The sequence below is a fragment of the Heterodontus francisci genome, chromosome 34 (assembly GCF_036365525.1).
Source record: "Heterodontus francisci isolate sHetFra1 chromosome 34, sHetFra1.hap1, whole genome shotgun sequence".
Taxonomy (NCBI): domain Eukaryota; kingdom Metazoa; phylum Chordata; class Chondrichthyes; order Heterodontiformes; family Heterodontidae; genus Heterodontus; species Heterodontus francisci.
The window spans coordinates 42,761,603-42,833,691 of NC_090404.1; the positions used below are offsets into that span (position 1 = coordinate 42,761,603).

At 45.1% G+C, this 72,089-nt stretch overlaps 1 long non-coding RNA gene and 1 pseudogene across 1 annotated transcript; both read right to left on the minus strand.

Annotated features, from left to right (window-relative positions):
* Positions 1 to 18,682: 18,682 nt before the first annotated feature.
* On the minus strand, positions 18,683 to 27,478 carry LOC137349416 (zinc finger protein 235-like; annotated as a pseudogene).
* A 2,666-nt stretch (positions 27,479 to 30,144) lies between these two features.
* Positions 30,145 to 52,285, minus strand: LOC137348528 (uncharacterized). Its single transcript, XR_010969131.1, has 3 exons — positions 52,044 to 52,285; positions 39,601 to 39,724; positions 30,145 to 31,650 (listed from the first exon to the last, which is right to left on the minus strand). It is a non-coding gene; the product is annotated as an uncharacterized lncRNA (long non-coding RNA).
* Positions 52,286 to 72,089: the final 19,804 nt, after the last annotated feature.

Consider the following 72,089-nt stretch of genomic DNA (forward strand, 5'->3'; position numbering starts at 1 on the left):
AGCTCACACTGATGGGTCTGTAGTTCCCTGGCTCTGATTTGGAAAATGGGAACTACGTGAGCAACCTTCCAATCTCAGGGAACAATCCCTGACTCTACTGAGCTGTTGAAGATACAGACAAGGGGCTCACAGATCACCCGTCCCATCTCTTTAAACACCCTTGGGTAGATATCATCTGGACCTGGAACACCATCAGGTTTGAGATTTCCTATTTTATCCAGGATGACAATCCCTTTCTAATTTAATATTTATGATGTTATTGTCGGCAGCACATCCCACAGCTGGAATCTGAGCATCATCCACAGGAGTGCAGACTGATGTGAAATAGTCATTTAACAGTTCTGTCATAGCCTGGTAATCTGTTTCAATCTGTCCTGAACTGTCTCTCAGTGGCTCAAAACCATCTGTATCCATCTTCTCACTCCTGATGTAGCTGGAAAAGCTTTTGCCACTGTTACCATCATTGTGCACCATATTCTTTTCCAAAGATCTCTCAGTTTCTCTAATGGCTGATTCCATCTCGCTCAATTTCATTTTATTATGATTTAGACATAGAGCACTGAAACAGGCCCGTCGGCCCACCGAGTCTGTGCCGAGCAACAACCACCCATTTATACAACCCTACAGTAATCCCATTTTCCCTACCACCTACCTGCACTAGGGGAAATTTACAACAGACAACCTACCGATCACCTGCACGTTTCTGGCAGTGGGAAGAAACCGGAGCACCCAGAGAAAACCCACACGGTCACAGGCTGTACCCAGAATCGAACCCAGGTCCCTGGAGCTGTGAGGCTGCGGTGCTAACTACTGTACCACTGTGCCGTGATCTCACTGTAGCTGATATTTGTCCGTATTCTTCTGGAAATAGAATTCAACTTGTTCCAAACTGCGTTAAATTTAAGACAATTGAGGGAGTCAGGCATCATTTACCCATAGACCAACATTGGCAGGTAAAACCCCAGACGGTTCCTTAGTAAGGATTCCTCTGGTTTCTCACCATGTATCTGTCAGGATACTGAAACCCAGCTTTCTCACGCCACAGTCCACTCCTGGAGGCTCCACTCCCTCAGCCTACAACCTTCAGCAGGGTCAGTGGTGGAGTTTCACAGTGGGAGTGATCCCAGAGTAACTGACGTGATAGCACTCCTGTGGATGTTCTGTGTATTTTTAGTTATCCTGGTGTCTAACACTCACACACCAATAAAACATGTAATTCCTGCAAACACGCTGCAGGTCCTTCTTGATCTGGAGATTAAATATCTGTTGTATAATTGTACCAGAAGTGACTTCCTGCATCTGCTATTTTAATGCAGACTTAAATTTATTTCATTTCAAAAGGTTTATTTTAAATGAGTTAACACCTGTGTAAAAATTGGAGACTCAGGACTTGTCACACAAACACATTAAATCTCCACAGAGTAATGCAATATTAATTTTCAGACTGGAAACTTATACCTGCCGTTTCACTTTCAGTCAGGAACAGGTCACAGTTTTACACCAATCTCTGATTTGACAGCACGTTTCCAGCATTCACTGTTGTTCTTCCTGACTCTAAACACAGTTGTAAAGGAACCTTCTGTTCCGTGCCCAGGAGCTCTGCACCTGGAAGAGAGCGGCTGGGACACATTTCTTACAGGCCTCAGGATTAACCCACATGGGGACTTTGCTGTCAGTGAAGAGACATGAGAAAGACCAAAGTGCCATGATCCTGAAGGACTGTGTTCAGGCTGAAGTTCTGTTCCTGCTGTACGATCCTCCCCCAGATTGTCCTTTCTGAACTCCAGCCAGGTGATGTTAAACACTCAGGCGGGAAAGACAACAAATCTACAGCAGTGTGTTTAAACAAAAGCTGATTTATTTGACCTTTATTTTCTGCAGGACTATCCTGTGAATCGAGGTCTTTGTTTTGGAAGATGGAAATGAGATGAATTTCCAAACACAATTCATTCAAATTGCACGTTGAGTGGTTGCATTGTTGAATTGGTAATCCAGGGTTTCTGGATAGATCGACTTTGCCAAAAACATTTGAAAATAGAAATAAGAGTAAAATTCTGTGCATGTTGGAAATCTGAAATCAAAACAGTAACTGTTGGAAATACTCAGCATCTGCTGAGAGAGGAACAGAGTTCTGATGAAAGGTGACAGACCAGAAACATTAATATTAACATCCAGGCCTTGCATGGGGGGCTGTTAGTTCACTTGGCGAGCGTGTGCTGCTAATACTGTGAAGGTCATGGATTCAATCCCTATACAGACCAATCCTTCGACCAGCAGTGATTTATGTGCTTCCTTTGGGTACATGGTGTTGTTATGGCACTGATAATCCACAGCCCATAGCTCACACCCATGGCCTATGAGCTCAAATCCAACCGCAGCAGCAGTGGATACGTTCCAGTTATCATGAACTCATGCAAATCTGGCCCTTTTCAACTCTGCTCAGTGAAGGCGGCTCAAAACTGTCATCCATTGCTGAAACAACCTCTCTGGTTCACTGATACTATTTCAAGAAGGAAATCTGCCGCTCTGGCCTCCATGTGACTCCAGACCCACAGCAAGGTGGTTCACTTTTAACTGTCCTCTGAAATGACCGAGCAAACCACTGACTTTTCAAGGGCAATTAGGGATGGACAATAAATGCTGGCTTCATTTGGAAATTGCTTTGGATGTTTTTGCTGCCTTACCTTTGCTCAAAGGACCAAATAACTGATTGTCACCCAGGAGAATTGACGTTCTTAGATGTTCCCTTTTCTGTTGGTTCCTGGATGTTAGCATCACTGGCCCATCAATAATTGCTCTTGAGAAGTTGGTGGTGAGACACCTTCTTGAACTCTGCAGTCCATGTGGTGTAGGTACACCCACAGTGTTGTTAGGGAGGGAGTTCTAGGATTGTGATGAAGTGACAGTGAAAGAACGGTGATATTGTTCCATGTCAGGATGGGGTGTGGTTTGGAGGGGAACTTGTAGGTGGTGGTGTTCCCATGCATCTGTTGCCCTTGTCCTTCAAGATGGTAGAGGTCACGGGTTTGAAAGGTGCTGTCGAAGGAGGCTTGGCTTTATGGGTGATAATGTAGAGAAAGCTGTAGACTGCAAAAAGATATCAATGGGCGAGTGACATGTGCAGAATAGTGGCAATTGGAATTCAAACCGGATAGCTGTGAGGTGATGTATTTGGCAAAGGCTAACAAGGCAAGAGAATACAAATAAATGGAAGACATGTAGAGAAACAGAGGGACCTTGGAGTGCATGTCTCCAGATCACTGATGGTGGCTGTTGTTGTCGTGTGTCTTTGAGTGGGTTTGTCCATAATTTGTATCCATCATCAGGGAGGGTAGGATGTTGTCTGACACGTGACACAATAGTTGGAATGTGTTTTATTGACCAAGCAAGACACACTAGTAAGAGCTCTCCAGCAATATTTGTATACTGCTGCAATCTTTTTTTTAATTTCCAAAATATACTTTATTCATAAAAATCTGCAAAAATTACATTGCCAAACAATTTCAAACAGCACCAAAAAATACAAACATTGCAAGGGAGATCAGTTTCCTTCGATACTATCATGAATTTCTTCACAACCCTTCCCTTTCACTATTGTCATGCCAATTACAGTTTTACATTGACAGCAAATGAAAATATCAACGATACAGTTCGAGGGGTTTCCCATGGATCCAGCCCCTCAGTTCAGCTTGGTGGGGGTCCTTACACTGTGGTCTTTCCCCATTGAGCCTTTGCTGCGGCTGCCCCAAGCTTTAATGCATGCTTCAGCACGTCGTCCTGGACCTTGGAATGTGCCAGTCTGCAACATTCGGTGGTGGACAACTCTTTGCGCTGGAAGACCGGCAAGTTTCGGGTAGACCAAAGGGCGTCTTTCACCGAATTGATAGTCCTCCAGCAGCAGTTGATGTTTGTCTCGGTGTGCATCCCTGGGAACAGCCCGTAGAGCACAGACTCCTGTGTTACAGAGCTGCTTGGGATGAACCTCGACAAAAACCACTGCATCTCTTTCCACACCTACTGCTGCAATCTTAAATAAAGAACTCACAATATAGTTTAACAGTCCGATCTGTCTGATTGGTGTGGTTGCGATTGAAGGATAGAGGAAACACAATATGGTCACAGTGAATGATTTGTCGAAGATTTTGAGTTTTGAAGGCACATTGGGAGAGTATCAGATTGAGTTTGGGACTACAGCAGCATTCTGCAAGGGGAGCAGAAGCTGTCAACAGAGCTCTAAGAGGTGAAACACTATCAGCAGGCAGTACTCCATTGGGAACAGTGAGTAACTGTACTGAGGGGACACTGGTTCAGTGTCAAAGGGGGTGTGATCAGTTGACTTCGTTCAGGCCAGTGTAAGTTAATTCAAAAGCAGGCTTGAAAAAGACTGGAAAAGGCCAGTGCTGAGCGATTCAAAGGCAGGCTTAAAATAAAATGCTGAAAAAAACCATCAGAGCCATTACAGCTATTTGAGACATCATGGTGCTGTTCACGCCAAAACACCACTTTGTGGACAGTGCCTGAAAAACTGTGTGAAGGGGAGCAACAGAGCCACAGACCCTCAGTGCCATAGAGTTCAGAAACAGGTGATGGTAAGTAAAAGTACTGCAGGCAGCTAGATCTGTAACACATTGAAACCTTCCAGTGAATGAAAATTGGAAAGTTTCTTCCTACCTAGGAAATCATGGAAAATCCCAGAAATGTCAGCAAGATGTCAGTTAAATTTCCACGTATGAATTTGAAATCCACAATCCTCTTCCCAAATTTAAACTTTTCAAACATATGATAAAGCTATGGTTCCTTGATTTGGCTGCACCAGAACCAGATAAACTCGCAGTTCAAATTCAGATAGCTATTGGAATCGAAGGTCTTCATAAACTACATACCTCAGGCTTATCAGAAGATGATCAGAAAGAGCCTAAGAAAATATATAGCACGCTAGAAGAACAAATCCATGTGAAAATCAATTTCAAGAGACATCAGTTGGAATTTATGTCACATTGACAGCAGTGTAGAGAGACAATCAACTAATTTGTCAGTCGCTGTTGGGACAATGGCGGGGATTGAGACTTTTCTAAAGTTGAGTTATCTGAAAGAATTGCAGAGCTGCTAATAGCATTGACAGCTATTGAGGCTTTTTAAAATGTTCTCGTAGAAGGTCTTAACATTGAAGCTTTATTAAAAGACAAGTGTAAATATAAAACTGCACTTGCAGGCCCACAGAGTTTGTGAGCACTAGTCATGCTTTGAAATATCAGCACAGGAAACAAGATAATATGGATGATTTGGACTCATTCACGAAGAACCATCAGAACACTGTCCAAACAAAGCCTGAACACAGACTGTGGCAGCAGTGAAATCCAAACCCACACAAAGACTGGAACCTTAAATACAGCACCTTCGACTGCTCGGCCACACGATCACTTGACAGTGGCTTTGGCTGTTAAATAATTGATGGCTGATTAAAAGGTGCTTTTCTTCAGGATTATCCTATGAATCGAGGTCTTCGTTTTGGAAGATGGAAGTGAGATGAATTTCCAAGCACAATTCATTCAAACTGCAGGCCGAGTGGTTGCGTTGTTGAATTGGTAATCCAGGGTTTGTGGATGAATAGACTTTGTCAAAGCCATTTGAACATAGAAATAACAGCAACGTTCTGTACATGTTGGAAATCTCAAATCAAAACATCAGCATCTGTTGAGAGAGCAAGAGTTCGAATGAAAGGTCACAGACCTGAAATATTAACATTAACACGGACTATCCACATTGGAGCCTGTTAGTTCAGCTGCTTGGCGTGTGGTGCTCATCACACCAAGGTTGTGGGTTTAATCCCCATGCAGGCCAATGCTTTGACCAGCGATACTTTTTGTGGTTCCTTTGGGTTCATGATGCTGTTGTGTTGTCATTGCATTTATAATCCACAGGCCATGGCTTGTACTCAGGGGCTGAGATTTCAATCCCACCAAGGCAGCCACTGCTGCATTTTGGATTTCATTAACTAATGCAAATCCAGCTTATTTTAACTCTGCTCAGTGAAGGTGGCTTGAAATTATCATCGTTTGCTGGAAAAACCCTTATGGTTCGCTAATGTGATTTAAAACCGTAGAAGAATTATGGCACAGAGGAGGCCATTCAGCCTGTCATGTCCATGGTGGCTGAAAAATCTAGCTGCGCAATCTAATCCCCCTTCCAGCACCTTGCCTGTAGCCTTGCAGGTTACAGCATTTCAGGTGCATGTCCAGGTGCATTTCAAAAGAATTGAGTGTTTCTGCCTCCAGCACCCATCCTGGCAGTGAATTCCAGACTCCCACCACCCTCTGGGTGAAAAAACCTTTCCTCATGTCCCCTCTAATCCTTCTACCAATCACTTTAACTCTGTGACCCCTGGTAATTGACCTCTCCACTAAGGGAGACAGGTCCTTCCTGTTTACTCTATCTGGGCCCCTCATAATTTTGTACACCTCAATTAAGTCACCCCTCAGCCTCCTCTGTTTTAAGGAAAACAATGCTAGCCTATTCAATATTTCCTCATTGCTGCAACTTTCGAGCCCTGGCAGCATTCTTGTAAATCTCCTCTGTATTCTCTCCAGAACAAAAATGTCCTTTCTGTAATGTGGTGACCAGAAATGTACACAACACGCCAACAGTGGCCTAAACAGCATTTTATACAGTTCCAGCATTACATCCCTGCTTTTCTCTTAGAGTCATAGAGTTATAGAGTTATACAGCACAGACACAGGCCCTTTGGCCCATCTTGTCCATGCTGGCCATCAAGGACCTAACTATTCTATTCCCATTTTCCAGCACTTGGCCCGTAGCCTTGTATGCTATGGTGTTTCAAGTGCTCATCTAAATACTTCTGAAATGTTGTGAGGGTTCCTGCCTCTACCATCCCTTCAGGCTGTGTGTTCCAGATTCCAACCACACTTTGATTGAGAATTATTTTCCTCAAATCCCCTCTAAACCTCCTGCCCCTTACCTTAAATCTATGCCACCTAGTTATTGAGACCTCAACGAAGGGAAAAAAAAGTTTCTTCCTGCCTACCCGATCGATGCTCCTCATAATTTTATATACCTCAATCATGTCCCCCCTCAGACTTCGCTGCTCTAAGGAAAACAACCCTAGCCTATCCAGTCTCTCTTCAGAGCTGAAATGCTCCAGCCCAGGCAACATCCTGGCGAATCTCCTCTGCACCCTCTCCAGTGCAGTCACATCTTTCCTGTAGTGTGGTGCCCAGAACTGTACACAGTACTCCAGCTGTGTCCTAACTAGCATTTTATACAGTTCCAACATAACCTCCCTGAATTTATATTCTATGCCTCGGCTAATTGATACAAGTATCCCATACGCCTTCCTAACCACCTTATCTACCTGTGCTGCTGCCTTCAGTGATCTATGGACAAGTACACCAATGTCGCTGTGACTCTCTGTACTTCCTAGGGTCCTACCATCCATTGTATAATAACCTGCTTTGCTAGACTTCCCAAAATGCATCACCTCACATTTCTCAGGATTAAATTCCATTTGCCACTGCTCTGTCCATCTTACCAGCCCAGCTATATCATCCTGTAATCTAAAGCTTTCTTCCTCACTATTTACGACATCACCAATTTTCGTGTCATCTGTGAATGTACTGATCGTACCTCCTATATTCACATCTAAATCATGAACATACACCGGAAACAGCAAGGGTCCCAACAGATCCTTGCAGTACAGCACTGGTCACAGGCTTCCAATCACAAAAACAACTGTCAAGCCTCATACTCTGCCTCCTGCCACTAAGCCAATTGTGGATCCAATTTACCAAATTGCCCTTATTCAAGAAGGGTAGCAGAGATAAACCAGGTAATTACAGGCCAGTGAGTCTAACATCAGTGGTAGGGAAACGATTGGAAAAAATTCTGAGTGATAGGATTAATCTCCACTTGGAGAGACATGGATTAATCAAGAAGTGTCAGCATGGCTTTGTCAGGTGGAGATCATGTCTAACAAAGTTGATTGAATGTTTCGAGGAGGTGACTTGGTGTGTCGATGAGGGTAAAGCAACTGATGTAGTCTACACGCTCTTCAGTAAGGTTTTTGACAAGGTCCTGCACGGGAGATTGGTCAAAAAGGTAAGAGCCCATGGGATCCCAAGCAATTTGGCAAATTGGATCCAAAATTGGCTTCATGGATGAAGGCAGAGGGTGATGGTCGACAGTTGCTTTTGCAATTGGATCCTGTGTGCAGTGGTGTACCACAGGGATCGGTGCTGGGACCCTTGCTGTTTTTAGTGTACATTAATGATTTAGATGTGAATAAAGGAGGTATGATCAGTACATTTGCAGATGACACAAAAATTAGTGATGTCGTAAATAGTGAGGAGGAAAGCTTTAGATTGCTGGATGATACAGATGGGCTGGTAAGATAAGCACAGCTGTGGCAAATAGAATTTAATCCTGAGAAGTGTGAGGTGATGCATTTTGGGAGGACTAACATTGCAAGGGAATATACAATGGATGGTAGGACCCTAGGAAGTACAGAGGGTCAGAGAGACCTTGGTGTACTTGTCCATAGATCACTAAAGGCAGCAGCACAGGTAGATAAGATGGTTAGGAAGGCAGATGGGGTCATTGCCTTTATTAGCTGACGTATAGAATATTAGAGCACGGAGGTTATGATGGAGCTGTACAAAACGCTAGTTAGGACACAGCTGGAGTACTGTGTACAGTTCTGGTCGCCACAGTATCGGAAGGATATGATTGCACTGGAGGGGGCATAGAGGAGATTCATCAGGATGTTGCCTGGGCTGGAGCATTTCAGCTATGATGAGAGACTGTATAGGCTAGGGTTGTTTTCCTTAGAGCAAAGAAGACTGAGGGCGGACATGATTGAGGTATATAAAATTATGAGGAGCATTGATTGGGTAGATAGGAAGAGACATTTTCCCTTAGCGGAGGTGTCAATAACCAGGGGACATAGATTTAATGTAAGGGGCAGGAGGTTTAGAGGGGTATTGAGGGAAAAGAAAATCACCCAGAGAGTGGTTGGAATCTGGAACACACTGTCTGAAGGATTGGTAGAGGTCAGAACCCTCACAACATTTCAGATGTATTTAGATGAGCACTTGAAATGCCATAGTATACAAGGCCACGGGCCAAGTACTGGAAAATGGGATTAGAATAGCTAGGTCCTTGATGACTGGCACAAACACGATGGACCAATGGGCCTGTTTCTGTGCTGTATAACTCTGACTCGATGACTCTAAACGCTAAGACAGAAATATTTTGTAGCAAATTTCAATTATGATTTCATTCAGGATAGAGAGAAGGAGGCAGAGCTATGGAAAGAGAGAGTGTGATAGAGCATGAAAAGGAGAGACAAGGATGTAACCTGGATAGTAATTTAGGAGAACAGAGTTAGGGAGAGACAGGAACAGAAAAAGGTAAGAGACACAGAGATAAAGAGACAGAGAGAGAGATGGACACAAAAGGTCAGAAGGAGTGACGATATCAATCTTTCAAGCATCTGATTTATCATCGTGATTTGGATGTTGCTGAGAGATTGTCTGTGAAACTGAGAGAGGGAACCCTGGACTCCGATCTAACAATGTTCCTGCCTTGTATATTAATAAACTCCCACCTAAAACAGATTTATCTGGCTATGATCGCATTGCTGTTTGTGGGATCTTGCTGTGCACAAGTTTTGAAGTGTTTTCTGCATTGCACTGGTGTACAGACCTATTTCTGTCTCTCACCAGCCTACTCTCTCTATTTCTCCCCAGCCTTCTCTCCTTTTTTCTGTTTAAACTTTTGATAAATAATAAAAATGCGACAGACAGCGATGTGATTTGTTGTTATTATAAGTGGAAGAGAATGGGGAAGGAGTGGTTCCCAATTATCTAACTATCATCACATTTCTGCTTGTGGGATCTTGCTGTGCACACAATGCCTTGAGCGTTTTGGACTTTTCAACAATGGCCACACTTTACACATTAATTAATGGATTAATTTCACAGCATTGGGACTGCTTTCACAATGTTTGTTATAATTCTTGAATAATGCTTGTGTTTTAGGCAGTGAGATGTATTTTGATGTTTAAATGCAATGTGAAACAGCCATTTTAACTCATTTTAGAGTCAAGGAGTCATTTACAGCATAGAAGGAGGTCATTCGTTGAGTTTCTGGTTGTGGATTTCTCTCTGTGTGTCTCTCTCTTTCTCCCTACCTTTCTCTCTAAATGAGAGAAGTGGGAGAGAGAGAAAGGAGACAGCGAGGGGAACAGTGGATTGTCATCCTTTCATCTACGAAAGATGATCGACCTGCAGCAAACAAGCCATTTGGGGGGGAGAGGGGATCTTCTCTTGGTTCACCTTTGCTGATGGCTGTAAAAGCCAATCGTTGAGACGCGGGCTCTGCCACAAGTGCTGCACATGAAGCTGTCAAGTGATGCTGTGAGTTGTTGCTATTTCCCTCCTTCGTCAGCTAGTGACTCCCAAGTGCGATAGTCGACATTTCGGGCCTTCAGGTCAAGCTTGCAAGCAACCTTGAAGCGGAGCCTTGGGTGCCCACTGGTTGTCTGGCCCCAGCTACCTTGGTCCTTGGGTTTGCAACCATCCTCTATCTTGTGGACTTGTCTGATCCACCAAAGCCACCTCTGTTTGATTAGTGCCAACACACTTGGGAGCTCTGCCTTTGAGAGGACTGCCACATTTGTGATTTTGTGCTGCCAGGATATACCCATAATGGGCCACAGACAGCAAAGATGGAAATTATTGAGCTACTTTTCCTGATAGCTGTCAATCACACATGTTTCATAGCCATACAGCAAGGTGTTGAGATCACAGACCTTATAAACTATTAGCTTGGTCCTAATGGTCAGCATGATGTTATACCATGCACCTTTCATAAGTTGGCCAAAAGTGGTAGTTTCTTTCCCTCTGTGTGTGTCGAGCTCTGCAATCACGAGACAATTTATTTCTCACTGTGGAACCAAGGTAGCAGAATTTGCTCATCACTTCCAGTTAGGTGTTATTTGTGTGATCAAGGCTGGAGTTTCAACAGCTTGTATCATGACCATGGTTTTCTTCATGCTTCTAGTCAAGGAGAACAAATTACAGGCATGGGAAAGACAGTCCATGAGGCTTTGTAGCTCAGGTTCTGTGTGAGCGACTAGTATAGCATCATCAGCATAGAGGAGTTCTCTGAGCGGGACGTGAGGTGTTTTTGTCTTTGTTTCCAGCCTTGAAAGATGTGGAGAGGCTGAGAGCCAGGGAGGTGCAGTGATAAAGTTGCAGGAAGAGATAGAGAGGGTGTCAATATACAGGTTACATCGGGTGCTCTGGAATAGCGGTTCTCAACCTTTGTGTTTCTGAGGCCCTCTCCGCCGCCACCTTGTTGTAAAAATATCTCAAACCCCCTAAAAACACAAGACTTTTTTCTTTAGGTAAGAATGAGCAACACAGAGAATCTTATTTATTTATTATTATTATTCCGCTCTGGAGGAAGCTCTTGTCCAAGGATTCCTTGTGTCAAAACACACACACTCTCTGCATTGACATGTTACAGCTGCTAACGTCTCCTGGAGAGAGAAATGAAATATTGTTGAGAACAAAGCAAAGACTTTTTAAAATAAAAGACACATCAATAGCCCAGGGCTCCTTTATTCTGTCACTCACTAACATTGACAATCTCTGCATCATTTACACATCCCCCACAATAAACCCAGAGACTGTAAAGTGGGAACAGATGTAAAATGTGAGAGGGACTATTAGGTGCTGAGATCTTGCCCATTGTCATATTAATTTAGGTACCAGGGCTGTTTTTAACAGAGACATTCCAGGGAGCTGCTTTTTGATGATCTGTGAACTTATTCCTACAAGGTTATTGTTGAGAACATTCACTGCATCTTTCAGCTAATCAACAGAGGGACAGTGACATGACCAGGCCCCAGTCTGTCCAGAAGCAGCTAAACTCTCTTTAAAACTGCCATTAAGGTGCTAATTCCTTATCATTGTCCCAGGATTTATCTTTACACATCAGGTCTTTGGGAAGTGTGTGAGAAGGGGGTGGGAGGATGGTTTTCTATACAGCTGGGCAGTCACTAAACACTGGAGAGCCCCAGAGCCTGTCTCTCTCCCTCTGCGTTTAACCTGTCATTTCAATCTCTTTCTCACTCTCCATTTCTCTCTCTGTCTCACCATCTGTTTATGCCTCATTGTAAAAACACAAACATTGGTGATTCCCCATCCCTCTTCTGTTCACTGTCCCCGTACCCACTCAGCCCAGGATTCGTGTTCTGCACATTCAATGTCACAGTGCGAAGAAGCTGATGATTCCTTCAGGAGACCTTTTAAACTCACTGTCCCAGGATTTACTTTTTTGCAAATCAGATCTTCTGGAAGGTGAAATAAAAACAGAAAGTGATGGAAATACACAGATATAAATACATATAAATTGTGCGGTACTGTATCAAATGCCTTTTGAAAGTCCATGTACCCCACATCAACAGCATTGTCCTCATCAATATAATAAAAGCAAAATACTGCAAATGCTGGAAATCTGAAATAAAAACAAGAAATGCTGGAAATACTCAGCAGGTCTGGCAGCATCTGTGGAAAGAGAAGCAGGGTTAACATTTCGGGTCAGTGACCCTTCTTTGAAATTATTATTATTATTGTCCTCATCAACCCTCTCTGTGATGTCTTCAAAAACTCCAGCAAGTTAGCTGAACATGATTTTCCCTTAACAAATCCGTGCTGGCTTTCCTTAATCAACCCACATACTGAGTTAGGTGACATATTGAGTATTCTGGAAGGGAACAAAACATTACAAAGAGACATTGATAGATTTAGTGAGTGGAGAAAACAGTGACAGCAGGAGGTCAATGTGGGGAAGTGTGAGGTCATTAACATTAGAGTCATGTATGGAATGGAGGAGACCATTCAGCCCATCAAGTCCCAGACAGTTCTCCACACAGTAATCCAGTCAGTCCTACTCCCCTGCTTGACCCCTGTAGCCCTGCAAGTTTATTTCCTTCAAGTGACCATCCAATTGACTCTTGAAATCAGTGATTGTCCCTGCTTCCACCACCCTCATGGGCAGCGAGTTCCAGATCATTTACTACCCACTGTGTAAAAAAGTGCTTCCTTATATTCCCTCTGCATCTCTGGCCCAAAACTTTCAATCTGTGTCCACTAATCCTTGTACCATTAGTTAATGGGAACAGTTTTCCTTGTCTAACTTATCCATGCCTGTCATAATCTTTTACACTTCGATTAAATCTCCCCTCAATCTCCTTTGTGTGAAAAAGAACAACCCCAGCTTTTACAACCTCACCTTGCAACTAAAATCTCCCTCCCTGGAACCATTCTGGTAACTTAGATCTAAGGAAGATGAATCAGAATATTTTCTAAATGATGAAAAGTTAGGAACTGTGAAGGGACAGAGAGATTTTGGGTTTCATGCACAGAAATCACTAAAAACTACTGGACTGGGAGAAAAGTGAATTAAAATGTCTCATGGTTTGTCTGCCTTTATCTGAAGGGTGAAAGTAATGCTGCAGTTATATGCAACTCTGGTTACACATCATCTGAAGTGAGGTAAATAAAAGCAAAATACTGCAGATGCTGGAAATCTGAAATAAAAACAAGAAATGCTGGAAATACTCAGCAGGTCTGGCAGCTTCTGTGGAGAGAGAAGCAGAGTTAATGTTTCAGGTCACTGACCTTTCATCAGAACTGACAAATGTTAGAAATGTAAAAGGTTTTAAGCTAGTAAAACGGGGGATGAGGCAAGAGATAACAAAAGATGTGTTTTTCTGGACAAGGTCACAGAGAATAACTGACCAGAAGGTCATGGAACAAAGGCAAACGGTATGTTAATGGTGTGATGAAAGACAAAACGTGTGAGGTGTTCAGTTCTGGGCAGCAGATCTCAGGAAGGATATATCAGCTGTGCAGGAGGTACACTGCACATTCACCAGAATGATATCAGGACTAAAAGGGTTAAATTGTGAGGACAGGTCATATAGACTGGGCTTGTATTTCATTGTGTATGAAGATTAAGGGGTGATGTAATTCATGTAATAAAGAAGATTATAGGTTTTAAGAGGGTCGATAAAGAAAAATGATTTCCTCTGTTGGTGGAATGCAGAATAAGATGGCACAACATTAAAATAAGAGCTGGGCCATTCAGGGGTGCTGACAGGGAGCACTTCTTCACACAAAGGATAGTGAAATCTGGAACACTGTTCCCCCAAAAAGCTGCTATGGATGGGGAGAAAAGGAAAATGTCAAAACTTGAGAGTGACATATTTTTATTGGGTAAGGTTACAGGGAAATGTAATCAACACGGGTAAAGGTAGTTGTGATATGGATCAGTCATGATATAACTGAATAGAGGAACAGGCTCGAGGGGCTGAATGGCCTCCTCCCACTCATGTGTTCCTCTGTTTTACAAGATCACTGGGACTGATTCCCTGAGGCTCCTCTCATAATACCGAGACCGTCTACTCCTGACCATTATGGAGCAAGGGTTTTCAGGGTGGCCTGGACAGGACAACACCTCCCCTTCATAGACACATGATCCTGACTGTGAGGTGACGGTGCGTCTGGGAGAACGATGGGTGGACACAGTGTGTGTTGTTATTTTAATCATAATCTGAACCTCAAGAAACAAACTACCCTGAGGAGTGAAATAAGGCTCGTTATCTCCTGTTATCTGGGCTGTTTGAGCTGGACAAGGCCTGACCCAGCACTAACAGGACAGTATAAGTCCACTGGGAGATGACATAAGGCTGAATTCAGACTCAAGTACATCACTTTCATGAAATAATGAGTTGAGAAAGGGTTCATTAATAACCTTGTAGTAAAGAGGCCTCGAGGGAAGTGTAACCATTATATGGTCAAATTTTATATTGAGTTTTAAAGTAATTTAGTTTGGGACAATACTGGGGTCTTACGTCTAAACAAAGCAAACTTCGCAGGATGAGGGGCGAGTTGGCTAAAGTAGATTGGGACACTACATCAAAAGATATGATGGTTGATAAGCAATGGCTTGCATTTTAAGAATTAATACATAATTTGTAACAAATGTACAATCCGTTAAGTCACAGAAATCCCATAGAAAAAGTGGTCCAACCATGAAGAACAAGAGGAGTTAGAGGTAATATTAGATTGAAGGAAGAGACTTATAATGATCCCCAAAAAAGTGGTATGCCTGAGGATTGGATGGATTTTAGAATTCAGCAAAGCAGGATCAAGAAATTAATAAGGAAAAAAAAATCTGAGTGCAGATTAACAAGAGACATAAAAACAGATTATAAATGTTTCTATACCTATAGAAATAGGAAGAGATTAGAGAAAGGAAATGTGGGCCCTTTGGAGAGAGACAGTTGAAATTAAAATGGGGAATAGGGAAACGGCAGAGACATTAAACAAATGATTTGTATCTGTCTTCATGGTGGAAAACACAAAAACATTCCAGAAATAGGAAACCAAGTGTCTCGTGAGAATGAGGAACTGAAAGAAATCAATATAAGTAAAGAAATAGGAATGGAAAAATTAAAGGGACTAAGTGGCAACAAATCCCCCGGATCTGACAACCTTCATCATCAGGTTTTAAAAGAGGTAGCTGCAGAAATAGTGGATGCATTGGTTTTGATCTTCCAGAATTCCATAGATTCTATTGCAGTTCCCAAGGATTGAAAGGTAGCAAACATAACCTTGCTATTCAAGAAAGCAGAAAGAGAGAAAATGGGGAACTATCAACCAATTAGCCTCACATCAGTTGTCGGCAAAATGTTAGAATGTATTATTCGGGGAAATGGTAACAGGACACTGAGAAAATCATAATATGATTAAGCAGAGACAACATGGACTTGTGAAAGAGAAATCACGTTTAACAAATCTTGTAGTTTCTTGAGGATGTAACTAGTAAGGTGAATAAGGTGGAAGCAGTAGTTTATTTGGATTTTGAAGAAGCAAGAAGCATTTGATAAGGTGCCACACCAGAGGTTATTACACAGTTAGGACTCATGGGATTGAGTTAATATATTAGCATGGATTGAGATTGGTTAATGGACAGAAAGCAGACAGCAGGAATAAATGGGTCATTTTCAAGTTGGCAAGCTGTAACTCGTAGGGGAAAGTAACTTGGGCTTCAGCTATTTACAATCTATAGAAATGGCTCAGATGAAGGGATTGAGTGTAATGTATGCAGGTTTGCTGATGATACAAAGTTAGGTGGGAAAGCAAGAAATGAGGAAGACAGAAAGAGGCTTCAGAGAGATACAGACAGGTTGGGTGGGTGAGTGGGTAAGAACATGGTAAATGGATTACAATACAGTGAAATGTGAAGTTATCCACTTTGATAAGAAAAATGTTAAAAAAAACAATTTTTAAAATGTATGTTGAGAAACTGAGAAATGTTTGCATTCAGAGGGACCTGGGTGTTGTTACGACCAAGGTGGGAGTAATGCACTGTTAATTCAGTCCCACTGCTTCACAGGTCACAGCGTATTAGTAAAGTTTCCCATCTACTAGAAATTAGCCAAATTAAACACTTTATTTATCCCCCAGAATAAAGCACACAAAACCAGATTTCTTCAAACAACAAAATTAACTATTTATTAATAAACTAAATCTTAGACAATAATGGGATGAATCAATGCATATATATATATAAAAAACTTCTTATTCTTCCCAAGCCTCATGCACACACACATATATTCAAAAATCAGTTAACTGGGGAGAAATAGTTTTTGGTGTTCAACTGTTTCTTCGGAATAATAAAATTGTTGGTGGTCTGGTAGGATATTTCGAAATTGGTGAGGTGGCCCAGAGTTGAAAAGTCAGAAGCCACTCATAGACTCTCCAGGCAAGTTTGTTGAGCAGTCTGTGATGAGGAGACGGTCAAGGCAATTCGTCTCCAGTAGGCGTCACACAGATCTTTCAGCAAAAGGTGCAGCAACAGGTCTACTTAAATTTTAAAGTAGCAGTCCAGCAATAGTAGCTTTCTTGAGATTTCAGGATCTCCCAAAAAGCACGAGTAACAGGAATCACTCTTGAGGCAGAGATTTTTCAGAAGCAATAGGAATTTGCTACCTTTAACAATGCAGGGCTTCCTCTCAGCAAAGGAGCCTTTCTCCACAGACAGCAGCAACTCCGCTTTCTCTGGGTCTTTTCCTCTCCAGGCAGAACACAGACACAACTCAAATGTGGAATTTTGTTCTCCAAGAGATGCCTTCTTTTCAGGGAGAGGTCTTTTTCGAGTCTGCCAAAAAACACAAGTCCCAGCCAGTTTGTTCTGCCTCCTGCCTGCCCAGCACTGATCTTTCACAAAGCAAAGTGAAATTGAACTCTTAACAATGTCACGTGACCTATCATTTTCCTTGCTGTTGTTGCTTGGAAACAAGTTGCCTTGGAGACTGTGCCCCACTCAGTTCAGCATTCAATTTTCTCAGTCTTGCAAAACACAGAACTCCAAGTTTTTCCCTTTGTTAAAAGCAAAGCACATGTAACAGTGTCCTTGTATATGAATCACAGGAAGCTAACATCGAGGGAAAGCGAGTAATTAGGAAAGCAAATAGTATGTTAGCTTTCGTTACAAAGGGATTGGGGTAGAAGAGTAAAGAAGTCTTACTACAATTATACAGGACATTGGTGAGGCCCCACCTGGAGCAGTGTGTGCAATTTTGGTCTCCTTGCTAAGGAATGACATACCACCATTGAGGGAATGCAATGAAGGTTCACTAGTCTGGTTCCTGGGATTGTTATATTTATTCATGGTCTGTGGGTGTCACTGAAATGGCCAGCATTTATTGCCTATCCCTAATTGCCCCTGAGAAGGTGGTGGTGAGCTACTTCCTTGAATATAACTGAGTGTCTCGCTCAGCCATTTCATCGTGTAGTTCAGAGTCAACCACATTTCTGTGGGTCTGGAGTCAGACCAGATCGGGTAAGGACAGCAGATTTCCTTCCCTGAATTTTGGATTTTTAGGTGGATTTTTAGGACAATCCGTAGTTTCATGGTCACCAATATTGATCCTCGCTTTTTAATTGCAGTGGTGGGATTTGAATTCATGTCTCAGCATCATTAGTCCAGGCCTCTGGATTACTAGTTCAGTAACAGAACCACTAGTGTACAGCACCCCCACTCTGCTCCATCTCCTCCTATGAGGAGAGATTGCGTAGATTAGGCCCATATTCCCTGGGGTTTAGAAGGAGATGTGATCTGACTGAAACATCAATCCTTAAGGGACTTGGCAGGGTCGATGCTGAGAAAATATTTCCCCTGTCTGGGCAATCGAGAACACCAGGTCACTGTCTCAGGATAAGGGATAAGACATTTAGGACTGAAATGAAGAGAAATTTCTTCACTGAAAGGGTTGTGAATCTTTGGAATTCTCTTCCCCAGGGAGCAGTGGATGCTCAGTCATTGAGTATATTTAAGACAGAGATTGATAGATTTTTGGGTACTGAGGGAATTAAGGGATATGGGGATAGTGCGGGAAGGTGGAGTTGAGAAGATCAGCCATGATCTGGGTGAATGGCAGAGCAGGTTCGAAGGGCCGAATGGCCTCCTCCAGCTCCTATTTCTTATGTTCATTAAACCTCAGTCTGGTTCCTCTCGAGCTGCTGAGTGAGTGAATTAAATCTTTCTTGACAAATCACCAAGATACCAGATGACAAGTCATGACCGAAACATCATTTATTGGTTACAAACCACAACTTAGTTAAATCTGGACACACAGACACTTTATAAACATGTATAAACACATTTAAAATGTAATCAGAGTTATCCAGCAGTTCAGCACTAATAGGGAGAGTATTTCACAAAACAAGTAACAAAGATTAACCAGACGATTCAGTGATTGACTGTAAATCAACACTAATGGATGCTGAGTATTAATTACAGCAGGGACCGGAGTCTGAGCTTATAAATTGGTGAGCTTACTTGAAGAGTAATTCCTTCACTATCTGGCATGTTAACAGTTGTGAACAGCCTGTCTATCCAACAGCTCCAGTCTACGAGTGCTTAGAAACACACAGAGCTTAAACAGCCTCATTCTTGAGCTAAAGAACAGACTTTCTCCTGTCAATATAGAGTTACAGGATTGGCCTGTGATCTGTTTATTGTTCATCTTTTGTTCAGTACATTTACTGAGTGGATTTAAATTGAAAATGAGGTTTGAAGACATAATGGTCTATTCACACATGAATGAGAGACGCTGTGGGCCAGACGCTCAGTCCAAGAGGAGCAACTGACATCAGAAATAAACCCCAACAGTCAGAATGAACATGGTTCAGTCTGGATATGATTAACAGCAGCAACAGCAGAATCCAACCCCTGTAATTATCTGTGAACTCGCTGGTGTCTCAGCAGATAGGATGGCCGAGTGAATCCCTTCCTGCACACGGAGCAGATGTATGACCTCTCCCCAATGTGAATGAACTGGTGCGACACCAGGTGGGATGACTGAGTAAATCTCTTCCCACATACGGAGCAGGTGAATGGCCACTCCCCAGTGTGAACTCGCTGGTGTATCAGCCGAGTAGTTGAATCAGCAAATCCCTTCCCACACTCAGAGCAGGTGAATGGCCTCTCACCAGTGTGAACTCGCTTGTGTTTCACCAGCTTGGATGTAGGAGTGAATCACTTCCCACAATGAGAGCAGGTGAATGGCCTCTCCCCAGTGTGAATTCGCTGGTGTGTCAACAGGTTCCATGACTGAGAGAATCTCTTCCCACACTCAGAGCAGGTGAACGGCCTCTCCCCAGTGTGAACTCGTTGGTGTGCGTGTAGGGAGGATAACTGAGTGAATCCCTTCCCACACTAAGTGCAGGTGAATGGCCTCTCCCCAGTGTGAACTCGTTGGTGTGCGAGTAGGGCGCATAAATTAATGTATCCCTTCCCACACTCAGTGCAGGTGAATGGCCTCTCCCCAGTGTGAATTCGCTGGTGTGCAAGTAGGGAGGATGACTGAGTGAATCCCTTCCCACACTCAGTGCAGGTGAATGGCCTCTCCCCAGTGTGAACTCGTTGGTGTACGAGTAGGGAGGATGACTGAATGAATCCCTTCCCACACTCAGTGCAGGTGAACGGCCTCTCCCCAGTGTGAACTCGTTGGTGTGCGAGTAGGGAGGATGACTGAGTAAATCCCTTCCCACACTCAGTGCAGATGAACGGCCTCTCCTCAGTTTGACTGTGTCGATGAGTTTCCAGCTCAGACGTGTAATTTAATTCTTTCTCACGGTCCCCACATTTCCACAGCTTTTCCCCAGCGTTACTACACTTGTGTACCGACAGGCCAGCTGATCGGCTGAAGCCTCGTCCACACACAGAACACGTGTACGGTTTCTCCACACTTTTTGCTTCCATGATCAAAGGCCGATGATATTCAGATCCTGATGAATCGAGTGACTGTCACATCTTGAGGTGGTTTGATTTTCCTGTCCGCAAATCCTCCCTTTCTAATACCCTGTAACATGAAGTTACAACAGGAAAAAGGGAGTGAGAGAGAACCCACAAAAACACAAAGACAAGTTGTGAAATTGAGCTGAATGAATCTGGTAATTTGTGGGACCAGAACAGAGAGTGGGCGGGGCTTCAGGGTCCCGGTGACCAGGAGAGAAAATCATTGACTCATTAATTTTATGCTCACTCTGCACACAGGGGCTGGAGAACTGAACCCAGCCACAGTAGAGGGAGGGAGAAAACTGGCAGAGGAGGAAAGAAATGGTGCAGATGGTGTCATGGGTTTGTATTTCAGCACAGGGAGGAGGGAGAGTGTGTGGGACTGCGATTTACAGCTTTGGGGAAACGAGAGGAATAAAATGTTCCATAGCATCTCGAATTGTCTGTTCTGAATTTCTATCCTGTACTGACAGTGATGACTTTTATTACCTCCTTTTACAGGGTATTAGGAGAGGATTTACACACATTGATTTGATGCTCACTCTGCACACAGGGGCTTTCACACCATCCCTCCTGAAGGTGCTGGGGTCACTGTTTACATCCCACTGAACTGTAAGAAAGAATATCTTATTAGATGATATTAAAGATAGTATTATGTTATAATATTATAACGAGAGGCCATTCACCTGCTCCATCTGTTGGAAGGAATTTAATCGATATCCAAAATGCTGAGACACCAGTGAGTTCACAAGTGACTGTAGCTGTTGCATTCTGTAATTATTGCTGCTGTTAATCACATCCAGGACTGAACCATATTCATTCTGACAGTGGGGTTTATATCTGCTGTGTTAATATTCTTTATAGCTGGGGTGGAGTTTAATATTCCAGCAATTGGTTTGAACAAAGAACAAAGAAAATTACAGCATAGGGACAGGCCCTTCGGCCCTCCAAGCCTACGCCGATCCAAATCCTCTATCTCAACCTGTCGCCTATTTTCTAAGGGTCTGTATCTCTTGACTTCCAGCCCATTCATGTATCTGTCTAGATACATCTTAAAAGACGCTATCGTGCCCGCATCTACCACCTCCGCTGGTAATGCGTTCCAGGCACCCACCACCCTCTGCGTAAAGAACTTTCCACGCATATCCCCCCTTTCACTTTGAACTCGTGTCCCCTTGTAATAGAATCCCCCAGTCTGGGAAAAAGCTTCTTGCTATCCACCCTGTCTATACCTCTCATGATTTTGTACACCTCAATCAGGTCCCCCCTCAACCTCCGTCTTTCTAATGAAAATAATCCTCATCTACTCAACCTCTCTTCATAGCTAGCACCCTCCATGCCAGGCAACATCCTGGTGAACCTCCTCTGCACCCTCTCCAAAGCATCCACATCCTTTTGGTAATGTGGCGACCAGAACTGCACGCAGTATTCCAAATGTGGCCGAACCAAAGTCCTATACAACTGTAACATGACCTGCCAACTCTTGTACCCAATACCCCGTCCGATGAAGGAAAGCATGCCGTCTGCCTTCTTGACCACTCTATTGACCTGCGTTGCCACCTTCAGGGAACAATGGACCTGAACACCCAAATCTCTCTGTACATCAATTTTCCCCAGGACTTTTCCATTCACTGTGTAGTTCACTCTTGAATTGGATCTTCCAAAATGCAACACCTCGCATTTGCCCTGATTGAACTCCATCTGCCATTTCTCTGCCCAACTCTCCAGTCTATCTATATTCTGCTGTATTCTCTGACAGTCCCCTTCAGTATCTGCTGCTCCACCAATCTTAGTGTCGTCTGCAAACTTGCTAATCAGACCACCTATACTTTCCTCCAAATCATTTATGTATATCACAAACAACAGTGGTCCCAGCACGGATCCCTGTGGAACACCACTGGTCACACGTCTCCATTTTTAGGAACTCCCTTCCACTGCTACTCTCTGTCTCCTGTTGCCCAGCCAGTTCTTTATCCATCTAGCTAGTACACCTTGGACCCCATGCGCCTTCACTTTCTCCATCAGCCTACCATGGGGAACCTTATCAAACGCCTTACTGAAGTCCATGTATATGACATCTACAGACCTTCCCTCATCAATCAACTTTGTCACTTCCTCAAAGAATTCTATTAAGTTGGTAAGACATGACCTTCCCTGCACAAAACCACAAATCCCTCAGTATCTTCTCCAGCAGCTTCCCTACCACTGACGTCAAGCTCACCAGTCGATAATTACCTGGATTTTCCCTGCTACCCTTCTTAAACAAGGGGACAACATTAGCAATTCTCCAGTCCTCCGGGACCTCACCCGTGTTTAAGGATGTTGCAAATATATCTGTTAAGGCCCCAACTATTTCCTCTCTCGCTTCCCACAGTAACCTGGGATAGATCCCATCCGGACCTGGGGACTTGGACACCTTAATGCCTTTTAGAATACCCAACACTTCCTCCCTCCTTATGCCGACTTGACCTAGAGTAATCAAACATCTGTCCCTAACCTCAACATCCGTCATGTCCCTCTCCTCGGTGAATACCGATGCAAAGTACTCGTTTAGAATCTCACCCATTTTCTCTGACTCCACGCATAACTTTCCTCCTTTGTCCTTGAGTGGGCCAATCCTTTCTCTAGTTACCCTCTTGCTCCTTATACATGAATAAAAGGCTTTGGGATTTTCCTTTACCCTGTTTGCTAAAGATATTTCATGACCCCTTTTAGCCCTCTCAATTCCTCATTTCAGATTGCGCCTACAATCCCGATATTCTTTCAAAGCTTCATCTTTCTTCAGCCGTCTAGACCTTATGTGTGCTTCCTTTTTCCTCTTAGCTAGTCTCACAATTTCACCTATCATCCATGGTTCCCTAATCTTGCCATTTCGACCCCTCATTTTCACAGGAACATGTCTCTCCTGCACGCTAATCAACCTCTCTTTAAAAGCCTCCCACATATCAAAAGTGGATTTACCTTCAAACAGCTGCTCCCAATCTACATTCCCCAGCTCCTGCCGAATTTTGGTATAGTTGGCCTTCCCCCAATTTAGCACTCTTCCTTTAGGACCACTCTCGTCTTTGTAACTTTGTAACTTTTACTCTTCAAATCCCTTTGGGCTATTCGCAGGGTTTTGTGGGATGAAACCAAACAGTGATTTACTTGTACTTTTGGCAATTTTGTATATTATATTCACTGCTCACAATGAGATCTGTTCTACATTGGGAAGAGCAAACACAGATAGGGTGATCACTTTGAGAACCATCTCCATTCAGTCTGCAAGCATGTTCCTGAGTTTCCAGTCACTTCCCATTTTAATTCTCCGTCCCACTCCCACTCTGACCTCTCTGTCCTCGGCCTCCTGCCCTGTTCCAATGGGAGCTCGAGGAACAGGACTTGACAACCTTCCGGACTCAACATTGAGTTCCGCAGTTTCTGTAACAGAGAGTTGTCGGGATCTGGAACGCCCCACCTGAAAAAGGTGGTTGAACCTGATTCTATCAGTCATTTTAAAAGGGAGTTGACAGGTATTTGAGAATGAGGGACTGACAGGCTTACAAACACCAAGTGGGTGTGTGGGACAAAACACAACTGCTCTTTCAAAGGACCAGCACAAGCACAAAGGGTTGAATGGCCTCCTTCTGTGCTGTAAGTTTCTATGATTCTAGGAGTTGGCCATTTAGACCCTCGAGCCTGTTCCACCAGGCAATGAGATCATGGCTGATCTGTGATCTAACTCTATATACCCGACTTTGTCCCATTTCCATTAATACCTTTGGTTAACAAAGATCTATCAATGTCAGATTTAACATGAACATTGATCTCGCATCAACTGCTGTTTGTGGAAGAGTTTCAAATTTGTACCACCTTTTGTGTGTAGAAATGTTTCCTAACTTCACTCCTGAAAGGTCTGGCTCTAACCTTTACTCTACGGGCGGCACAGTGGCGCAGTGGTTAGCACCGCAGCCTCACAGCTCCAGGGACCCGGGTTCGATTCCGGGTACTGCCTGTGTGGAGTTTGCAAGTTCTCCCTGTGACCGCGTGGGTTTCCTCCGGGTGCTCCGGTTTCCTCCCACAAGCCAAAAGACTTGCAGTTTGATAGGTAAATTGGCCATTATAAATTGTCACTAGTATAGGTAGGTGGTAGGGGAATATAGGGACAGGTGGGGATGTTTGGTAGGAATATGGGATTCGTGTAGGATTAGTATAAATGGGTGGTTGATGGTCGGCACAGACTCGGTGGACCGAAGGGCCTGTTTCAGTGCTGTATCTCTAATCTAATCTAATCTAATCTACATCTCCGAGTTCGACACTCCAGAACATCCAGCCCATGGGCCAGAATCCAGCCTGCCAATGGTATCCATCGGACCTGCCAAAACATTCAGTGACTGACAATGATTACAGCTCCTTTACCAACATGGCGGAGACGCCTCACTGCACATGTCCTCCTTTACCAAGATGACAGACAAGCTTCAGTACCTGATATTTTGGCTCCTTTACTAAGATGGCGGCGCCCGGGCTGAGCTGCTTCTCTGCCGGCGCTTCCCGCCCAAACTCCATATCCAGTGCAGCCTTCCCGGCCGTGAGCTCAGGACCCAGGCCAAGCACTGGCTCTGCCTGCGTACAGACTCGGCCTGGGCCTCAGGCTCATCATCACCGTCTGATGAGGTGCAGGCCCAGCAGCAAGATGCAGTGGTAACCGTGCCCCGGGAGCAGGCTGCCATGGTGACCGGGCCCCAGGAGCAGGGCGCCGGGGTGACCGGGCCCCGGGAGCAGGCTGCCGTGGTGACCGGGCCCCGTGAGCAGGCTGCCGTGGTGACCGGGCCCCGGGAGCAGGCTGCCGGGATGACCGGGCCCCGGGAGCGGAGCAGAGAGACAGAGGCCGACAGAGGCAGGCAGAGAGACAGAGAGAGCGGGGGAGAGGGCGGGGGAGGGGGCGGGGGAGAGGGGGGGGAGTGTGAGAGAGCGGGGGAGAGAGCGGGGGAGAGAGCGGGGGAGAGAGCGAGAGAGCGGGGGAGAGAGCGAGAGAGCGGGGGAGAGAGCGAGAGAGCGGGGGAGAGAGCGAGAGAGCGGGGGAGAGAGCGAGAGAGCGGGGGAGAGAGCGAGAGAGCGGGGGAGAGAGCGATTCTGGGTACTGCCTGTGCGCAGTTTGCAAGTTCTCCCTGTGACCGCGTGGCGTTTCGCTGGGTGCTCCGGTTTCCTCCCACAGCCAAAGATTTGCAGGTTGATTGGTAAGTTGGCCATTGTAAATTGCCCCTCGTGTAGGTAGGTGGTAGGGAATATGGGGTTACTACAGGGTTAGTATAAATGGGTGGTTGTTGGTCGGCACAGACTCGGTGGGCCAAAGGGCCTGTTTCAGTGCTGTATCTCTAAATAAAATAAATAGAGAGAGCAGGAGACAGGGAGAGTGTGAGATCAACATCTCTCCTCACAAATGGAATCTATATGGAATTCTCTGCATCGCTACATCAAGTGTGCAGGTAGACAATGTCTACGACTGCAAGCAAAAACCATGCCAGGTTACTCACTAAATCAGTGTTCAACGTAATGTTGGGAAAGTAAGTTAATACATTAGTTTCCTCATTTAAAGCTTATTCACAAAAATGCACATTTTTGTTATTTTGATGAACAGTCAAATAAATTTCTAACACCTTTACCTTTCTGAACGTTGCTCACCTCTGGCCCCCTATGCAGGACAACATTTTGAATGTAGCCCCTCATGCAAAAAGATTGGACACTCCTGATCTATACTATCAGTTCTAACATCCTGAAAATTTCCAGGTTGTCAGAAGGGAAAGAGAGAGGCAATATATGCTTAATGGCACAGATCCAGAGTGTGCAGGGACAGAGAGACCTGGGGGTTCATATGTATAGATCATTGAAGGTGGCAGGACATATTGAGAACAGTTAGCAAAGAATATGGGATCTTGGGCTTGATAAATAGAGGTATTGAGTGCAAAAGCAGGGGAGTTAAGGGAAACTTTTATAAAACTCTGGTTCAGCCACAACTAGAGTATTACATCCAGTTCTGATCACCACACTTTAGGAAGGATGGGAAGGTCCTTGAGAGGGTGTAGAGATTTACCAGAATGGTTCCAGGGATGAGGGAATTTAGCTACAAGGTTAGGTTGGAGAAGCTGGGATTGTTCTCCTTGGAACGCGGGACTGGGAGCTTCTTATTGGGGGTGTTGAGGCCGACACCGGCTGTTTCTGAAGCCTCCCTGCACATCCACCAGCTTCATTCCTCCCCTGCACTCAGCGATTGCTCACCCACTGAGGATCTGACACGACTGCTTCCGTCCAGCTCGAGCACCTTCACTGCCTTTGATTCTGTGAGCAACTCGTGCAATGAAACAAAAGCAAAGTCCTGCAGATGCTGGAAATCTGAAATAAAAGGAGAAAATGCTGGAAATACTCAGCAGGTCTCTGTGAAGAGAGAAACATATTTAATGTTTCAGGCACATCAAACAGCCGGTGCCTGCAGCCTGGAACTCGGAGTGGGAGAGGGAGGAAGAATGAGGAGAGACAATATAGTCCAACATTCACAGCAACCTACAATCCACCGACATTACCGGGATAGGGAGACAGAGTTTAGAAACACTCAGCAACACAACTCCAGTAAAATATCCCAGGAGGAAAAGGGGGAGCAGTGTGTGTACCTGCCCTGATATCCCCCTCCCCAGGCCTGTCAGTCAAACCCCCCACTCCTCCCAGTCCACAGCTCAGCCTATCAGCTTCCTGCACCTTGAGCCAGCCCTGCCCAGGTGTGGCCCAGTCCAAGGGGAGTCTTTGTGGAACCAGGGAGTGGGGGAGGGGGGACCTCCTGCCCTGTGCTGTGTCCCAAATGGTTCCTCCCTCCCTCCCCTCCCTCAGGCCCCTTTATAACTGAGCTCAGTTTCCCGCAGCTGCCGCCCGCTCGGTGCAAACACAGGACCGGGAGTTTGTTATCGGGGGTGTTGAGGCCTACACCGGGTGTTTCTGAAGCCTCCCCGCCCACCAGCCGCCACTTACCGACTGCAGAAGCGACTCACAAGCGTCTCTCCGGCGCCTTCGAACAGTGATCCGCAATGCGCCTGCGCACCCGGGACTTAACCTCTGAGCTCACAATATCCAGTTGATTGACTGCAACTCCGGACCAATAGGAAAAGGGGGCGGGACAGGAGGACAGATTCTGCGCAGTTCCTCCCTCATTTGCTTCTCTTTGAAAGCCCGAGGATGAATCCATCAGCATCCGGGACCTGTCAGCCCGCAGCTCCATTAGTTCCTTTTCATAAAACTGTCTCATTCCCTTTGAAATGTTTCCATTAAACCTGCCTCCACCACACTCTCAGACAGTGCATTCCACACATTAACCACTCGCTGGCTGGAAAAGTTTTTCCTCATGTTATTTTTGTTTCTTTTCCCAATTACTTTAAATCTGTTCCCTCTCGTCCTCCATCCTTTCACCAGTGGGAACAGTTTCTCTCCATCTACTCTCTTTGACCTGATGCCATGACACATCATGGGGTCCGGAGCTCATGCTGAGGACGTCTCGGGCAACTCCCTCCTGACTGTATAACACTGTGCCGTCACCTCTGCTGGGTCTGTCCTGCTCGTGGGACACCTGGGGATGGTGATGGCAGTGTCTGGGACATTGTCTCTAAGGTATGATTCTCTGTCCAGACCTCTCGTGATTTTGAATACCTCGATCAAATCACCTCTCAGCCTTCTCTTCAAGGAAAACAGCACCCTTTTTCTTTATCATAATCTCTACCTCTTTTATAATCCAGGGAGCTCTGGATTTACTTGCCCTACGTTTCCACTTCGAGGGAACATATGTTGACTGTGCCCGAACTCTCTCTTTTTTGAAGGTAACCCATTGTTCAGCTATCAGGTTTCCTGGCAACTTTTGAATCTCATTTATTCAGCCAGCTCCATTCTTACCCCATTGAAGTTGTCTTTCCCCCAGTTAATTACTCTTACTCTGGATTGTTCTTTATCCTTTTCTATGGTCAGCCTAAATCTTATGATACAATGATCAATCTCCCCGACATGCTCCCCTCCTGACAATTGATCGACCTGGCCCACCTCATTCTCAAGAACCAGGTCCAGGAGAGCCTCCTTTCTCTTTGGACTAGCAACATACTGTTGTGGATAATTTTCCTGAACAACTCTCGGAACACTGGCCCCTCACTGCCCTTTACACTACTACTATCCCACTATATGTTTGAATAATTAAAGTCCCCCATTGGAACTAGCGATAATTTTTGCACCTCTCTGTAATTCCCTTGCATTTTTTCTCCTCCACGTTCTTCCCACTCGCTGGTGGCCTGTGGACAACACTGAGCAATGTAAATGCATCTTTTTTGTTCCTTCGTTCCAGCCAAATTGATTCTTTTATCGACACCAATAGGACATCCTTTTTCTCCAACACGGCAATGTTCTCATTTATCAATACTCCACCGCCCCTTTCCCTTTCTTTCCTGAACACCTTGTATCCAGGAATATTTAACACCCAGTCCTGCCCTTCTTTGAGCCAGGTCTCTGTTCCAGCCACAACATCATATTTCCACATGGCAATCTGCACGTGTACCTCACCAATCTTATTAACCACACTCTGTGCATTCACATACATGCACATTAACCCTGATTTAGACTTTATTACTTTATCCCTGACTCTGACCCCACCTTGCAACTTGCTATTCCCTACTCCAGTGCTAACTATCTCTCCCAGTATTCTGTGCACCTTGGTGTTCCGGTCTAATATTTTTCCCTGGTTGCCATACCCCTGACAAGTTACCAGTTTTGCTTCCCTCCAATCGGAACTCCCTCTCAGGTTTCCATCCCCTTACCAATCTAGTTTAAACCCTCCCCAACAGCACTAGTAATCTCCCTGTGAGGATATTAGTCCCAATGCTGCTTCGATGCAACCCGTCCATCTTGTATGGGTCCCACCTGTCCCAGTGCCTCACAAATCTGATGCCCTCCCTCCCACACCAGTTCTCCAATCACCTGTTCAATCAGTCAATTCTCCTATTCCTATGCTCACTTGCACATGGGAGTGGGAGTAATCCTGAGATAACTGCTTTTGAGGCCCTGCTTTTTTAATCTCCTTCCCAGTTCCCTAAAATTTGTTGTCAGGACCTCATTTACCCTTTCCATCTATGTTAATGGTGCCAACGTGGACCATGACCTCTGGCTGTTCACCTTCCCCCAGATAAATGTCCTGTAGCCGTTCCGTGACATCCTTGATCCTGGCACCAGGGAGGCAACACACCATCCTGGAGTTCGATCTACAGCTGCAGAAAGACTTCTGTGTTCCCCTGACTAATGAATGCCCCATCACGACTGCTCTTCCACTCTTCCTCCATCCCTCCTGTGCAGCTGAGCCACCTGACAAACGTGGCTCTGTCTGCACTCCTCTGAGGAACCATCACCCTCACCAGTATCGAAAATGGAAAGCCGATTAGCAAGTGAGATCATATCAGGGGACTCCTGCACTACCTATCTGGTTCTCGTAGACTGTCTGTGGGTTACCCATTCCTTATCCTCCTGCATGCTCCTAACCTGTGGTGTGATCACCTCCCGAAACCTGCTAGCCATGTAGATCTCTGCATTGTGGATGCACCACAGTGACTCCAGCCACTGCTCGAGATCCAAACCCCAGAGCTCAAGCTTGTGCAGCCGGTGACACTTCCTGCAGATGTGTTTGTCCAGGACACACGGTGCATCCTCGACATCCCACATGTCACAAGCTGTGCATTGCACTCAGCCAAGCTGCCGTGCCAGACCTTAACTTAACCGACTATTTAGAAGGAGAAGATCTGACCAGTTACTCAACCAACCAGCTCCTTTCACTGCACAGAAACAAGAACCAAATACTGGAGGACAGAAAAAGTAGAAAAAAGGAGCACCTCCTCTCCCCTTCACTGAACTCACCACTCAGCAAACACATACCTCCAGACTCTGTTTACAATCTGCACTCCTTATCAATCTTTTAGTCATTCTTTGCTGTTTTTCTACATTCTGTCCAACATTCATTGGTCATTGGATAGACAGATGGATGAAAATGGAATAGTGTAGGTCAGATGGCCGGCGCAACATCGAGGGCCGAAGGGCCTGTACTGCGCTGTAATGTTCTAATTCTAAAAAAAAAAATTCTAATTCTGATCTGCCACCCACCTTTGTGCAATTATATGCTTTTCCTTTAATTTTGATATGACCTTTAACATTTCTCGTAAACCATCGACAGTGGGTCCTCCCCACTCCGACTCCTGTTCACACTGAGAATCCCAGGGTGGAGAGCTGGGATATCCTGTCTCAAAACACAGTCACAGAGACACAGCATCATTTACAGCACAGAACAAGGCCATTTGGCCCATCAATTCCATGTCAGCTCTCCAGGGAGCAATCCGCTCAGTCCCACTGCCCCACATGAGCCCATAGCCCTGCAAGTTTATTTCCTTCAAGTGACCATCCAGTTTCCTTTGAAAATCATTGATTATTTCCACTTCCACCACACACATTGGCAGCGAGTTCCAGGTCAGAACCACTTGCTGCAGAAGAAGTTCTTCCTCACATTCCTGCTGCAACTCTTCCTCAAAACCTTCAATCTGTGTTCCCTAGTTCTTGTACCATTAGTTCATGGGAACAGTTTTTCTTTGTCTAATTTATCAAAGTCTGTCAGAATCTGGTACATTTCGATGAAATTTTCCCTCAATCTCCTTTGCTCCAAGGAGAACAACCCCAACTTCTCCAACCTACCCTTGTGAACTCTCTGCTGTGTCAGCAGGTGGGATAACTGAGTGAATCCCTTCCCACACACTGAGCAGGTGAACGGCCCCTCCCCAGTGTGACTGAGTTAATGAATATCCAGCTTTGATGGAGAACCGAATCCCTTCCCACAGTCCCCACATTTCCATGGTTTCTCCGTGGTGAGGGTGTCCTTGTGTCTCTCCAGGTTGGATGATCAGTTGAAGCCTTGTCCACACACAGAACATGTGTACAGTTTCTCCCCGCTGTGAATGGTGGTGTTTTCTCAGGCTGTGTAACTGGTTAAAACTCTTTCCACAGTCAGTCACTGGAACACCCTCACTCGGGTGTGTGTGTGTGTCTCGGTGCTTCTTCAGTCACACTGATGTTTGAAATCTTTTCCCAGGCAGAACAGAAACATTTCTCCTTCCACATTCAAAGGCCGATGATATTCAGGTCCTGATGAATCGAGTGACTGTCAGATCTTGATGCGATGTTTGGTTTGAATTTCCCGTCAGTAAATCCTCCCCTTCTAATACCCTGTAAAAGGAGTTTACAAAAGTCAGCACTGTCAGTCCAGGATAGAAATTCAGAACAGACAGTTCTAGTTTCTATGGAACATTCTTTCCTCTCGTTTCCCCCAAACATGTGGTCCATTCAAACTAAAAGAAGCCAAATTAAGCAACAAATTGTAACAGAAGCAAAGGGAACCTTCCCAACTAAACCAGAACATTGCTCCCAGTGTCCACAAGACACTCTGTATCCTGAGGTGTCCACCGGTTGCAGAAGGCCACCCCGGCAAGGACAGGACCAGGGAAGACAGGGCAGCAGCTAAAGTGACACCCCCACTCCCAACATGGTCCCTGTACATCCTGGACCTACACATTGCTTCTCAGCCTGAGCGAGAGGGAGAGAGAGATGGAGAAGGTGAGAACTGAGTGTTTAAATATACAAGATAGATACAAACCTGGGTGGGTTTGGGGTGGATGAGGTGAGGGAGAGGAGGGCATTGGGGGGACTGGGGGGTTTTGGAAGGGCAGGTGATCGAAAGGGCTGTGGGTGTGGGTGGTGTTTTAACCAGGCCCAAGAGCAGGTCCCGGAAAAGATCCTCCAACCTCCCCACCCCACCTCCACACCGAGTGGCCAGAGATTAGGAGAATGGGGTTAAACTGTAACCAAGGCCATTGATAAGGTCCCACAAGGCAGACTGGTCATGAAAATAAAAGCAAAACAGCAAGTTGGAGTCAAAATTGACTCAGAGGCAGGAAGCAAAGAGTAATGGTTGATGAGTGTTTGTGTGACTGGAAGGCTGTTTTCAGTGCGGTTCTGCAGGGATCAGTACTCGGTCCTTTGCTTTTTGTTCTATATATCCATGGTTTGTACTTGATTGTAGGGGTTTGATTAAAAAGTTTGCAGATGATACAAAAATTGACCATGTGGTTGATAATGAAGAAGAAAGCTGTAAACTGCAGGAAGATATCAATGGACTGGTCAGGTGGGCAGAATAGTGACAAATGGAATTCAATCCGGAGAAGTGTGAGGTAATGTATTTGGAGACAGCTAACAAGGCAAGGGAATACACAATAAATGGTAGGATATTGAGAAGTATAAAGGAACAGAGGGACCTTGGAGTGCACGTTCACAGAACCTTGAATATGGCTGGGCAGGTAGATAAGGCGGAAGGGATACTTGCCTTTATTAGCCAAGGCAGAGAATATAAGAGCATGAAGGTTCTGCTGAAAATGTATAAAACACTGGTTAGGACACAGCTGGAGGACTGTGTACAGTTCTGGTCACCGCACTGCAGGAAAGATGTGGTTGTATTAGAGACGGTACAGAGGAGATTTACAAGGATGTTGTCTGGATTGGAGAATTTTAGTTCTGAGGAAATATTGGATAGGTGAGGGTTGTTTTCTTTGGAATAGAGGAGACTGAAAGGAGACCGAATTGAAGTGCAGAAAATGATGAGGTGTCTAGATAGAGTGGATAGGAAGGACCTATTCCCCTTGGCTGAGGGGTCCATAACCAGGGGCACAGTTTTTGGGTAAGAGGTAGGAAATTTAAAAGGGATTTGAGGGGAAATGTTTTCAGCCAGAGGGCGGTGGGGATCTGCAACTCACTGCCTGGGAAGGTGGTAGAGGCAGAAAGCTTCAAAACAATTAAAAAGTACTTGGATATGCACGTGAAGTTCCCTAACCTACAAGGGTATTGTTACGACCGAGTGCTCAAGTCAAAGCCCCACAATCAAAATATACAGTTTTGATAGTGGTGGGAGAAACACACTGTTGATTCAGTCCCGTCCCTCACAGATCGCCTGACATTTTAAACATTCCAAATTAAAGAAAGATCCAGCCAAATTGTACCATCTATTAACCCCCGAATAAGGCGAACCAAACCAGGTGTCTTTAGATCAACAAATTAACTGTTTAATTAGAAAAACTAAATTCTTAAACACTACTAACATATAAACATTTAAAACAGAAAAAATAGTGTCTTTGCATATTTATGCTCCTGCTGAAGTGAAACCTTCCTATGTGGAATAGTCCAAGGTTGCTTGGAAGTCTTCACAGCCATCTGAACTGGGGGGGGGGGGGGGGGGAGAAAATAAAAGGTTCTTCAACAGTAGAACAGTCCAGTCTAGTTCAGCAGTTGAATTGATGCTGCTCTTTTCCAGCGACAAATTTCAACATTTTCAGTTCAGTCGTGAAAGGAATTGGTTATTTTCTTTTAAGAAAGTAATCTGGCTTGATATCAGAATTCGGGTTTAAATAAACCAAGAGAGAGCTCTTTTTTCCTTCAGTATATGCTGGATGATAATCTGTGTCTGTCTCTGTTAACGGTGTCTCAAAAGCCAGTTTTTCAACTAGTTTCAAATGTCAATTGGAAACAATGCATCTCTCGATCTTCAGTCTGAGTGGCTGTATCCCGGGGCAACGAGAATACATTCTTTGACTCAGTCTCTGGAGCTTGTTGCCTTAAAGCAGCACTGCTCCTTTTCCAGCCTTAAAGGCACACTGCATTCTTCTTGGGAAAAAAAAATAGAGGATCATAACACGATGGACCAAGAGCTGGAAAGTGGGATTAGGCTGGATGGCTCCTTGTCAGCCAACGAGGACACGATGGGCCGAATGGCCTCCTTCCATACTGTAAATTTCCAGGATTCTAATTTGAGGAGCAGCCCCTTCAGGTAACGATACAGGGGCTGTAACCTCTTACACTGAATATATACATGGCCCATGGACTCTTAAAGGCTGCAAACATCACATGCAGCCTGAGAGTGGGTGAAGCTGCTTAAAACCCTATTGTCCAGGATGCCCCATCTCCTGGGCATTCGGACCCAGTAGGAAACAGAGTTTGTGAGGTCCTGTTCGCTCACTGTGCCCTCACCAAGATGGCTGTGCTTGCACCCTGATCCCGCCCTGTCCAAGATGGCGGCCAGTGACCCCTCTCCCCCGGACCTGTCACCATGAGGTAAACACGGAGCCTCTTGGCCTACCCCAGGTGTATATGAAGCCTCCCAGCCCACCCATGGCTCCAATTCCTCCCCTGTACCCACAATCGCCTCTCGCCTCCCGATCCACCTGGTCCATCGCAGTCCATCTCCATTACCTACGCTGGACATGCTCAGTGAGTGCACAGTTCGATCCCACGCCAATGCACTCAGCCCCTGTGGTCATTGATAAGGGACTGACCCTTATCACGGGAGTCCTGGGTAATGAATCCTCCACTGAAAGCTCCAAATATTGAATGGATGATTTTGTGTCATCCCATTGAGATCAGGGCCAGAGAGACAATGGAGAAGATTATTCAATAAATTATACTGAAACCCGAGGGCCCGGGACATCAACTATGGTGTGAAGTACACTGGGAATTCTGTTCTTGACCCATATTTGGACTCAGGAATCAGAGGGATGTTTTCATAACTTGTAGTTGACACCAAACTGGATGAATGAACTAATAATGAGGAGGAGTGCATTGAAATCCAGGAAGACAGAAACAGGCTGGCAGACTGGACAGATAAATGGGAAATGAAATTCAACATAGTGAAATGTGAACTGGTTCATTGTGGGAGGAGGAATAAGGAGGCCAGTTATTGGTTAGAATGTAAGAACTTAAATGGAGCAGAGCAGCAAAGAGATCTGGGAACAGAGTCACATAACTCACTAAAAGGAGCAACACAAGTGGATAAGAGAGCAAAGAAAGAGCTGATGTTCTTTTCTAGAGGAATACAATGTAACAGCAGGGAGGGAATGTTAAATTTATAGAGAACCTGACTTAGAAGGACTGTGAGCAGTTCTGGTCTCCAGATTAAAAAAGGATATTGAAGAAAGTGCAGAATAGATTTACAAAGATGTCACCAGAGAGGATGTTACCATCCAGCAAGATTGAGCAGGCTGGGGCTCCTTTCTCTGGAAAAGAGAAGACTAGGAGGAGATCTGATAGAGGTCTTTAAAATTATCAGTCAGTCAGAACAAGGGGGCAGCAATATAATACAGACATTAACAGGTCAAATAGAGAACTTAGGAGGAATTTCTCTACTCAGAGAGTGGTGAGAATGTGGAACTCACTGCCATGTGGAGTGGTTGAAGGTGATAACAATGATGTGTTTAAGGGGAGGCTCAATACATTTATGAGGGAGAAGGGAATAGAGGGATATGGGGACAGAGTGGGACAAGGTAATCAGATTGGGAGGAGTCTCATGTGGATTATAAACAGCAGCACAGACGAGGGGGCTGAACGGCCTGTTTTTGGGCTGTAATTCTGTGTACATTCAGCCTGGGTGGATTAATGCTCAGGTTCACTGGGACCAGGGGTGGATTAATGAAAGTTCTGGCTCTAAGTTTTAGACGATGCTGCCGAGTACTGCAGGTGATGGAGAAGAGTTTCTCTCTATCTACCCTATCAGTTTCAAATAATATCTTGAAAAGTTTAATCAAATCACCCCTGAATTTTCTGAATTCCAGGGACTACAACCCTCACAGTGAGGTGATTCATTCTGGCAGAAGGAATAGGGAGAGGCAACATACACTTAATGGTCCAGTTCTAAAGAGTTTACAGGGATAGAGGGACCTGAGGGTTCATGTGCAGAGATCACTGAAAGTGGAAGGATGTATTGAGGGAACAGTTGGCAAAGCAAATGGGATCTTGGGCCTCATAAATAGAGCTATTGAACACAAAAGGAAGGAAGTTTTGCTGAACATTTATAAAGCTCTGGTTAGGCCACAACTAGAGTATTGCATCCAGTTCTGGTCACCACACTTTAGGAAGGATGTGAAGGTCCTTGAGAGGGTGCAGAGATTGATCAGAATGGTTCCTGAGATGAGAGAATTTAACTGCAAGGTTAGGTTGGAGGAGCTGGTCTTGTTCTCCTTGGAGCAAAGGAGATTGAGGGGAGATCTGATAGAGGTGTTGAAAATGATGACAGGTTAAGATAAGGCAGACCAAGAAAAGCTGTTCCCATTAGCTGATGATACAAGGATTAGTGGACACAGATTCAGGTTTTGAGATACAGGAGGGATGTGAGGAAGCAGTTTTTTTACACAGTGAGTGGTAATGACCTGGAACTGACTGCCTATGAGGGTGGTGGAAGTGGAGATGATCAATGATTAAAAATGGAAATTGGATAGACACTTGAGGGAAATAAACCTGCAGGACTACGGGAATAGAGATGTAGAGGAAAGGATAGCGAAGATGATTCTCGACAGGGGCGAGAGTAACAGGGTAGTTGTTATGGGGGACTTTAACTTTCCAAATATCGACTGGAAATACTATAGTTCGAGTACTTTAGATGGGTCAGTTTTTGTCCAGTGTGTGCAGGAGGGTTTTCTGACACAGTATGTAGACAGGCCAACCAGGGGCGATGCCACATTGGATTTGGTACTGGGTAATGAACCTGGCCAGGTGTCAGATTTAGATGTAGGTGAGCACTTTGATGATAGTGATCACAATTCGGTTAGGTTTACCTTAGCGATGGGCAGGGACAGGTATATACCACAGGGCAAAAATTATAGCTGGGGGAAAGGAAATTATGATGCGATTAGGCAAGATTTAGGATGCGTAGGATGGGGAAGGAAACTGCAGGGGATGGGAACAATCGAAATGTGGAGCTTATTCAAGGAGCAGCTACTGCGTCTCCTTGTTAAGTATGTACCTGTGAGGCAGGGAGGAAGTTGTCGAGCGAGGGAGACGTGGTTTGCTAAAGAAGTTGAAGCGCTTGTCAAGAGGAAGGCGGCGGCTTATGTTAGGATGAGACGTGAAGGCTCAGTTAGGGAGCTTGAGAGTTACAAGCCAGACAGGAAGGATCTAAAGTGAGAGCTAAGAAGAGCAAGGAGAGGACACGAGAAGTCATTGGCGGATAGGATCAGGGAAAACCCTAAGGCTTTCTGTAGGTATATCAGGAATAAAAGAATGACTAGAGTTAGATTAGGGCCAATCAAGGATAGTAGTGGGAAGTTGTGTGTGGAATCAGAGGAGATAGGGGAAGTGTTAAATGAATATTTTGCGTCAGTATTTACAGTAGAGAAAGAAAATGTTGTCGAGGAGAATACTGAGATTCAGGCTACTAGGCTAGATGGGATTGAGGTTCATAAGGAGGAGGTGTTATCAATTTTGGAAAGTGTGTAAATAGATAAGTCCCCTTGGCCAGATGGGATTTATCCTAGGATTCTCTGGGAAGCTAGGGAGGAGATTGCAGAGCCTTTGTCCTTGATCTTTATGTCGTCATTGTCGACAGGAATAGTGCCGGAAGACTGGAGGATAGCAAATGTTGTCCCCTTGTTCAAGAAGGGGAGTAGAGACAGCCCTGGTAATTATCGACCTGTGAGTCTTACTTTGGTTGTGGGTAAAATGTTGGAAAAGGTTACAAGAGACAGGATTTATAATCACCTTGAAAAGAATAAGTTCATTAGCGATAGTCAGCACGGTTTTGTGAAGGGTAGGTCGTGCCTCACAAACCTTATTGAGTTTTTCGAGAAGGTGACCAAACAGGTGGATGAGGGTAAAGCAGTGGATGTGGTGTATATGGATTTCAGTAAGGCGTTTGATAAGTTTCCCCACGGTAGGCTATTGCAGAAAATATGGAAGTATGGGGTTGAAGGTGATTGAGAGCTTTGGATCAGAAATTGGCTCGCTGAAAGAAGACAGAGGGTGGTGGTTGATGGCAAATGTTCATCCTGGAGTTTAGTTACTAGTGGTGTACCGCAAGGATCTGTTTTGGGGCCACTGCTGTTTGTCATTTTTATAAATGACCTGGAAGAGGGTGTAGAAGGGTGGGTTAGTAAATTTGCGGATGACACTAAGGTCGGTGGAGTTCTGGATAGTGCCAAAGGATGTGGTAGGGTACAGAGGGACATAGATAGGCTGCAGAGCTGGGCTGAGAGATGGCAAATGGAGTTTAATGCGGAAAAGTGCGAGGTGATTCACTTTGGAAGGAGTAACAGGAATGCAGAGAACTGGGCTAATGGGAAGATTCTTGGTAGTGTAGATGAACAGAGAGATCTTGGTGTCCAGGTGCATAAATCCCTGAAGGTTACTACCCAGGTTAATAGGGCTGTTAAGAAGGCATATGGTGTGTTAGCTTTTATTAGTAGGGGGATCGAGTTTCGGAGTCACGAGGTCATGCTGCAGCTGTACAAAACTCTGGTGAGACCGCACCTGGAGTATTGCGTGCAGTTCTGGTCACCACATTATAGGAAGGATGTGGAAGCTTTGGAAAGGGTGCAGAGGAGATTTACTAGGATGTTGCCTGGTATGGAGGGAAGGTCTTACGAAGAAAGGCTGAGGGACTTGAGGTTGTTTTCGTTGGAGACAAGGAGGAGGAGAGGTGACTTAATAGAGACATATAAGATAATCAGAAGGTTAGATAGGGTGGATAGTGAGAGTCTTTTTCCTCGGATGGTGATGGCAAACACGAGGGGACATAGCTTCAAGTTGAGGGGTGATAGATATAGGACAGATGTTAGAGGTAGTTTCTTTACTCAGAGAGTAGTAGGGGCGTGGAACGCCCTGCCTGCAACAGTAGTAGACTCGCCAACTTTAAGGGCATTTAAGTGGTCATTGGATAGACATATGGATGAAAATGGAATAGTGTAGGTCAGATGGTTTCACAGGTCTGCGCAACATCGAGGGCCGAAGGGCCTGTACTGCGCTGTAATGTTCTAATTCTAATAAAAAAGAGTGGGGGAATGGGACTGACCGGTTTGTTCTACAGAGAGCTGGGATGGAATCAAAAAGCTCAATGTCCTCCTTCTGTGCTGTAATGACTGATTCATTTGTGTAATCTCTCCTCGTAATTTAACCCTTCGAGTCCAGGTATTATTCAGGTAAATCTACACTGCACTCCCTCCAAGGCCATTATATCCTTCCGAAGGTGTGGTACCCAGAACTGAACACAATACTCCAGGTGTGGTCTAACCAGGGCTTTGTGTATCTCAGTGCTTTTCCACTCTCACTGATACCTGAAATCTTTTCCCACAGACAGAACAGACAAACCTTTCTCCTTCCACATTCAAAGGCCGATGATATTCAGGTCCTGATGTATCGAGTGACTCTGTCAGATCTTGATGTGATGTTTGGCTCGAGATTCCCCATCTGCATATCCCCTGCTTCTAAGCCCCTGTAAAAGGAGTTTACAAAAACCATCACTGTCAGTCCAGGATAGAAATTCACAACATTCTCTCCTCCTGTTTCCTGGCCCAGGATGACTGTACATGCACCCTGCTGTACATTGTCCTGAGGGAGGCCACACACCAGCCTGGATTCACGTCTGCGGCTGCAGAAACGCCTGTGTATTCCCCTATCAAATCTCCTATCACTATTGCTCAGTCAGTCAGCTTTGTGACCCTCTGTGAAGCTGATCCAACTGTGCTGCCATGGCCTTGACTCTTGCTGCACTCCTTAGATGAACCATCACTTTCATCAGTATTCAGAACTGAATACTGGTTGGAGAGTGAGATGCACTCAGGGTTCTCCTGCATTCCCTGCCTGTTTCTTCTTGACTGTCAGTTGGCCACCCATTGCCTCTCTCCCTCCATACTCTTAAGCTGCAGGGTGACCATATCTATAAACGTGCTGTCCACAAATCTCTCACCTCATGGTTGCACCGCAGTGACACCAGCTGCAGTTCATGCTCCGAAAACCGGAGCTCGAGCTGCTGCAACTTGTTTTATCTTCATCCATGTGATGTGGGTGTTGCTGGCTCGGCCAGTATTTATTGTCCATCCCAAACTGCCCTTGACAACTGAGAGGCTCGCTCGGCCATTTCAGAGGGCATTTCAGAGTCAGCCACATTGTGTGGATCTGCAGTCACATGTAGGCCAGACCAGGTAAGGACAGCAGATTTCCCATCTCATGAACCAGATGGCTTTTTAATTGCAGATTTATTAATTGAATTTAAATGTCACCATCTGCCGTGGTGGGATTCGAACCCATGTTCCAGTGACATTACCCCGATGTCACCACCTCCCCCAATGATACTTCCTACACAAATGGTTATCTGGAGTTGACACATTACACAGGATGTGCACTCCAGAGGTCGGAGCAGCCCCACCATTGGCAGGAATTTGGGACTTGTAACTGCAAAGGCTTTTGTCATCAAAAAGGACTGTGTAATGTATCAGTGTGGTGTGAGATAGTCAAGTGTTGAATAAGTAAAGAAAATATCTTTGTAAATAGCTGACACCACAATTTACAATCAAAGTGCTGTTTAGATAATTGTGGATTTCTTTTAGTTTAGTTATTAAAACAAAAGACTGAAAATGTGAAATCTTGTGTAATTTATTAGTGTGGTCTGGGGATTCATATCTCATATTTTTCATATTGACAATCTGAGGTCTTAACAACTGGAAAGTGGGATGAACAGATACAATGGGCGGAATGGCCTCCTCCTGTGCTGTAAATAGTCAGAGTTATACAGCACAGAAACAGGCCCTTCGGCCCATCGTGTCTGTGCCGGCCATCAAGCACCTAACTATTCTAATCCCATTTTCCAGCACTTGGCCCATAGTCTTGTCTGCTATGGTGTTTCAAGTGCTCATCTAAATACTTGTTAAATGTTGTGAGGGTTCCTGCCTCGACCACCTCTTCAGGCAGTGCTTTTCAGATTCCAACCACCCTCTGGGTGAAATTTTCTTTCCACAAATTCTCTCTAAACCTGCTGCCCCTCACCTTAAATCTATGCCCCCTGGTTATTGACACCTCCACTAATGGAAAAAGTTTCTTCCTATCTAACCTATCAATGCCCCTCATAAATTTGAATACCTCAATCATGTCCCCCTTCAGCCTTCTCTGCTCTTTTGAAAACAACCCCAGCCTTTTCAATCTCTCTTCATAGCTGAAATGCTCCAAACCAGGCAACATCCCAAGCTCCTCTGCACCCTCTCCAGTGCAACCACATCCTTCGGATAGTGTGGTGCCTAGAACTGAACACAGTACTCCAGCTGTGGCCGAACTAGTGTTTTATACAGCTCCATCATAACCTTCCTGCTGTTACATTTTATGCCTCAGCTGATAAAGGCAAGTATCCCATATGCCTTCCTAACCACCTTATCTACCTGTGCTGCTGCCTTCAGTGATCTATGGACAAGTACACCAAGGTCCCTCTGACCCTCAGTACTTCCTGGGGTCCTCCCATCCATTGCATATTCCCTTGCCTTGTTAGTCCTCCCAAAATGCATCACCTCACACTTCTCAGGATTAAATTCCATTTGCCACTGCTCTGCCCATCTTACCAGCCCATCTATATTGTCCTGTAATCTAAGGCTTTCCTCCTCACTATTTACAACACCACCAATGTTCGTGTCATCTGCGAATTTACTTATCATGCCTCCTATATTCACATCTAAATCATTAATGTAACCGACAAACAGCAAGGGTCCCAGTACCGATCCCTGTGGTACACCACTGGTCTCAGGTTTCCACTCGCAAAAACAATCCTCGACCATCACCCTCTGCCTCCTGCCACTGAGCCAATTTTGGATCCAATTTGCCAAATTGCCCTGGATCCCATGGGCTCTGACCTTCTTAACCACTCTCCCATGCGGGACCTTATCAAAAGCTTACTGAAGTCCATGTAGACTACATCAACTGCTTTACCCTCATCCACACACCTCGTCACTGCCTTGAAAAATTCAATCAAGTTAGTTAGACACGATCTCCCCCTGACAAAGCCTTGTTGACTATCCCTGATTAATCCCTGTCTCTCCATGTGGAGATTAATCCTGTCCCTCAGAATTTTTCCCAATATTTTCCCAACCACTGATGTTAGACTCACTGGCCTGTCGGTACCTGGTTTATCCCTGCTACCCTTCTTGATAATGGCACAACATTCATAGTCCTCCAGTCCTCTGGTACCTCTCCTGTGACCAGAGAGGATCTGAACATTTATGTCAGAGCCCTTGCTATCTCCTCCCTTGCCTCACATAACAGCCTGGGATACATCTCATCTGGGACTGGGAATTTATCCACTTTTAAGCCCGTTAAAACAGCTAATACTTCCTCACTTTCAATGCTAATATGTTCAAGTGTATCACAATCCCCCTCCCTGATCTCTACACCTACATCATCCTTCTCCATAGTGAACAGATGCAAAGTAATCATTTAAAACCTCACCTCTGTCCTCTGGCTCCACACACAGATTGCACTTTGGTCCCTAATGGGCCCCACTCTTTCACTGCTTATCCTCTTGCCCTTAATATACTTAGAAAATGCCTCAGCATTTTCCTTGATCTTGCCCGCCAGTGTTTTTTCATGCCCCCTCTTTGCTCTCCTAATTACTTTTCTTTGTACCCCCACTACACTTTCTATCCTCCTCCAGTACCTCCGCTGTTTTCAACACGTTGAATCTGCCAGAAGCCTCCTTTTTTTTTTCCCTGATCCAATCCTCGCTATCCCTTGACATCCAGGGTTCCCTGGACTTGTTGGTCCGACCCTTCACCTTTACGGGTACATGTTGCCGCTGAACCCTAACTCTTTCCTCTTTGACTCCCACTGGTCTGATGTAGACTTTCCGACAAGTAGCTGCTCCCAGTTCACTTTGGCCAGATCCTGTTTTATCATATTGAAATTGGCCTTCCCCCAATTCAGTACTTTTATTTCCAGCCCGCCTTTGTCTCACAGAGTTATGGTCACTATCCCCAAAATGCACCCCCACTGACACTTCTACAACTTGTCCAGCATCATTCCCTAGGATTAGGTCCAGTACTGCGCCTTTTCTTGTTGGACTTTCTATGCACTGGCTCAAAAAAGTCTCCTGTATATATTTTAAGAATTCCGCCCCCTTGAAGTCTTTTACACGAAGACCATCCCAGCTGATATTAGCTAAGCTGAAATCCTCTACTATTATTACACCTCTCTGAGATTTGCCTACATATCTGCTCCTCTATCTCTCCCTGACTGTTTGGAGTCCTGCAGTACACTCCCAGCCAAGTGATTGCCCCCTTTTTGTTTTCAAGTTTGACTCATCTGGCCTCATTTGAAGAACCTTCGCAGATATCATCCCTCCTGACTGCAGTAATTGACTCCTTCATCAACAGAGCAATGCGACCTCCTCTTTTATCCATTCTCCTGTCACACCTGAAGATTCTATAGCCTGGAATATTGAGCTGCCAGTCCTGCCCTTCCCTCAACCATGTCTCTGTGATAGCAACAATATCATAATCCCATGTGCTAATCAAAGCCCTCAATTCATCTGTCTTGCATTAAAATAAATGCAATCCAGCCTTGCATTTGTCACTTGTGCCTTAACAGGTCTATATTTGCTCTGCATAACAGACTGACTCAGTTTCTCTTCTATATTTGACTGAGCATCACCCGCTCCTATACCTCCACTCTGTATCCCATTCCTCTGCCAAATGTGTATAAACTGCCCCCAACAGCACTCGTAAAACTCCCAGCAAGGATGTTCGTCCAACTTGTACAGGTCCCACCTTTGCCAGAAACAGACCCAGTGATCCAGGAAGCTAAAGCCCTCCCTCCTGCACCATCTCTTCAGCCACGCATTCATCTGCTCTATCCTCCTATTCCTATACTCACGAGCATGTGGCACGAGAGTAATCCAGAGATTACAACCTTTGAGGTCCTGCTTTTTAATCTGCTACCTAGCTCCCTAAATTCTTGTTTCAGGTCTTCATCCTCTTTTTACCTCCGTCGTTGGTACCAATGTGTTCCACAACCTCTGACTATTCGCCACCCCCCCCCCACCCCCCGCCCCCCCACCTTCAGAATGTCCTGCAGCCACTCCGTGACTAACTTGACCCCGGCACCAGGGAGGCAACATACCATCCTGAAGTCACGTTTGTGGCCACAGAAATGCCTATCTGTATCCCTTTCGATAGAATCCATTATCAGTATAGTTCTTCCAGTCCTTTTCCTCCCCTGCTGTGCAGCAGAGCCATGCGTGGTAACACAAACTTGGCTGTTGCTGCTTTCCGCTGGGAGGTCATTCACCCCAACAGTATCCAAAGTGGTCTATCTGTTTGAGAGGGGGATGGCCACAGGGGACTCCTGCACTACCTGCCTGCGCCTACTACTCCATCTGGTGGTCACCCATCTCATTTCTGCCTGTGCAGCCATTACCTGCAGTGTGACCACCTCTCTAAAGGTGCTATCCACAACGTCCTCAGCATCGCGGATGCTCCACAGTGAATCCACCTGCAGCTCCAGCTCCATAATGCGGGTAGTCAGTAGCTGCAGCTGGATCCACTTCCTGCACACATGGTCGTCAGGGCACTGGAAGCATCTCTGATTTCCCATATAGCGCAGGAGGAGCATATCACGGGGCTGAGCTCTCCTGCCATGACTTACCTTTAGATTAATTAGTTACTCCCTTTAAAAAATATTAATTACACTAGAGGATTGTTCTACTCCAAACACTACCCACGACAATCTAAATTACTCGAATTGAAAAAAAACACACTCTTAGAACTCACTTTATCACTCGAGGTCTTTTTTCAAACAAAAAACAACTTTCCCCTTATTTTTTTAAAGCTAATTAAATTGACTAACAGTTGTTACTTAACCGACCAATCACAAACAAAGAATTGTGATATCGTTCCAAGTCAGGATAGTGAGTGACTTGGAGGGGAACTTGCAGGTGGTGATGTCCCAATGTGTCTGTTGTCTTTGTCCTTCAAAGAGGAACAGGTCACGTGTTTGGAACAAAGCACAAAGAGAACAAAGAACAGTTCAGCACAGGAACAGGCCATTTGGCCCTCCAAGCCTGCGCCGATCTTGATGCCTGCCGAAACTAACATCTTCTGCACTTCCGGGGCCCATATCGCTCTATTCCCTTCCTATTCATATATTTGTCAAGATGTCTCTCAGACATCGCTATCGTATCTGCTTCCACCACCTCCCCTGGCAGCAAGTTCCAGGCACTCACCACCCTCTGTGTAAAAAACTTGCCTCGCACATCCCCTCTAAACTTTGCCCCTTGCACCTTAAACCTATGTCCCCTAGTAACTGACTCTTCCACCCTGAGAAAAAGCTTCTAACTATCCACTCTGTCCATGTCACTCATAACTTTGTAAACCTCTGTCATGTCGCCCCTCCACCTCCGTCGTTTCAGTGAAAACAATCCGAGTTTTTCCAACCTCTCCTCATAGCTAATGCCCTCCAGACCAGGCAACATCCTGGTGAACCTCCTCTGTACCCTCTCCAAAGCCTCCACGTCCTTCTGGTAGTGTGGTGACCAGAATTGCACGCAATATTCTAAGTGTGGCCTAACTAAGGTTCTGTGCAGCTGCAGCATAACTTGCCAATTTTTACACTCTATGCCCCGACCGATGAAGGCAAGCATGCCGAATGCCTTCTTGACTGCCTTATCCACCTGCGTTGCCACTTTCAGTGACCTGTGGACCTGTACGCCCAGATCTCTCTGCCTGTCAATACTCCTCAGGGTTCTGCCATTTACTGTATCCCTCCCACCTGTATTAGATCTTCCAAAATGCATTACCTCACATTTGTCCGGATTAAACACCATCTGCCATTTCTCCGCCCAAGTCTCCAACCGATCTCTATCCTGCTGTATCCTCTGACAATCCTCATCATTATCCGCAACTCCACCAACCTTTGTGTCGTCCGCAAACTTACTGATCAGACCAGCTACATTTTCCTCAAAATCATTTATATATACTACAAACAGCAAAGGTCCCAACACTGATCCCTGCGGAACACCACTGGTCACATCCCTCCATTCAGAAAAACACCCATCCACTGTTACCCTCTGTCTTCTATGACCGAGCCAGTTCTGTATCCATCTTGCCAGCTCACCTCTGATCCCGTGTGACTTCATCTTTTGCACCAGTCTGCCATGCGGGACCTTGTCAAAGGCTTTACTAAAGTCCATATGGACAACATCCACCGCCCTTCCTTCATCAATCATCTTCGTCACTTCCTCAAAAAACTCAATCAAATTAGTAAGACACAACCTCCCCTTCACAAAACCATGCTGACTCTCGCGAATAAGTTCGTTTGTTTCCAAATGGGAGTAAATCCTGTCCCGAAGAATCCTCTCCAATAGCTTCCCTACCACTGACGTAAGGCTCACCGGCCTAAAATTTCCTGGATTATCCTTGCCACCCTTATTAAACAAAGGAACAACATTGGCTATACTCCAGTCCTCTGGGACCTCACCTGTAGCCAATGAGGATGCAAAGATTTCTGTCAAGGCCCCAGCAATTTCTTCCCTTGCCTCCCTCAGTATTCTAGGGTAGATCCCATCAGGCCCTGGGGACTTATCTACCTTAATGCTTTGCAAGACACCCAACACCTCCTCCTTTTTGATAATGAGATGACTGAGACTATCGGCACTCCCTTCCCTAGGCTCATCATCCACCAAGTCCTTCTCTTTGGTGAATACTGATGCAAAGTACTCATTTAGCACCTCGCCCATTTCCTCTGGCTCCACGCATAGATTCCCATCTCTGTCCTTGAGTGGGCCAACCCTTTCCCTGGTTACCCTCTTGCTCTTTATATATGTATAAAAAGCCTTGGGATTTTCCTTAATCCTGTTTGCCAATGACTTTTCATGTCCTCTTTTAGCCCTCCTAACTCCTTGCTTAAGTTCCTTCCTACTGTCTTTATATTCCTCAAGTGCTTCATCTGTTTCGAGCCTTCCAGCCCTGACAAATGCTTCTTTTTTCGTTTTGATTTGGCTCACAATATCCCGTGTTACCTAACCTTCCTGAAACTTGCCAAACTTGTCTTTCTTCCTCACAGGAACATGCTGGTCCTGGATTCTAATCATCTGACGTTTGAAAGACTCCCACATGTCAGATGTTGATTTACCCTCAAACAGCAGACCCAATCTCAATTCGTCAGTTCCTGCCTAATATTGTTATAATTAGCCTTCCCCCAATTTAGCACCTTCACCCGAGGACTACTCTTATCCTTATCCACAAGTACCTTAAAACTTATGGAATTATGGTCACTGCTCCCGAAATGCTCCCCCACTGAAACTTCGACCACCTGGCCGGGCTCATTCCCCAATGCCAGGGCCAGAATGGCCCCATCCCTAGTTGGACCATCTACATACTGTTTCAAGAAGCCCTCCTGGATGCTCCTCACAAATTCTGCCCCATCCAAGCCCCAAGCACTAAGTGAGTCCCAGTCAATATGGGGGAAGTTAAATTCACCCACCACTGCAACCCTGTTACCTTTACATCTTTCCAAAATCTGTCTACATATCTGCTCCTCTACTGCCCGCTGGCTGTTGGGAGGCCTGTAGTAAACCCCCAACATCATGACTGCACCCTTCCTATTCCTGAGCTCCACCCATATTGCCTCGCTGCATGACCCCTCCGACGTGTCCTCTTGCAGTCCAGCTGTGATGTTCTCCTTCACCAGTAATGCAACTCCCCCACCCCTTTTACATCCCCCTCTATCCCACCTGAAGCTTCTAAAGCCTGGAACATTTAACTGCCAATCCTGCCCTTCCCTCAACCAAGTCTCTGTAATAGCAACATCATATTTCCAAGTACTAATCCAAGCTCTAAGTTCATCTGCCTTACCCGTTATACTTCTCGCATTGAAACAAATGCACTGCAGACCACCAGTCCCGCTGTGCTCAGCAACATCTCCCTGCCTGCTCTTCCTCTTAGTCCCACTGGCCTTATTTACTATGTCCTCCTCATTTACTTCACTAGCTGTCCTACTGCTCTGGTTCCCACCTCCCTGCCACACTAGTTTAAACCCTCCCGAATGACACTAGCAAACCTTGCAGCCAGGATATTAGTGCCCTTCCAGTTTAGATGCAACCCGTCCTTCTTGTACAGGTCCCATCTGTCCCTGAAGAGAGCCCAATGGCCCAGATATCTGAAACCCTCCCTTCTACACCAGCTGCTCAGCAACGTGTTTAGCTGCACTATCTTCCAATTTCTAGCCTCACTGGCACGTGGCACAGGGAGTAATCCAGAGATTACAACCAGAGAGGTCCTGTTTTTTTAACTTACTACCTAACTCCCTAAACTCCCCCTGCAGGACCGCATCACTCTTCCTGCCTATGTCATTGGTACCGATGTGTACCACAACCTCTGGCTGTTCACCCTCCCCCTTCAGAATGCCCTCTGTCCGTTCAGAGACATCCTTGACCCTGGCACCAGGGAGGCAACATAACATCCTGGAGTCTCTTTCACTTCCACAGAAGCGCCTAGCTGTGCCCCTGACTATAGAGTCCCCTATAACTATTGCTCTTCTGCGCTTTGTCCCTCCCTGCTGAACAACAGTGCCAACCGTGGTGCCACTGCTCTGGCTGCTGCTGTTTTCTCCTGATAGGCCACCCCCCCAACAGTATCCAATATGGTATACTTGTTAGAGAGGGGGAAAGCCACAGGGGATTCCTGCACTGACTGCCTCCCCCTTCTCGCAGTCACCCATCTATCTGCCTGCACTTTGGGTGTAACCACTTCTCTAAAACTCCTGTCTATGACGCTTTCCGTCACCTTGAAAATTTCCCGTGATATCACTCTAAGTCCTTTTTTTCCCTCTTTCGAGTCTCAGCGCACGCCGAGAGACACAGGGAGCCTGTCGCCGCTCTGGATCACCTTCCTCACAGGTCCGCCAGTTGTCTCTCCGCTCCCAGGTCAGTAAGGGCCTCGAGCCCCGATCTTTACTTATTAGAACATTACAGCACAGTACCGGCCCTTCAGCCCTCGATGTTGCGCCGACCTGTGAAACCATCTGACCTACATTATTCCATTTTCATCCATATGTCTATCCAATGACCACTTAAATGCCCTTAAAGTTGGCGAGTCTACTACTGTTGCAGGCAGGGCGATCCACGCCCCTACTACTCTCGAAGTAAAGAAACTACCTCTGACATCTGTCCTATATCTATCACCCCTCAACTGAAAGCTATGTCCCCTCGTGTTTGCCATCAACATCCGAGGAAAAAGACTCTCACTATCCACCCTATCTAACCTTCTGATTATCTTATCTGTCTCTATTAAGTCACCTCTCCTCCTCCTTCTCTCCAACGAAAACAACCTCAAGTCCCTCAGCCTTTCCTCGTAAGACCTTCCCTCCATACCAGGCAACATCCTAGTAAATCTCCTCTGCACCCTTTCCAAAGCTTCCACATCCTTCCGATAATGCGGTGACCAGAACTGCACGCAATACTCCAGGTGCGGTCTCACCAGAGTTTTGTACAGCTGCAGCATGACCTCGTGGCTCCGAAACTCGAACCCCTTATAATAAAAGCTAACACACCATATGCCTTCTTAACAGCCCTATTAACCTGGGCAGCAACCTTCAGGGATTTATGCACCTGGACACCAAGCTCTCTCTGTTCATCTACACTACCAAGAATCTTCCCATTAGCCCAGTACTCTGCATTCCTGTTACTCCTTCCAAAGTGAATCACCTCGCACTTTTCTGCATAAAACTCCATTTGCCATCTCTCAGCCCAGCTCTGCAGTCTATCTATGTCCCTCTGTACCCTACAACATCCTTCGGCACTATCCACAACTCCACCGACCTTAGTGTCATCCGCAAATTTACTAACCCACCCTTCTCCACCCTCTTCCAGGTCATTTATAAAAATGACAAACAGCAGTGGCCCCAAAACAGATCCTTGCGGTACACCACTAGTAACGAAACTCCAGAATGAACATTTGCCATCAACCATCACCCTCTGTCATCTTTCAGCTCGCCAATTTCTGATCCAAAGCTCTAAATCACCTTCAACCCCATACTTCCGTATTTTCTGCAATAGCCTACCATGGGGAACCTTATCAAACGCCTTACTGAAATCCATATACACCACATCCACTGATTTACCCTCATCCACCTGCTGGTCACCTTCTCGAAAAACTCAATAAGGTTTGTGAGGCACGACCTACCCGTCACAAAACCGTGCTGACTTATGAACTTATTCTTTTCAAGATGATTATAAATCCTGTCTCTTATAACCTTTTCCAACATTTTTTTTAGATTAGAGATACAGCACTGAAACAGGCCCTTCGGCCCACCGAGTCTGTGCCGACCATCAACCACCCATTTTATACTAATCCTACACTAATCCCATATTCCCAACAAACATCCCCACCTGTCCCTATATTTCCCTACCACCTACCTATACTAGTGACAATTTATAATGGCCAATTTACCTATCAACCTGCAAGTCTTTTGGCTTGTGGGAGGAAACCGGAGCACCCGGAGAAAACCCACGCAGACACAGGGAGAACTTGCAAACTCAACACAGGCAGTACCCGGAATCGAACCCGGGTCCCTGGAGCTGTGAGGCTGCTGTGCTAACCACTGCGCCACTGTGCCGCCCCACAACCGAAGTAAGGCTCACAGGTCTATAATTACCAGGGCTGTCTCTACTCCCCTTCTTGAACAAGGGGACAACATTTGCTATCCTCCAGTCTTCCGGCACTATTCCTGTCGACAATGACGACATAAAGATCAAGGACAAAGGCTCTGCAATCTCCTCCCTAGCTTCCCAGAGAATCCTAGGATAAATCCCATCTGGCCCAGGGGACTTATCTATTTTCACACTTTCCAAAATTGATAACACCTCCTCCTTGTGAACCTCAATCCCATCTAGCCTAGTCGCCCGAATCCCAGTATTCTCCTCGACAACATTTTCTTTCTCTACTGTAAATACTGACGCAAAATATTCATTTAACACTTCCCCTACCTCCTCTGGTTCCACACACAACTTCCCACTACTATCCTTGATTGGCCCTAATCTAACTCTGGTCATTCTTTTATTCCTGATATACCTACAGAAAGCCTTAGGGTTTTCCCTGATCCTATCCGCCAATGACTTCTCGTGTCCTCTCCTTGCTCTTCTTAGCTCTCCCTTTGGATCCTTCCTGGCTAGCTTATAGCCTGCCATGTTTTCTGTTTACTATCGCACAGGATGTGCACTGCAGAGGTTGGAGCAGCCCTGCAATTCCTCTGGCTATTAGATAACAAACTTGCTACTCCAAGCAGTGCAGTGGTTCGCACCACAGCCTCACAGCTCCAGTGATTCTGGGTACTGCCTGTACGGAGTTTGCAAGTTCTCCCTGTGACGGCGTGGGTTTCTGCTGGGTGCTCCGGTTTCCTCCCACAGCCAAAGATTTGCAGGTTGATAGGTAAATTGGCGATTGTAAATTGCCCCTAGTGTTGGTAGGTGGTCGGGGAATTGAGGGGATGTGATAGGAATATGGGATTAATGTAGGATTAATATAAATGGCTGGTTAATGGTCGGCACAGACTCGGTGGACCGAAGGGCCTGTTTCAGTGCTGTATCTCGAAATAAATAAATAATAAACCTCAATACTTAAAAATAAAAGACGGCTCACCGGCTACTCACTTCCCTTCTATTGGTATCACTTAAATCTCAGGAAGCTGCCCCTTATTCTGATGAAAACTGGAATGTTTAATTTCCAGCTCCTTGGACAAACTTCCTAACTTTGGAGAAAGGGAAACAAAGTTACAAAACTTACCAGCCAATCAACTCACAGGCTTCCTGACTCGGTGGAAATGGGAGAAGAAACTGAGAAGTGGCGGCTCGGATAGAGAAGTCGCTGCACCATCACTTTAATGCGGCCCCTCTGGCCTCCCCGGGGCTCTCGCCGCACGTCCGCCGAATCCGGCGGCTCTGATTCGGGGCCTGAGAGCCGTTGAAACTCGGTGTTGCAGTGGCTGCGCTCAACTTCCGGGAGCCGCACCACGCATGCTCGGCGCAGACAAGAGGACTCCGTGGGGCGGAGTCTTCTGACGCCTGCGTGTTGCGGTTCTTGGGGTGGAGATAGGCCGTATTTCTGCGCGCGGTGCATTCTGGGCAGTATAGGCTGCCATTTACCAGTCGGACAATGGACGGAAAGTTCATGTTTTATACTCAGAAAAATAAAATGGTATGAAACAGCGAACATATATTAACGACGCGTTTGCTGGCAACGTAACCAAATAGGTCCTACATCACTGGTACATGCGCAAATGCAGCCTCATCGAGGAGTAAAGATGGCGCTGCCGAATTTGACACAAAACACGAATTAAATCCAAACCGCCTCAATGGTCGCATTCAGGTCCCTGCTCCCTCCCGTAATCACCGCATTCAGTTTCATGCTCAATCACAGCTTATCTTCCCCGCTCCCTCCGATGCCCTTTGTCTCGTCATTTTCGATGAATCTCCCCTCTCCCACTCCCTTCCAGCGCTGATATTGGGAAGTTCAATGGCGGGGCTTCAACCCAACATGATCGGCGTGAAAAAAAAATGTTCACGGTTCACGGCATTGGAGTCCAGGCATGCGCAGTGCCGAACTGCTTTTTGCGGAAGCGCAATGCCAAGCAGTGTGAGTGATGGCGGCGGACAAGGTCCTTGTGAGTTGCATCACACACTGCCCCCTCTTTTCCTCCGAGGATGTTTCACTGGAGTTGTGTTGCTGAGAGTTTCGAAACTCTGTCTGCTCGAGCTGGAGGAGATTATCGAGATAGTGAGGCGTGAGGGTATGGAGAGATTTGAAAGCAAGTATGAGGATTTTAAAATTGAGGTGCTATTTAACTGGGAGCCTGTGCAGGCCAGTGAGCACAGTTGTGATGGGTGAACAGGACTTGGTTCGAGTAAGGACACAGGCAGCAGAGTTTTGGATGATCTAAAGTTTATGGAGGGTAGAATGTGTGATGCTGGCCAGGAATGTGTTAGAATAGTCAATTTGAGAGGTAACAAATACATGGATGTAAGTTTCAGAGGCAGATGAGCTGAGACAGTGGTGAAGTCTGGCAATGTTACTGAGGTGGAACCAGGCAGTCTGAGTGATGGTGCTGATATGCAGTTGGAAGCTCATCTTGGGATCAGATATGATACTAAGGTTATGAATGGTCTGGTTTAGCCTGAGACAGTTGCCAGGGAGAAGGATAAAGTTGGTGCCGAGGGAGTGAAGTTCGTGGCAGGAAGTGAAGACTTCCCAATCTGTAATTGGAGGCAATTTCTGTTCATCCAATACTGGATGTCAGACAGTCAGGATGGTGTGTGACTTGGAGGGGAACTTTGAGGTGATGGTGTTCACATACACCTGCTACCCTGGTCCTTCTAGATGATGGAAGTTGAGGGTTTGGGAGGTTCTGTTCAAAGTTCTGGTCCAATTGTACATACAAAAAATCACCCTCCTCTCTTTTTTTTCCTCTCCCTCCTTCCCCCTATAGAGGGCAGAGTCTTGTGTCGGACCAGACTAGTTGGCAGGTTCCCTTCCCTGAAGGACATTATTGAACCAAATGGGGTTGTACATCAATCCAGCAGCTTTCATGGTCACTTTTTCCTATTGCCAGTCCCATGAATTACCAGATTCATTCAGTTCCATTTCACAACCTGCCTTTGTGTTTTTGTGGCTTCTCTCACAGACATTTTTTCCATTTTCAAGCAATTTCACAGGGTTTTAGAAGAGGAGGATTTGCAGTTGTGAAATGCAAAGCAAACATTTGATCGGGTTCTGAAGGACTTGCCCAATTTATCATATCCCAAATATCACTGGATTTTGAACATGGAAGGAAAAAGCACTGATCACAGTGGGGAGAAACTGTACACGTGTTCTGTGTGTGGAAGAGGTTTCAGCCGATCATCGGGCCTGTTGAAACACAAGTGCAGTCACACTGGGAAGAAACCATGTAAATATGGGAACTGTGGAAAGGATTGAATCATCCATTTGAGCTGGAAACCCATCCATGCAGTCACACTCTGGAGAGGCTGTTCACCTGCTCTGAGTGTGGGAAGGGATTCACTCAGTCATCCTACCTGCTGACACACCAGCGAGTTCATACTGGGGAGAGACCTTTTAAATATCCAGATTGTGGGAATTGCTATAAATGTTCTACTGAACTGATGTCTCATCAACGTGTTCACACTGAGGAGAGACCGTTCAGGTGTTCTTATTGCAGGGCTGGGTTCAAGCAATCATCTGAACTCACTGTACACCAGCGCACTCACACTGCCGAGAGACCGTTCATCTGCTCTGTGTGGGGGAAAGGATTCATTACTTCATCCCACCTGCTCAGACACCAGCGAGTTCACACTGGGGAGAGGCCGTTCACCTGTTCAGAACACAATGGGGATTCACTACTTCATTCCATCTTCTGACACACCAACGAGCTCTCACTCGAGAGAGGGCATTCTCCTGCTCTGAGTATGGGAAGGGATTCACTCAGTCATCCAACCGGCTGACACACCAGCGAGTTCACACTGGGGAGAGGCCGTTCACCTGCTCAGAGTGTGAGAAGAGATTCACTACTCCATCCCATCTTGTGACACACCAGCGAGTTCACACTGGGGAGAGGCCAATCACCTGCTCGGAGTGTGAGGAGAGATTTACTACTTCATCCAACCTGCTGACACACCAGCGAGTTCACAAGTAACTCAGGGCTGAGAAATGTCCATGAAACAGCAGATTTCAACATTGGGATTTTGGAAATCCACCAATAGGTTCTCCCTTTCCGGCCGTGACCGGCTTTGACAAAAATTAAAGCAATCAGTTCTGATGTTCTTTTTTTAAAGTTGACCAAATACAAAACTGCTCGGTGGTCTTTTTACCTGTTTTTAAGTTGTGTTTATTTTTTAGAGTCGGTGGAAAGGAACTTGAAGCAGGATAGTAAGTGGGTGGATCTGCATGCTCCTCCACAATTTCTGTGTGTTAGTGTTCTGTAAATTTCCAAAAAGAAGGCGTGTTTATACACAGACCAATTCCCAATGTTTGTTTTTGCCTTCATGGGATATCTTAGCAGAGACCACCTGAGACCTGACACAGCTCATTTGATATGGCTTAAAATTAATGGTGCAGGATCAGTAGCTGGCAAGTCGCTGGTCTGCAGTAAAAACATTGGTCTGTCAATAGGAATTTGAAACTTGCTTCCATTTAAATTTGAATATTTTTAAGACAGAGGTAGATAGATTCTTGATAAGCAAGGAGGTGGAAGGTTATTGGGGATAGTTGGAAATGTAGAGTAATCAGTTCAGACATGAACTTATTGAATGACAGAGCAGGCTTGAAGGGCTGAGTGGCCGACTCCTGCTCCTAATTTGTATGTTTAGACACACACTGCTGTGTACATACAAAGTAATTTCTGAAAACACTGTACAAACTGGTTACTGAATGTGAATATCCTGCAGTGAGCATGAGTTGTATAAACTTCATATGTCCTGTGCATTGCAGCAACTGAAGTGATCTGGAATTTCCACTTATCGGTTTGCTCAGGTGTATGGCTGAATTCCATTCATTGTTCATCTCCACTTTCACTGTCTACTGCCCCAGTCACACTGTAAACCTTGAGTCAGTGTGAAGCTGGTTTTTGCACCTTCGTGATGCAAAGCAAGGAGTATAACTCTGGCCATCTTTTTTCAATGTGTGGTTTGACATTGCTTAAGATTATCTGGAAAAGCTGTCGTGCACCTGGTTTTGCTTTCTGCTTCGTTCAGGTGGTTAACACAGCACAAAGTAAGAAAAATGACCCCAAATATCGTCAAGTGTCTGGATTGTCAACGTCTGTTAAATGTTCAGTTTTTATTAATTTATATACCTACTGATTTTTGCACATCACTTACCAAGGTGCCAGAATGTGCAGTCGAGTATGCTTCTAAATGTTGCTTTCCAGTGAAGTTGACACATCTTCACAGAACACCTTTTACATGAAAAATCTATGAATAGACAGAAGCCGGACATTGAGAACATGAAGCTCTGTAAAAACCAATTATCAGCTGTCAGGTAAGTCTCATGAAATTGTATTCTGAGTTGTGTAATTTTATTCATTACATATGCAAAATTGTACACAATTACCATTACACAACTAGTTTGCTTCATTAAAAGTGCTATAATTACATGATTCCTTGTCAGAAAAAAATTCTGACATTTTGTCTTCAGCCACTAATTTTCAGACTTTTTGATCTTTGGCCACTCACCCTTGCATTTGTTACTTGTTTTTGTGAAATACTCTCCCTATATTCGCTCAACTGCTGGTCAACTCTGATTACATTTATATGTGTTTTTTTAATTCATTCATGGAGTGTGGGCGTCGCTGGCCAGGCCAGCATTTACTGCCCAGCCCGAATTGCCCTTAAGAAGGTAGTGGTGAGCTGCCTTCTTGAACCGCTGCAGTCCATGTGAGGTAGGTACACCCACAGTGCTGTTAGGAAGGAAGTTCCAGGATTTGACCCAGCGACAGTGAAGGAATGGCGGTATAGTTCCAAGTCAGAATAGTGTGTGACTTGGAGGGGAACTTGCAGGTGGTGGTGTTCCCATGCATTTGCTGCCTTTGTCTTTCCAGATGGTAGGGGTTGTGTGTTTGGAAGGTACTGTCTAAGGAGCCTTGGTGCGTTGCTGCAGTGCGCCTTGTAGATGGTACATTTTATGCATGTCCATAATGTGTCTACTCAGATTTAACTCAAATGTGATTTGTAACCAATAAATGATGTTTCGGGCAGGAATTGTAGTCTGGTATCTTGGTGATTTGTCAAGAAAGATTTAATTCATTCACTCAGCAGCTTGAGAGGAACCAGACTGAGGTTTAATGAACATAAGAAATAGGAACTGGAGGAGGCCATTTGGCCCTTCGAGCTGCTGTGCCATTCACCCAGATCAAACACTGGAATAAAAATCCTCCTCCTGGGGCAATTGAATGAGTCCAGGTCTGATAACAGTGTCTGATTCCTGGTCTGATACTACTGTAGGTAATGCTCAAGTGGTGAACCTATTAGTTCCTGTTAGTATCATGTTGCGTGCCCCTGTCTACCATGTGAGAAACTGGGGTTATATTCTGTGATGGGGTGATTGTATATTTTTAAGACATCAAAATGTTATATGGTATAGTTTCATCTTAAAATACCACAGAAAAAATTAGAAGAGGGCATGTTCTCTTTGAGAAATTTCTTGAGCAGAGACAGTTTTATCACCAGGTACCCTCACACTACACAGTGGTAGATAATTGTGGTCTCCTCTACACTGAGGAGGCTAAATACAGACTGCGTGACTGCTTTGTGGAACAACTCCCTTCAGTCTGCAAGCATGGCCCTGCGCTTCCTGTTTCTTCTCATTTTAATTCTCTGGCTTGCTCTCAGTCTGACCTATGTACGAACATATGAACACATGATCTAAGAGCTGGAGTTGGCTATTCAGACCCTCGAGCCTGCTGCGCCATTCGACAAGATCATGACTGATCCGTTTGTGGATTCAGCTCCATTTTCCTGCCTGCCCCCGATATCCTTTGACTCCCTTGTTTGTAAAGACTCTGTCTACCTCTGCCTTAGAAACATTCAATGACCCTACCTCCACTGCTGTCCGGGGAAGAGAGTTCCACAGACTCACGACTCTCTGAGAGAAATAAATTTCACTGTTACTCTGTCTGAAATGGGAGAGCCTTTCATTTTAAACTGTTCCCCAGTTTTAGCCTTCCCCAGAAAGGGAAACATCATTTCGACATCCACCCTGTCAAGTCCCCTCAGGATCTTATATGTTTCAATGAGATCAACTCTGATCCTTCTAAACTCCAATGAATACAGACCCAAACTGTTCACCCTTTCCTCAAAAGATAACCCTTTCTCCCAGGAATCAGTCGAATGAACCTTCTCTGAACTGCTTCCAATGCAACTGTATCCTTTAAGTAAGGAGACCAAAACTGTACAGAATACTCTAGATTTGGTCTCACCAATGCCCTGCACAACTGGAGCAAAACATTTTTTATCTTCCATTCCCCTTGTAATAAATTGCAGCATTGCATAATGCTGGATCTGGGGCAAACAAGATGCACATTCCTTGGTTACATCTGAGGCTGGCTTGTTCTCCCTCTCTGTATGGCTGTATCCAACAGCAACCAGAATGCACCTTCTCTAACTGATGAGGCTTGCTTGCCCTTAAAGCAGTATTGATCATTTGCTGCCTTAAAGACACACTGCACACATAGCCCCCCCGCACCCCCCCCCCCCACCTCAAAAAATAAAGTAGGATCATAACATCCCCATCCCTGGCGGAATGAAATACCATTCTGAAAATGCGTTTCATTGCAATGCAAAAAATGAAATTGAAAAAACAAACGATAACACATTTTCGCCTGCATTTACAGATATACACTTTTCAAGAATATTGGGACTACAGCAACAAGTTCCACCAGAACATTTTCAGTTTAAAATTTTTCAAAGATTGTCCCAATTAACGCATTTCAAATTTCCAAGCATAGTCTTCCAGCTGTTTCGTGCTTTCCTTCCAAGTGTCCCTATTGTCCATCACCTCAGCCAGGTGAACTGCACAGCTCGGAGCACTGACCACTACTGTGTTCACTATTCTCTGAGAAGTTTCTCGAGTCCCCCTGAACCTATGTGGCATCACGTGACACTGGAAAAACCCTGTCCTGGGTAACAGAAGCTGATCTTGTCTTACCCTGGGGTGTCAAAGGAATTTGACAGTATCCCTCCAACACATCTGTCTCTTTAAGACATATGGTGTTGTCCACTCTGTCCATGCAGTACTTTAAATGATAATTTGGGCAGGAGTCTGCCTTCTTGACCACCATGACCTTTCTTTAGTCTAGGCAAGTTTGTGCAATCCCACCAGGTTTAGGCATCAAGACCACCTGCGAATTCCAGCTGTACTGGACTGCATTGGACTCTGCTTCCACTTGGGCTGGTCTATCTGGATCTAAACGACAAGGATGTTGTTTTAAAGGAATGGTTCCCCCTACACCCACATCATTTGTACATCCTGGCTTATCCCTACAAGCTTTTTGAAACTATGTGAAAAAAAAACTGTTCAGTCTTCACGCCGTTTTTCCTCTTAGTGCAAAAGCATTTTGTCTAACTTTCCTACATATTCTGTATTTCACTAATAGGATAGTTGGTGGTTAAATCTGAGAATTTACGAGGCCTGCCTTTGCCTCATCCTCACAATCCGTTTCCTTGTCAACAGTCCTGTTTAACTGAAATACCTGTATTGGCTTATCCTCCTCCTTGTGGGAATATTGTTTGAGCATATTAATGTGACACAACCAGTTCTCCCGGTGATCAGGGGTGTCAATAAAGTAATCTAACTTATCCAATCTTTTGATCAATCTATATGGGCCGATGAAGCGTGCTTTTAATGGTTGTCCCTGTAATGTAACCACTAAACTGATCAAACAACTTCCCTTCTTGGCCCTCGTGCTAACTGACATTGTAAACAGTTTCCTTTCCTCAGTTACTTCCAGCTCCCTTTTAAAACTGTCATTATCACCCACCTCCTCAAAACTCCCACCCTCAACCTCTCTGTCCTTGTAAACTACCACCTCATCTTCACCCTCTCATTCCTTTCCAAAGTCACTGAATGTCTTTATGCCCCCAATCCGTGTCCACCTTTCCCAGAACTCCATGTTTGAAACTTTCCAATCAGGTTTCCATCACACAGCACTGAAACAGCTCGAATCCATGCCACAAAGGACATTCTCTGTGCCTGTGGGGCACTATCCCGTCTCAGACTTCTTCACCTCCCAGTCGACCACACCATCCTCTAACACCTCTCCTCCACTGTCTAGCTGAGTGGGACTGACTTCCCTTGGCTCCATTCAGATCTATCCAATCATAGCCAAAGAATCTCTTGCAATAGTTTCTCTTCTCACCCCATTACCTTTGGAGATTCCCAAGGATCTATCGATGGCCACCTCTATCCCCCATCTATCAGCTGCCCATCACTGACATCATCCAATGACATGAGATCAGGTTCCACATGTGTGCTGATGCCACTCAACTCTACATCACCACCACCTCTCTTGACTCCTCCAGTGTTTCTCTGTTGTCAGCCGGCTTGTCTATTCTAATGCTCTTCTGATTGACCCCCACCCCCACCCTGCATAAACTGCAGCTCATTCACATTCTGCTGCTGTTTACTCCAAGCATCACAAATTTCCACTCATCCATCATTACTGAGCTCACTGATTTACAATGGCTCCAGTCCTCTATTGTCCCCATTTTAAAATTCTCATCTCATGTTCAAATCGCTTCAAGGCCTCACCCCTCCCTGTATCTGTAATCTCCTCCAGCCGAACAACCCTCAGAAAACTCTGCATTCCTCCAACTCTGACCTCTTACACATCCCTCACTGTCTTTCTGTCCCATTGCCTGTGCCTTCAGCTTAGGCCCTATGCTCTGGAATTTCCTCCTTGCACCTTTCTGCCAGTCCACATCTCTCCTCCTTTAAGACCCTACTAAAAACCTATAATTTTGTCCAAGCTTTTAGTCTGTCCTTCTAATTACCCTTCTTTGGCTCAGTGTCAATTTTTGTCTGATTTTTCCATTTATGTTCTGAGATGCACCTTCAGACACTCTCCTACTTTAAAGGTACAGTTTAAATGAAAGGCATTTTTAAATCCCATTGTAACAGACTGGGGAAGCCAGTATTAAAATAATATTTGGGAATAATGAAGTAAAGTCATAGATCGGCCATGATCTCATTGAATAGCAGAACAGACTCGAGAGGCTAAAAGGCCGATTCCTGTTTCTATGTCCTGAATAGACTTGGACTGAAACACAACTGATGAATGGAAAGTCATGGGAGAACTGGGGAGAAGGCACTGCAACTGGAAACAAGCAGGTGAGCAGAGTTAGAGAGTGGGGGAAGTCTAGGGAGAAAGTACATATAGAACTGGAGCAGGCCATTCAGCCCCTCAAACCCACTGCACATTTCAGTTCGATCCTGCCTCATCAATTAGTCTCCACTTATCTTGAAGAAATTAATATTTCTTGAAGATATATCCAAATATTAAACTTCAGCCCAGTTACTGGGATAATCAACATCAGCAGAAACAAACCCCAACTATCAGAATGAAAATGGTTCAGTCCTGGATGTGATTAACAGCAGCAATAACAGCAGAATCCAAAGCCTGCAGTCACTTGTGAACTCGCTGCTGTCGCAGCAGGTTGATTGACTGAGTGAATCCCCTCCCCCACTCAGAGCAAGTGTACGGCCTCTCCCTCGTGTGAACCCGCTCGGTCTCGGCAGATTGATTGACTGAGTGAATCCCCGCCCACACATGGAGCAGGTGAAAGGTCTCTCCCCAGTGTGAACTCGCTGGTGTGTCAGCAGGTTGATTGACTGAGTGAATCCCCTCCCACACTCAGAGCAGATGAACGGTCTTCCCTCAGTGTGAACTCTCTGGTGTGTCAGCAGGTGATTTTTGTTTTTCAAGCTCTTCTCACAGTCAGAACATTAAAAAGGTCTCTTATCAGTGTGAAGAAGTTGGTGTGAATTGTGGTTGGTTAACAAGTGAATCCCTTCCCACACTCATTGCAGGTGAACTGTCTCGCCCCAGTGTGAAACCGCTGGTGTTCAGTGAGTTTAGATGAGTGAGTGAATCCCTTCCCACACATGGAACAGGTGAACGGCTTTTCCCCAGTGTGACTGCGTCGATGAGTCTCGAGTTCAGATGTTTAATTGAATCCCTTCCCACAGTCCCCACATTCTCACGGTTTCTCCATGGTGCAGGTTTCTTTGTGTCTCTTCAAGTTGGATGATCAGTTGAAGCCTCGTCTACACACAGAACACGTGTATGTTTTCTCCCCTCTGTGAATGGTGCGATGTCTCTTCAGCTCGTGTAACTGATGAAAGCTCAGTCACAGTCAGTGCACTGGAACACTCTCACTCGGGTGTGGGTGCCTTGCAGTTTTTCCAGTCACATTGATGTTTGAAATCTTTTCCCACAGACAGAACAAACATTTCTTGTTCCACATTCAAAGGCCGATGATATTCAGGTGCTGATGAATCGAATGATTCTTTCAGATCTTAATGTGATGTTTGGTTTGAGTTTCCCCGTCGACAAATCCTTCTCTTCTAATACCCTGTTATAAAGGAGGTTATAAAGGTCATCACTCGAAGTACAGGATAGAAATTCAGAGCAGACAATTCCAGCTTCAATGCAATATTTTTCCTCTTTTGTTACCCCAAAGCTGTAAATCCCCGTCTCACAGCTCTCCCTCCTCCTTGGGCTGAAATCGAAACCCATGACATCATCTGCACGATTTCTCTCCTCTGCTGACAGTTTTCTCCCTCCCTCTACTCTGGCTCGGTTCACTACTCCAGCCCCTGTTTCCTGAGTGAGAAACAAATAACTGAATCAATGATTTTCCCTCCTGGTCACTGGGACCCTGAAGCCCCGCCCACTCTCAATGCTGGCAAATAGATGGCAACACATGCGCACTGCTCTCTGCTCAACATGGTGGCGCCTAAACCCTCCCGGCTTCCTTTACAAAGGTGGCAGCCGTTAATCTGGGCAACCCAGGGATAACCCCGGAGCCGCAAATGCTGGAACTGGAGCTTCTTATTCGGGGCTTCAGGCCTACACCAGGTGTTTATGAAGCCTACCCACCCGACCACCAACTCTGACCCGCTGCAAATGCATCTCCCGGAGAACTCGCATGGCTCTGATCACACCGACACTGTGCATGCTCGAAATACAGGCCAGTACTGCACCTGCGCGCTGTGCTCCTGCAGAATGAATAGGGCATATTTACTATCGCTGGAAATGCCGGGAAGCCGTCCCGCCATTGGAAGCCCAAATTAATGCTTACAAATTATATTCTGTGGTCGGATTATAATTAAATTATTGGACTGACCTTCCAAGATGACTGTGTCTAAGGGAATTATTGGGTGACTGAGGGAGTATGACCATGACTGAGAGTCTTTCAGTGTGTACGTGGAGTGGATAGAGATTTTGTCACTGTTAACAATACCCTCGAAGATCCTGATAATGTAGCTGTCAAACAGGCAGTGTGGGAAAAGACAGAGGGATATTTTTGACTGAAGCAGGCCCGGAATGTATGAGATGCTCAATAATTTTCTCACCCCAGCAAAACTAAAGGACAGGCTACTGAAGGACATTTTGATTCAGCTTGAGCAGAATTACAATCCTAAATCATTGAAGATTGCAGAAATCTATCAGCTTGGAACAAGGAATCAGCTGCCCAATGAGGACATTGGGGAGTTTATTGTGGCCTTCCAAAAGCTGTCACTTCATTGTAATTTTGGAGAATTTCAAGAGCGTGTGTTGTGTGACAGATTTGGTTGCAGATTAAAGGGTGAGCACATTCACAGTCAGTTGATGACATTGTCAAAGGTGAGTTTTGACATAGCTTTTCAAACAGCACTGTCCATGGACATGGCTGAATTTGACTCAAGAGAAGTGAGAGTTAACAACTGTCAGTCATCTGCTGAAGTAAATAAGCTGCAGATGAGTAAGCAGAAGGTCCCAATGATGGCAACTGGTGATGGTCATGTGGGTGTTGCTAGTAAGAAAACGGGAGGAGGCCATCAGGGTAGTAGCAGTGGTTAAATAAAATCCTGTTACCGGTGTTGAGGCCAACATTGGGCCCAGAATTCTCCCGTTGTGAAGGCAGAGTGCTATAGCTGCAAGAAGAAGTGTCATCTTGCCAAGTCATGTCGTAAGAAGGTCATCGGTGAAAACACAGGCAGGAGGAAACATCATTCACTGCATTCGGTTGTCAAACAGCAGCAGGTTGATGAGGCATCATTTGAGATCCATGTGATCAGAAGCACAATGATGTCCAATGAAAATTCACAGAGCATCGTGTCCAAGTATCGTTGGATGAACGTCCAGTAAACTGCAGCAACTCACGAAGGCTCCTTCGACAGCACCTTCCAAACCCGCGACCTCGACCACCTGGAAAGACAAGGACAGCAGATGCATGGGAACACCACCGCCTGCAAGTTTCTTTCCAAGCCACACACTATCCTGACTTGGAACTATGTCACCATTGCTTCACTGTCACTGGGTCAAAATCCTGGAACTCCCTTCCAACAGCACTGTTGGTGTACCTACATCCCAAGGACTGCAGCAGTTCAAGAAAGAAGCTCACCTCCACCACCACCACCTTCTCAAGGGCAATTAAGGATGGGCAATGAATTCTGGCTAAATACAACATGGAGGTCAACACAGTTGCATCAGTTAGCATAATTTCAGTGCCGCTGTTTCGTGAAAAGCTGAGTCAACATCCCCTGGAAAAATCATGAGTCGAGTCACACAGTTATGGAGGAGACAATATTCCCCAAATTGGAAGTGTATTGGTTGCCATCACATACAATGAGCAATGTGCAAAATTGCCGATCATTGTTGTGAAAGGTGAAAAACCAGCCTTGTTTGGAAGAAACTGGTTAGCAGCATTTAAGTTAAATATGAGCGAGCTTTCTCGTATTGAGTTGAAATTCATATCACAAGATGAACTACCCTAAGGTGTTCAGTGAAATCTGCAAATCAATTCAAGGGTACAAGGCGAACATACAAGCTCAGGAGAATGCAAGGTCGGTGTATTGTCGGTCGCATCCAGTACCCTATGCTCCAAGACAGAAGGTGGAGCAAGAACTGAAATGACTTGAGACTGGGAACATTATCTCTAAGGTAGAGCAGAGTAATTGGGCTATTCCCATAGTGGTAGCACCAAAGTCAGATAGTAGTGTAAGAGTATGTGCTGAGTATAAGGTAACAGATACTGGAATGTAATCCACCCAATAACTTGACAAACATGGAGCATCTGTTCACGACGTTGACAGGAAGCCAGACTTTTTCAAATTTAGATCTGACAAATGCCTATCTGCAGCTTGAGTCAGACGCTGAGTCTGAGTCATTCTTGACTATCATTACACACATGGGTCTATTTCAGTTTCACGGGCTGCCATTTGGTGTTTCTTCAGTCCGTGGAATTTTCCAAAGGGTGAGGAACCAAATTTTGTCAGGAATGGAGCTAGTAGTGTGTTATTTGGATGACAATCATATTCGTGCTCCAAACAAGCAAACCTTTGATGGCAGAGTGAAAGAGGTGTTCCAACACTTGGAAAAGCATGGCGTTAGGATGAAGGAACACAAATGTGAAATGTTTCAAAATTCTGTAATGCACTTGGGTCACAAAGTAGACAAGAATGGGTTAAATGTTACCAAGTGTAAGGTTCAAGCAATTAGAAATGCGTCACACCCTCAGAACACAGCTGATCTCAGATCTTTTTTGAATCTCATAAATTACTGCGGTAAATTCATACCAGATCTGGCAACATTGTTGCATCCATTGAATGAACTCTTGAGGAAGGGTTTCTGTGGAATAGGACAAAGGAGTGTGATAAGACATTCAAATTGCGTAAAAGTCAACTTGTAGAGGGTGTGATGCTTCTGCATTACGATGTGCTCAAAGAGATTAAACTAGCATGTGATTCCTCTCCACGCAGAGTAGTTTTTATTTACTTGTTCCTGGGATGTGGGCTTCAGACAAAGACGAGTTTCCAGTAACAGCAGATGACATTGATGGAACAACTCGTAGGGGCTCCGTATTGGCAAAGGTGTACAAATATAACACAAATGGGTTGGAAACACAGATACTGAATTTAGAATTCAGGCTATTTTTTGTGCATAAGAATGAGTTGCCGTTGATCAAAGTTATGTCCTGTGGGGAGCGAGAGTTGTAATCCCTGGAAAGTACATGTTGCAGTTGCTATGTGATCTTCATGATAATCACTTAGGGATGTGTTTGACGAAGAGTCTAGTGAGGAGATATCTTTGGTGGCCATAGTTAGAGAAGGACATTGGAAACATAGTGAAATAATCTGGAACATGTCAAGCAGTGGAAAGGAAGCCGCCATCGGTACCTTTTCAGCCATGGAAATGGCCAGCTAGAGTGTGGCAGAGGCTGCACATAGATTTCACAGAATTAGAAGGACAGCAGATGTTCATTGAGAAAGAGACATTCGAAGACGATTGAGGGGTTTCCAATGAATTGAGGAACAACTAGCAAAACACCAGACATTTTGTGCAGTTTGTTTTCTGCTTATGGGTTCCCAGAGGAAACTGTGACTGAAAACAGACCTCAGTTTGGTTCAGAAGAGTTGGTACAATTCATGAGAACAAATGGCATTAAAGACACTAGAGTTCCACTGTATCATCCTGCTTCCAAAGGAGCAGCAGAGCGCACAGTGCAGATTGTTAAGCATGCTCTTGTCAAGCAAATGCTGGATATCAATCTGAACAAAAGTCAGTTATCATTGGATCACAGGCTGCTGAACTTTCTGTTTATCTATTGTAACACCCCTCACACAGCTACCAGCATAACGCCAGCTGAATTGTTTCTGAGCTGACAGCCGAGAACGAGGTTTTCATTGCTGAAGCCACATTTAACGCTGTTAGTAGAAGAGAAACAATCAAGACGGAAAGAGAGTCATGAGAGAGCTAGAGTGGGAGAAAGAAGTCTGAAGTTGAACCAGAAGGATAGATTGAAGAATCATCATCACAAGTGGTTGAAGTGGTGACCAGTGATAGTGGTAGAAGATGTGGTCCTCGCACATATTTAGTTAAGATGTTTGGTAGTGGAAAGGTTAGGTTTGTACATATAGATCATGCTTTACCTTCAGAGGTTCACAAAGAAGAAGGAAGTTGGAAAAAATCAAATGAGTCGAATGAATCAGATAGTTTGGTTATGAGTTGGGCACCAATAGTTACTCAAACACAAATCATGCCAGAAACTCGTGTAAGAGAAAGTCCGAGGTCAGATCTAAGGTAGAGACAGAGAGACATCTCTGATGAAGTGGAAATTTCAATTGTAGCTCAACGTCAAAATCAGCCTTTGTTGGAGAAACCTCTCCTCAGACTCAGTCCAAGATGGGTAACGGTCTTTCCACAGTTCTGGAAATTTGAGTCAGGATCGAAGGTGCCAGAGAATTGGAGAGTGGAAAATGTGACACCCTTATTGAAGAAAGGTGTAAAGACAGTACTTGCAACTATAGGCCAGTTAGTTGAACATCAGTGGTGGGTAAGATTTTCGAAACAATAGTCAGGGAAAATATAAATTTACACTTGGAGAGGTTCAAGTTAATTAAGGATAGTGAGCATGGATTTGTAAAAGACAGATCATGCATGCCTAATTTAAATGAATGTTTTGATGAAGTAGCAGGGAAGGTTGATGAAGGGAATGTGTTGAATGTTGTTCAGACGGATTTTAAGAAAATATTTGACAAGGTACCACATTAAAGGTTTGCTAACAAAATTGAGACTCATGAAAAGGGGGTTCTGTGTCCAATTGATAAAATAGTGGTTTACGGACTGAAAACAGCCAGTCAAAGGACATGTTTTTTTTTCAAACTGGAGGATAGTAGACGGTGGTGTTCCCCAAGGGTCAGTGCTGGGACCACTGTTTTTGTTTCACTTCATATAAATGACTTCAATCTTGGAGAACAGAGGAGAATATCAACATTTGCTGATGACACCAATCCTGGAGCTGCAGCAAACAGTGAGCATGATATGAACAGTCTGCAACAGGACATAGATAGGCTAGCAGAATGGACAGAAAGGTGGCAGATGGAAGTTTAAACTGACAAGTGTGAGGTGATGCATTTTCCAGAAGGATTAGGGCGAGGCAATTTAGATGTAATGGCATAGTTCTAAAGAGTGTGCAGGAACAGAGGGACCTGGGGTTGCAGGTGCATAGATCCTTGAAGGTGGCAAGACATATTGAGAGAATGGTGAATAAAGCAAATGGAATCTTGGGCTTTATAAATAGAAGTACTCAGTACAATTATCGTGAATCTCTATAATGCTCTGTTTAGGCCTCAACTGGAGTACTGCGTCTAGTTCTGGTCACAGCATTTCAGGAAGTATGTGAGGGTCCTTGAGAGGGTGCAGAGGAGATTTATCCAAATGGTTCTGGGGATGGAGGATTTTAGTTTCTCGGTTAGGTTGGAAGAGCTGGGTTTGTTCTCCTTCGAACAAAGGAGATTGAGGGGAGATTTACTAGAAGTGTTCCAGATTATGACAGGCTTAGATACGTTAGACAAGGAAAAATTGTTCCCATTAACAAATGCTATCAGAAGTCTGGGAAACAGATTGCACGTTCTGGGGGGAAAAGATGCAGGGGGAATATGAGGAAGTCCTGTTTTTACATAGCAAGTGGTAATGACATGGAACTCGCTGCCCACAAGTGTGGCGGAAGCAGAAATGATCAGTAACCTCAATAGGACGAATGAGAAAAAATAGGTTTGCAGGGCTGCGTGCATTGACACCTTGCCTCGTGTTATTTTCTGCCCCACCTCTGTTTTATTTGCTTAGAACCAGCGACATTTCTAACCTTTGTCAGTTCTGAGGAAAGGTCACAGACCTGAAACATTAACGTTGCTTCCCTCTCCACAGTTGCTGCCAGACCTGTTGGATATTTCCAGCATTTTTTTTCAAATTCCTGTTATCGAGTCTGATTGCACAGCTCCCTGCAGAGCCAGCATGAATCGAAATGTTTCCTTCTGTGCTACAAATGACTATGATGTTCAGCAGTGCGCTCACCACAAGTGGCTCCTCTTCCTGTGATGTCACCTCATAATTATTTTTTTCTCCTCTTCTGGTCAGTTCAGACTTACCAATCACAGCTCTCTTCATTGCTAAGCTGCTTCACATTGCTACCTGTCTCTAAAATTTGTGCTCTCGGTGAGGCTCGAACTCACAACCTTGGCATTGCTCGCTAATTGTACTGCTGTCTAAGTCCCACACGTTAACTAATTGCACCACTGGAACCCCAGTTTAATATATTTAACATGGCGAACTGCAGGCCAGTTAGCCTAACATCAGTGGTCGGGAAAATGCTCTCATCGATGTTCAAGGAAGTCTGAACAAGCACTTAGAAAATCATAGTCTGATCAAACAAAGTCAACATGGTTTTACGAAATGGTAATCTTGCTTGACAAATTTATTACAGAATTCTGAGGATGTAACGAGAAGGGTAGATAAAGAGGAATCAGGAAATATAGTATAATTGGATTTCCAAAAAGCATTCAGTAAGATATCACAGAAGATTAATGCACTAGAGAAAGGCTCAAGGAATTGGGCTAATATATTAGCATGCATAGAGGACATAGAGCTGAACGGACAGAAAGCAAAGAGTAGGGATAAATGGAGCATTTTCAAGTTGGCAGGCCGTAATGAGTGGAGGGCCCCAAGTAACATTGCTGGGGCCTCAGCTATTTCCAATGCTGAGAGTGAAGTGGAAGCATATTCAGTCCTGGGTTGAAGAGAGAATTGATCCTCACCATCATAGATGCCAGTCTTTAGACAATTCGATTAAATCCACGTGATACCAAGAGATTGGTAAAGGCACTGGATACAGAAAAGTCCATGGGCCCTGACAAAATCTCAGCTGTCATACTGAAGACCTGTTCTCCAGAACTCGCCGTGTCCTTAGACAAGCTGTTCCAGTACAGTTATAATATAGACATCTACCCGACAATGTGGAAAATTGCCCATTTATGTCCTGTCCACAAAAATCGGCAGAAATCCAATCCGGCCAATTACTGCCACATCAATCTACTCTCAATCATCAGCAAACTTGTGGAAGGTATCATCGACAGTGTTATCAAACAGCACTTACTCAGTAATAAATCACTGACTGATGCTCAGTTTGGAATCCACCAGGGGCACTCAATTCCAAACCTCATTACAGACTTGGTCCTAACATGGAAAATAGAGCTGAACTCAAGAAGTGATAGTGACTGCCTTTGCCAGCAAGGTAACAGTAGACTTAGTATGGTATCAAGGAGCTCAAGCAAAACTGGAGGCAATGGGAATCAGGGGGGAAATGCTCCACGAGATGGAGTCCTACCGAACACAAAGGAACATGGTTGTGGTTCTGGAGGCCAATCATCTCAGCCCCAGTACATTGCTGCAGGAGTTACTTGGGCTGATGTCCGAGGCCCAACCATCTTCAGATGCTTCATCAATGAATTTCTCTCCATCATAAGGTCAGAAGTGGGGATGTTCGCCGATAATTGCATAAAGTTCAGTACCATTCTCGATGCCTCAGATTCTGAAGTAGTCCAGGTCCACTTGCAACAAGACCTGGACTACATTAAGGCTTGGGTTGATAAGTGGCAGGTAACATCCACACCACCCAAGTGCCAGGCAATTATCATCTCCAATAACAGAGAATCTAAACATCTTCCCCTGACAATCAATGGCATTATCATCGCTGAATCCCCCACCATCAAAATCCTGGGGATCAGCCTTGCCCAGAAACCTGGAACAGCGATAAACATACTGTGGCTGCAAGAGTTGGTCAGGGGCTGGAAATTCTGCAACTCATCTTCTAACTCCCCAAAACCTTTCCACCATCTAGAAGGCAGAAGTCAGGAGTGTGATGGAATATTCTCCATTTGCCTGAATAATTTCAGTCACAACAGTACTCCAGAAGTTCAACACCATCCAAGACGAAGCAACCCACTTCATCACCACCCTATCCACCATCTTAAATATTCACTTCCTCCAGTATGATGCACAGTGGTAGAAGTGTGTATCAAATACAAGATGCAGTGCAGCAATTCACCAATGCTTCTTTCACAACTCATTGCAAACTCGCAACCAGTATCACCTAGAAAGACGAAAGCAGTAGATGCATGGGAACACCACCACCTGCATGCCTCCCTCCAAGTCACACAACATCCTGACTTGGAACTATATTGCTGAGTCAAAATCCTGGAACTCCCTCCCTAACAGCACTGTGCATGTACCTCACCATATGGACTTCAACGGTTCAAGAAGGCAGCTCACTACCACCTTCCGAAGTGCAATTAGGGATGGGAAGTACATTCCGGCATTGCCAGGGACCTTCATATCTCAAGAATGAATAAGAAAAAAAATGGATAATTATCTGAGGAAAAAAATGTGCAGAGCTGTATGGAAAAGGCGGGTGTGTTGGACCAGCTGAGTTGCTCTTGCAGAGAGCCTGCATTAATATAAAGCGCAGAAACACCTCCTTCTGTGCTGTAACAATGTTATGATTATATTCTATACTGTTATATAAAGGAGACGTTTTGCTCCAACTACACAATATTTTGGTTAGACCACACCTGTCGTACTGTGCATAGTTTTGGTCTCAGCCCTTGATAAAGGATACACATTGGCCTTGGAAACAGGGCAGTGAAAATTCACCAGAATGTAGCCAAGGCTCTCATGGTTAAATTATGAGGTGCGATTCATTCAAGCAGGCCTGTATTCCTTGGAATATCGAAGGTGAATGGATGATTTGATTGAGTATTTTAGGATTCGGAAATGAATTAGAACATAGAACATAGAACATAGAAGATAGAACATAGAACATAGAACAGTACAGCACAGTACAGGCCCTTCGGCCCACGATGTTGTGCCGAACCTTTAACCTACACAAGATCTAAGTAACTACCTACCATTTATTCTACTATCATCCATGTACCTATCCAAGAGTCGCTTAAATGCCCCTAATGTATCTGCTTCTACTACCACCACTGGCAGCGCATTCCCCGCACCCACCACTCTCTGTGTAAAGAACCTACCTCTGACATCTCTCCGAAGCCTTCCTCCAATCACCCTAAAATTATGCCCCCTGGTGATTGCCTTTTCCACCCTGGGAAAAAGTCTCTGACTATCCACTCTGTCTCTGCCTCTCATCATCTTGTACCCCTCTATCAAGTCACCTGTCATCCTTCTTTGCTCCAATGAGAAAAGCCCTTGCTCCCTCAATCTTTCTTCAAATTAGACGGGGAAAT